At 31.4% G+C, this 60,948-nt stretch overlaps 9 protein-coding genes across 15 annotated transcripts; 6 read left to right on the forward strand and 3 right to left on the reverse strand.

The window, feature by feature from the left end:
- The first annotated feature begins 7,447 nt into the window (after positions 1 to 7,447).
- LOC126678681 (peroxidase 27-like) lies at positions 7,448 to 9,597 on the forward strand. The gene is made up of 4 exons (XM_050373578.2): positions 7,448 to 7,720; positions 8,206 to 8,397; positions 8,662 to 8,827; positions 8,955 to 9,597. The coding sequence occupies exons 1-4, from the start codon at positions 7,502 to 7,504 to the stop codon at positions 9,359 to 9,361; spliced, it is 984 nt and encodes a 327-aa protein (XP_050229535.1). The 5' UTR covers positions 7,448 to 7,501; the 3' UTR covers positions 9,362 to 9,597.
- Positions 9,598 to 13,117: 3,520 nt separating this feature from the next.
- On the forward strand, positions 13,118 to 14,066 carry LOC126664306 (protein NDR1). Its single transcript, XM_050356646.2, has one exon. It carries the CDS (start codon positions 13,262 to 13,264, stop codon positions 13,937 to 13,939), a length of 678 nt encoding a protein of 225 aa, XP_050212603.1. The 5' UTR covers positions 13,118 to 13,261; the 3' UTR covers positions 13,940 to 14,066.
- Positions 14,067 to 15,432: 1,366 nt separating this feature from the next.
- LOC126664307 (protein NDR1-like) lies at positions 15,433 to 16,062 on the forward strand. Its single transcript, XM_050356647.2, has one exon. It carries the CDS (start codon positions 15,433 to 15,435, stop codon positions 16,012 to 16,014), a length of 582 nt encoding a protein of 193 aa, XP_050212604.1. The 3' UTR covers positions 16,015 to 16,062.
- LOC126664304 (probable UDP-3-O-acylglucosamine N-acyltransferase 2, mitochondrial) lies at positions 15,986 to 19,057 on the reverse strand. Its single transcript, XM_050356637.2, has 9 exons — positions 18,835 to 19,057; positions 18,457 to 18,741; positions 17,839 to 17,888; positions 17,608 to 17,672; positions 17,428 to 17,479; positions 17,274 to 17,344; positions 17,052 to 17,118; positions 16,613 to 16,684; positions 15,986 to 16,469 (listed from the first exon to the last, which is right to left on the reverse strand). Exons 1-9 carry the CDS (start codon positions 18,968 to 18,970, stop codon positions 16,401 to 16,403), a joined length of 867 nt encoding a protein of 288 aa, XP_050212594.1. The 5' UTR covers positions 18,971 to 19,057; the 3' UTR covers positions 15,986 to 16,400.
- A 351-nt stretch (positions 19,058 to 19,408) lies between these two features.
- On the reverse strand, positions 19,409 to 23,997 carry LOC126664291 (serine/threonine-protein phosphatase 7 long form homolog). Of its 2 annotated transcripts, XM_050356610.2 has the most exons (6): positions 23,647 to 23,997; positions 22,049 to 22,149; positions 21,192 to 21,958; positions 21,016 to 21,103; positions 20,525 to 20,920; positions 19,409 to 20,430 (listed from the first exon to the last, which is right to left on the reverse strand). In XM_050356610.2, the coding sequence occupies exons 2-6, from the start codon at positions 22,145 to 22,147 to the stop codon at positions 19,570 to 19,572; spliced, it is 2,211 nt and encodes a 736-aa protein (XP_050212567.1). In that variant the 5' UTR covers positions 22,148 to 22,149; positions 23,647 to 23,997; the 3' UTR covers positions 19,409 to 19,569. The 2 variants fall into 2 exon arrangements, with proteins under 2 accessions (XP_050212567.1, XP_055961264.1); XM_056105289.1 differs by lacking the exon at positions 23,647 to 23,997 and having other exon boundaries at positions 22,049 to 22,180.
- A 2,105-nt stretch (positions 23,998 to 26,102) lies between these two features.
- LOC126664302 (cysteine-rich receptor-like protein kinase 10) lies at positions 26,103 to 34,367 on the forward strand. Its single transcript, XM_056104405.1, has 10 exons — positions 26,103 to 27,041; positions 27,222 to 27,394; positions 29,824 to 30,002; positions 30,862 to 30,955; positions 31,203 to 31,388; positions 31,670 to 31,909; positions 32,393 to 32,603; positions 33,134 to 33,368; positions 33,491 to 33,641; positions 33,888 to 34,367. The coding sequence occupies exons 1-10, from the start codon at positions 26,183 to 26,185 to the stop codon at positions 34,194 to 34,196; spliced, it is 2,637 nt and encodes an 878-aa protein (XP_055960380.1). The 5' UTR covers positions 26,103 to 26,182; the 3' UTR covers positions 34,197 to 34,367.
- Positions 34,368 to 34,414: 47 nt separating this feature from the next.
- Positions 34,415 to 43,886, reverse strand: LOC126664308 (probable UDP-3-O-acylglucosamine N-acyltransferase 2, mitochondrial). Of its 6 annotated transcripts, none has more exons than XR_008790484.1 (5): positions 43,647 to 43,886; positions 43,269 to 43,553; positions 42,519 to 42,616; positions 34,840 to 36,531; positions 34,415 to 34,746 (listed from the first exon to the last, which is right to left on the reverse strand). XR_008790484.1 is itself a non-coding variant. In XM_056105309.1 (4 exons), exons 1-4 carry the CDS (start codon positions 43,777 to 43,779, stop codon positions 36,526 to 36,528), a joined length of 522 nt encoding a protein of 173 aa, XP_055961284.1. In that variant the 5' UTR covers positions 43,780 to 43,886; the 3' UTR covers positions 34,415 to 36,525. The 6 variants fall into 6 exon arrangements, 4 of the variants coding, with proteins under 4 accessions (XP_055961284.1, XP_050212607.1, XP_050212608.1 ...); XR_008790485.1 differs by having other exon boundaries at positions 34,415 to 34,751; XM_056105309.1 differs by having other exon boundaries at positions 34,415 to 36,531.
- LOC126664294 (cysteine-rich receptor-like protein kinase 15) lies at positions 37,895 to 41,786 on the forward strand. The gene is made up of 7 exons (XM_050356617.1): positions 37,895 to 38,702; positions 39,310 to 39,435; positions 39,817 to 40,004; positions 40,113 to 40,323; positions 40,691 to 40,925; positions 41,051 to 41,201; positions 41,472 to 41,786. Exons 1-7 carry the CDS (start codon positions 37,895 to 37,897, stop codon positions 41,784 to 41,786), a joined length of 2,034 nt encoding a protein of 677 aa, XP_050212574.1.
- A 4,078-nt stretch (positions 43,887 to 47,964) lies between the features above and the next one.
- LOC126664292 (cysteine-rich receptor-like protein kinase 25) lies at positions 47,965 to 52,794 on the forward strand. Its single transcript, XM_050356611.1, has 7 exons — positions 47,965 to 48,950; positions 49,905 to 50,027; positions 50,343 to 50,530; positions 51,018 to 51,228; positions 51,617 to 51,851; positions 51,969 to 52,119; positions 52,341 to 52,794. Exons 1-7 carry the CDS (start codon positions 48,101 to 48,103, stop codon positions 52,653 to 52,655), a joined length of 2,073 nt encoding a protein of 690 aa, XP_050212568.1. The 5' UTR covers positions 47,965 to 48,100; the 3' UTR covers positions 52,656 to 52,794.
- The last annotated feature ends 8,154 nt before the right edge of the window (positions 52,795 to 60,948 follow it).

The following is a 60,948-nucleotide window of genomic DNA, read 5'->3' on the forward strand; positions in this document are numbered from 1 at the left end:
GCAAATTTGCAGTTATCAAACAAACTTATTTAATACAACACTTAAAAAATCAGCAATTATTATTTTCAGCACTTAAAATTCAGCACTTAATTTTCAACATTAAATTTTCAATTTTATTAAACGCCATCTTAGACACCACTCGGTATAAACAAAAGTTGATGATTAGATAAAAGGTCATTAATATCATAAACTGCATATGATTTATGATTTCAAAATCAAAGTTAAGTGACTAAATTGTTAAGAATTTAAATGTAATAACACTTGTGCACTATTATATTAACTTTTTTAGGAATTAATTTTTTGGAAAGTATATATATATTTATGGATTAAATGAGGTTATTTATTAGCTTTATAAATTTTAACTTATTTGATAAGAGGAAAAAATAAAGTTGGCTACTGTTTCACGAGATACTTGCAAATGAAAAAGTTGGAAGTTTCGTCTTACACAAACCAAAAAATAAAAAAAATGTTATGGAAGATATTTGTATAGATATTAATTTACGTAAGTCGTAATATATGAAAATGGCAAAACATCTTAGCAAAAGAAGTTGGCCAATTCTAAGTTTGGACCAACCCAATTTCTTTCTTTTTCTTTGCCCTAGCAACGAAGGAATTAACATACAGAGAGTTTGACTTTACTTTTCTAATTTATTCATACGATATCTTTTTTAGATAGTCACTTTCATATGAATTAATTTTATTTAGAATTTAAAAATAATAAATATTTTTCGAACAAAGGATCACTTTATTCTCGAAATTTGGCACAAAGTATCAAAAACGTCCAAATTAGCAAAACCGGATCACTTTTACCCTGAACTTGGTAAAACCGTTTCAAAAACACCCCTATACTGATGTGGCACCCTAATTGGAGAGTGAGATTCTAATTTTACTCTAATTAACCCTAATTAACTCCAATTAACCCTAATTAACTTAATCTAATTAAATATTTAATCCTAATTAATCTAATTTAATTAAATCTTTAATTTAAATTTTAAAAACGATAAATTCATCGGTTTTTTTTTACACCACCGCCGCTCTATCCGTCTTCCTCCACCTCTACCAACCACCACCCAAAATTCATCAACCACCGCCCAATCCCGACAACAACCGCTCGAAACTCACCCGCCACCCCAATTTCTCCGGCGAACCCAGATCTGGGTCCAAGTCGGTTCGTCTTCGTCTCTGTGAGAGACGAACTGGGTTCGTCTCTGAGTGACGAACTCAGGTCATCTCTGTGAGAGACGAACTGACGAACTGAGTTCGTCTCTCATAGACGAACTCAGCAGCTGTCGGAAAAGATTTCCGGCAGCTGCTGATTATAATTTAAAAAAAATTAAAATTATTTGTAAAAAGTACGAAAAAGTCCTTCATATATTTAGTTAATTTAGTTTTGAATGTATAAGGTTTTAAAATTAATTTTTTTTTAATTATTAGGGACTAATTTAAACAATATTAAAAAAATTAGGATCATTTCAAATATTTCACCATTAAAAACCACCTAGGAAAAAAAAGGGTATTACTATTCGACGCCCCAAATTACTACCTACCGTCCAACTTTTTACCAAAATATCCCTAAGCCATTTTCAGCTAAAAAAAAAAAATCAATCCTCTCAACTCAACTAAAAACTCGACAAATAACCGAGCAAATTTATAATAAAAATATCAAAATTACCTAAAAATATAGAACGGGAACCTCTAATAATTAATTGATTTTTAATTTTTTCGTTTTTTAAATTTTTAAATTTTTTTTTATTTTTTTAATGGGACATCGCCATCTGAGGGCGATGGCCCATTAAAAAAAAATTAAATAAATAAAAACCGATTATTTATCGGAGGTTCCGTCTTCTATTTTTAGTCGATTTTGACATTTTTATTGTAAATTCGCTCGGATATTCGTTGGGTTTTTTAATTGAATTGAGAAAATTGAATTTTTTTAAAAAAAACTGAAAATGGCTTAAGGGTATTTTGGTAAAAAGTTGGGCGGTAGGCAGTAATTTGGGCGGTAAATAGTAGTCCACAAAAAAACCACCTCTAAAACCAGAGAGTGTGGCTCACTCTCTTAGGTGAGAGTGGGGAGGGGGGTTTTGTACCAAATTTGACAAGTTCAGAGTAAAAGTGATCCCGTTTTGCTAATTTGGACGTTTTTGATACTTTGCGCCAAGTTCGAGAGTAAAATAATCCTTTGTTCAATATTTTTCTATAAGAATATTTTTGTACAAAATTTGGTGCAAACAAAAATAATATGTAGAGATACACACACTTGATGCCAAACGTTTTAGAATCGAAATGAAAGAACAGATTCTTGTGTATCCTTAGTATCCACATAAATTAGTTTTCTGACTGTTATTGTATTTTATATTTATTTTAGTCTGGTGTTATAGCTTTAATAATTTTCATAGGAGTCAAAGTTGTTATATAACTTTTATAATTTCTATTTAACTCATTTTTTTTTATCAATACTACTTAATTTTACTTAAACGATGTAGGTTTTAATGGATCAAAAGAATAATTTATATTTTATTTAAATGCAAGCCACTTGGCGAGCTGTTTATCTAACTCCTATACGATCTAACTCATAAACAAATTCTTTATCAAGCTCATATACTAATAAGTTCATGAATTCTAAATCAAACTTATATACAAGCTTATTCACAATTGCAAACAATTAAACAAACTCATGTAAAAGCCCGTTCACGAACAGTTAAACGAACTCATATATGAGTTGTTCGTGAATGTAACGAACAGAACACTACTATGTTTTCAGTTTGTTAAATAAATATATGTAAAATCAAGTTAGACCTTAGTTCTTATAAAATACGAACAAACATGAATTGAGTTTTTATTGAGTCAAATGTCGAGCTGCTCGCTTTTACTCCCCTACGTAGGTATTTGTATAGTCGATTCATTTTAATTCGAATTTTTAAATTTTTTATTTAGCTGCAACTGTTTTTTTTGTTTTTGAAAAGTTGCTGCAACTAATTTCACATTTCTACATTGCCATTTTTATGCCAACCCTTCTCCTTGGACCAAAATTTTATTGGGCTCTGAGAAATTTGTTGGGTTTTAGCCTTTGGGCTTAACGCTCTACAATACCATGTTCTTGAGGTTCCTTGGCCTTTTGTTCTCTAGCAAAAATTTCCAATGAGCAAGAGAATAATGCCGATGGCCTTATTTTAAAGCTAGATGTTTTTTTTCTTTTTATTAAATTAATTTAAGAATAAATTACCATAAAACCCCTCATATATATCATAATTAGATATCTCCGATTTAAAAATCATACGATTTGGTATCTTACTTTCAATTATAAAAGCAATTACAACCTTCTTGATTTTTCTATATCATTAACGGAATTGAAAGTGAGGTAACAAATCGTAAAAAGGTACCCAATCATCAGTAAAACTGAAAGTAAGGTACCAAATCGGTTGGAAGTGAGTAGAAAATCGTTAATGGAATTAACAATCACCCTTAATTGTTAACAAAATTGAAAGTAAAATATAAAATCGTTTGATTTTTAAATAGAAAATACCAATGATATATATGTTGAAGTTCTTATAGTAATTTAATAGATTCTAAAAATATCCCACATTTGATTTATGTGAGCCACTAATTTGCATATTACTAGAGTTCTTAAAAATCTTTGCATAGCTAAATATTTTTAGTGTTAAAGATATGAATAATTCATTGTTCAAATTTCATCTAATGATTTTTTTATTTGAATGATAATTTGAAATTGTAACAAAATTTAATTTAAAGATTAAAAGATAGGAAAGATTTTTAGGTAGACCGAGTCTACCATATCACCCGTGGACTAACCTATCACATTGTGACACGTTATTAAAATAATGGCACTATCGTAAATTTGTTTATTACTTATTTATATTTTTAATAATATTACGATAATGCCATTATTTTAATAATTTTTCACAATATGATAAGTTTAGTCCACGAATGACGTGATGGATTGAATGTATCTAAGAATTTTTCTAAAAGATCAAGACCATTCTCATACTTCTTGCATTTGTATATAGACGTGGCACATTAAGAATGAATACTATTGTTTGAATACTTACATTTTTCAGTTAAAATAGGTTAAATAGTTATTGGACATTGGAAAAATAAATCACAGCTGCAAATCCTTCCCTTTCGGTTTTCTCTATCACTATTACAATATTTTATTTTTAACAAAGTATTTTTAACTTAAGTACTTAATTCAATTCAATAGCTTCTAACCAATAAGTTTTATCTCAAATAATATAAATGCTGAACAACAAACTGTTAGGTCGTGGACTCAATTCATTCTACAAACGCTCTTTCTTTTCAAAATTATCAAAAATGAATAAATTCAATAAATTTTATTTTTCTAAGCGTTATCTTTTCATATAAGTAACGTTTAAACAATTAATTAAAGTTCTATTAGCTAAGAAAGTGATTTGTAATCAAATGTACAACTTAATCAGTTTTGAGTATATCTTAGCATTTCTAGTTGCACTAGAAAAGATCCAAGTCCAACCAACATACATCCCTCCTGTCAGAATTTAATTGGATTATCATTTGGATTCAATAAAATTAATAATTAGTAGTTTATTAAGATAAAAAAAGTGCTATTATTGACCTAACACATGCTCTCAATGGAAATTTTACTAACTATAGCGAAGGTCAACTTGAATTCCCTGTGCACCAATTATTATTATATTTCAGCTAGCCACATGCACTTATATGTAATAGTATGCATTTTATATTAAGTTTAATGTCTCAAAAACCCCGACCTTTTAGCCCTTTTTCAATTCTACCATAACGTTGAAAATTGGTCAATTTTACTCTATTGCACTTTTATGATCAATTGTATCCTGAAATATTAAATTGACGTTTTCTTTGTTTGGAAAAAAATTAAAAAACGTTCTCCATGTCTAGCATATATTGATTGTATATGTTGAAAATTCATTTAGATTTAATTATGTTAATTAAAAGTTTAAATTAGTTTTAATTTGATTATAGTTTTTAGTTAGTTTTTACAAATAAAACTTATTTGTACTTTTAAATATAAATAAATTTAATTTTATCTTTAAACTTAGTTAATTAAATAATTTCATCATTTAAATAAAAAAATTATGAAAAATTAAAAAATTAGGGTACAATTGAAACGAGAAAATGTGAAACAGGATAAAATTGACCAATTTTTAACGTCAGGGTAGAATTGAAAAGGGGCTAAAAAGTCGGAATTTTTTAAGGTATTAGCCCTTTATAATATATATATATATATCACTATCATCAAATTGATAAAAATATTTTTAAAAAGTAATTTAAATTTTTTATTATTCAATTTTATAAATCAGGGTAGTTATATCTAATAAATAAACAAATAAATAAATTGAAGAGTCTAACAAATAAAAAAAATACAATTTAATATTTTAAATTATTTGTATGATAGATTAATCTATAATTGAAAAATATTTTTTGTTTTTCATAATAATAATAATAAATTAATAATGACATATATTGTTTTTGTAAAATTAAACAGATCCTTTATTTTTCTATAATTATTTGTTAGTCATTAATTATTTTATTTTATTTGAATCAATAAGATCCTTCATTTTTATTTACTTGCTTGGATATTATTGTCCAGATTTATAAAATTATGATCATGATTGTACACATAATACGCAACGTACTATTTTTAATTTGGTATAAGATGATGCCTCCCTTGGATGATGCAAAGCCAACATGCTGCTTATTGACTTCAATCACCTCTAATTAACATTACAATTCAATATATAAATGGCCATGTTTGTATCACTTTTGTCTTCACTAAATAAGTTTATACACGTCAATCACTTTAAATATTTATGCCACATATTTATGGCCAAATGTTGTAAAAAGGCCAAACCTTTCACAAAAATTTCACAAAAGTCTTGACCTTTCAATTTTGTCGATTTTAGCCAAAAACTGATTATTTGGTTTCACAAAAGTCCTGACCTTTCAATTTTGTCGATTTTGGCCAAAAATGAATTATTTGGTTTCACAAAAGTCACGACCTTTCAATATTTGACATGCCACATAAGCACCACATACGCGTCACATAGGCAAATTGAAATCAAATTGCAAGTTGGCCACAATTGAAACCAAATAATTTGTTTTTGGCCAAAATCGACAAAATTGAAAGGTCAGGACTTTTGTGAAACTTTTATGAAAGGTTTGGCCTTTTTACGACATTTGGCCATTTATAATTTTGTGACTTATTGATGATTGTAGCAATGTCGACTCTAATTATAACATGATTGCATTACATAGACATGTTATTTCAAATTAACAATTATATATATTTTTTGCTAGTACATATCTTGATTAGGAATAATAAAATTATTGTTGTAGTCTTACATATATATATATATATATATATATATATATATATATATATAACGAATTAGATGTTTATATTGCTTGATTATTGTGATATATCATTGTGTCGCTTTGAAGATTGAAAAGTTTATAATCTGTTTTTTGATAACTTTTATTTGATTAATTAAATATTTGAATGCAAACTAAGGTGAATATATATATATCATAATTTAAATGTTCATTAGGTTGACCGGTTATTTTGAATCAATTTTGTATAAGAAAATCGAAGGAAAATAACTACGCCAAATGTAGATAATTATGTAAAAAAACCAGTTATCTAGAAATTTTAATTGTTATTCCAACAATAATATTATTTAAGACACACTCTTGTAAAGAAATGTCTACTAGTTTTAATTTAAGCGTTATCACCTCTAACACACTTTATAATATTCATCACCTCTAACATTCTCCAACACATAAATTAATATTCACATAAATACACCAAATGTAGATAATTATGTCATATAATTAATTCATCTAAAAATTTAAACTGTTAGATAAGACTCTTAACAATAATATTAGTCTAACACACTCTTATAAAGACATGTTTATTGGTCGTAGAGCATTACACTACAAAACTAATGAGCTAAGGGGGACGAGTTCAATGGACTACTAATTAATAATGGTCCCTAAACCTTCTCATTAAAATAATTGAGGGATGAAAAAATTTATCGTTTTAAAATGTAATAATTGGGGACGAGTTAATTAAACATGTTTGGAGACAACTTTTGAATTATAAAAGAGTTCGTTTTTCTTTTACTTTTAGTTTTTACCTTATCCTACTTTTAACTCTCTTATCGGAAAAATCCTCATTATATACATATATATATATATATAACAATTTGTTTTCTTCTGCTGAAATTAAATCACTTTCATCAGAAGTCAACAGCATAAAGCAATCCAATGATTGGAGTAGTTCTCATGGAAAAAAGAATTGGATTACTTAAGCTAATTTTCTTAAATCATTAACAGATCAAAACAATGTAATGACAGCCTTTAAATGAAATGGTCAGCATGTCCAAAACTCCAACCTACTACTATAAAAGAGTGCCTATGCATTTACCTTCTTCATCAAGTAATTCCCAATAATTATTCATTAACTGAAATGGCTGCAACTAAGTCATTCTCAGCTCTTTTTCTCCAATTAATATTTCTATTATTCGTCGTAAACTCTGCAAATGCGCAACTGAAAGTCGGGTTTTACTCGAAGACATGCCCTCGAGCTGAAGCCATTGTTAAGGAGGTTATTGATCAAGTTATGTACGTAGCTCCTTCACTTGCTGGTCCATTGATGCGTATGCATTTTCACGACTGCTTCGTTAGGGTAAGGAAGAAATACAAAATTATATATATAGTTTAGTGGCATTTTATGTTCTTTTATTACAAATTGATGGGTGTGTCTGCATCTTTTGCCTTCTCTTTAAATTCGTTTGGCATCATCACAGCCCTAGGTTAAAACCCTGAGAGATACTTTAATTTTATGGTATTGTTTCAATTCGACGCAAAAAAATTAATTCATATGTTGGTACCAAAAATTTATTTTTCAATCCAAAGAATTTCAAATAGATCAAAATAAATCGATGTGACAATCGGCAATATTTAAGGTGTAACATTAGATGATCGTCATATAAAATAAAAAAGCGGTAGAACAATATCATTCGTCTGAATAAAAATTAGACTTTGATATGGTGAATTGATACCTAACATATTTTTTTTTCATTCTTAAGTTTTGTAACTCTTAATTAAGGACTTAATTAAGCTCACTATTATTATAAATTAAATTTATAAACGGGTAATCATGTTGCGCAGGGTTGCGATGGATCAGTGTTGTTGAATGCTACTAAAAGTAGTCAGCAAGTTGAAAAAGATGCACTCCCAAATCTTAGTCTCCGAGGTTACCAAATTATCGACAGGGTGAAGTCTGCCCTAGAGAAAGAATGTCCTCGAGTTGTTTCATGTGCAGACATTGTAGCTATTGTCGCTAGAGATGTCACTGTCGCGGTATATATTTATAGCTGTATCATGCATTTCCTGTCATTCATTTATCTGTCGTTAATGGAAAACAGGTTTGGCGACAGATATTTCTGTCACAGAATCGGAAATTCAGTTGCTAAAACCTATGTGTGAAATAGCGAGAGTGTTTCTTTTGTCACTAAAATCTGTCACTACAAATCAACATTTTAGTAGTGTATAATTTGTATTCAGAATTTTACGTATAAAAAAAAAGAAATGAATTAATTAACTAATTTTGATTGATGATCTCAGAGCAAGGGACCAAACTGGGAAGTTGAAACTGGACGAAGAGATGGACGGGTGTCAATCGGAGCAGAAACCCTAACAAATCTTATAGCTCCAAATGTAAATATTACTACATTAATTACAAGATTTCAAGCTAAGGGTTTGAACCTTAAAGACCTCGTGGTGCTATCCGGTAAGTGTTCACGAACAACACCGTACAGCAATTGACTTGTGCTAAGTACCAAAAAAAAAAATGAAATCGGTCACCAAAACTTAATTAACCAAATTATTTTATCTTTTGATTTGTTTATATCTTATAGGCGGGCACACCATCGGTACTTCTCACTGCTCTTCATTCAACTCCCGGCTTTACAACTTCACCGGAAAGGGCGACGTTGATCCGACATTGGATTCAGAATATGTAAAAAGATTAAAAGTGAAATGCAGACCAGGAGATCAAAATTCGCTAGTAGAAATGGACCCCGGCAGCTTCAAGACATTTGATAATAGCTATTTCACACTTTTGACAAAAAGAAGGGGTCTTTTCGAATCTGATGCAGCTCTTCTTGACAATAGTGTTACTAAGGAGTACATTAAAGCCCAGGCCACCGGAAAAGGTTCGAGTTTCTTCGAAGACTTTGGTGTTTCCATGGTGAAAATGGGTCGGGTTGATGTTCTTACCGGTAAAAAAGGCGAAATCAGAAAGGTTTGCAGCAAGATTAATTAGTTTTGAGTGAAAAAATAATTACAAGATGATTGTGTTTCTTTGTTCTTTTTTATTTGTATTATTTTTTCATTGAGTATTTACTAGGAAGGTTTATTTCGAGGTTATTTTTAAGTTCTTTAATTTGCAAATTATTGGTTGCGGAATAAAATGTGTATGCACACCAAGTTGTTACTCATAATAAATTGTAATTTACATGTTACATGATATTAATGAGATAAAATATCTGGCTTGAATTATTTTTATGATTATATCGATTATTATTAAGAACGCTATAATAAAGAGAATATTCTAAATTATGATTAACATTATATGTTGGAGAAACTAATTAGTTTGGTAGTTTTAGATATATAGTGGACTTTAAATTTATTTCGTACGCAATACAAAATAATATATGAAATACCATTGGATTAATTTTTTTTTATTTGGCATCAATTTATAGAATACAATTGATGAACAAAAGAGTACATTTTGTAAGAAAAGGATTAACTTTCTTTTTAAAGAAATGATGATAATTTTTTTAAAAGTATATTATTGATTATGCGACTTATCAGTTTGAGTTTCATATATGATATATATATAAATTCAGGTGTATCATATATAGCCACATTAATATTTTCATTTTTATTTTTACCATTATAGCATTATAAACAACTATTGATATGTTATATTACCTATATAGTCACAATAATAATTGAAAAAACACATTAAATACTTCGATAAAGTGAAAAATAAAATATTAGTTTGAAAGAAATAAAAGTCTATAAATGCTGAAATTGTAGATTTAGAAAAGTTAAGGCTGTTCAAGTGTAATTTTTCCAATGTTGTTTGTCTTGTAACCTATCATGCTTGAGAAGTGGCTTGTGGTTCGAGTAATCTAAAATATATTTTCTAATTAATTAATCGACAGTGAGACAGCGCATATGATTGGGGCATATATTTCTCATTTGTTATGTACAAGTGAAGTCAATGAGAGTCTGGGAGCTTTGGCCTGGTTGGCAAAGCTCCTAAGACATCCTTCTGAGGTCCTGGGTTCGACCCAGGCCTCAGCAGCCAGTGGGCTGATTTAAAAGGAATTGTATATAATCACAATTAACTCCCGCTAATCCCCGCTAACAAGTAGAATAGGTCTATCTTTGACAAAAAAAAAAAAGAGCCTTAACCATTAATTAGTGATTGCTTAACTAAAGCATAACTATGATTAATAATGTACTCCCTCCGTCCCGTTTAAGAAGGGACATATTCCATTTTTATTTGTCCCATCTAAAAAGGCCATATCGTGTTTTCTGTGCCAATTTATATTGAACTTCCACTTTTATCCCTTTAGTTATTTCAAAATGTATTAAATACAACTCAATTTACAATAAATCTATACTATTATTAGGAGAAACTACACTAATAAATAGGGGTAGACATGACAAAATAAAATATTGTCTTATTTTATTAATTTTTGTGCAAAACTCATTTGTCCCTTCTTAAACGGGACGGAGGGAGTATTAAAAAACTATGATTAATAAATTAATTGCAAAGTGATTTTTTATATCCACAATTTTAATTTTTTATTAGATATGTTCTTAAAATATTTTGGACATTATGTTCCGCCAATTAAGACAATATATATCCGTCCCGTTTAAGAAGGGACATATTCCATTTTTATTTGTCCCATCTAAAAAGGCCATATCGTGTTTTTTGTGCCAATTTATATTGAACTTCCACTTTTATCCCTTTAGTTATTTCAAAATGTATTAAATACAACTCAATTTACAATAAATCTATACTATTATTAGGAGAAACTACACTAATAAATAGGGGTAGACATGACAAAATAAAATATTGTCTTATTTTATTAATTTTTGTGCAAAACTCATTTGTCCCTTCTTAAACGGGACGGAGGGAGTATTAAAAAACTATGATTAATAAATTAATTGCAAAGTGATTTTTTATATCCACAATTTTAATTTTTTATTAGATATATTCTTAAAATATTTTGGACATTATGTTCCGCCAATTAAGACAATATATATCTAAACTCCAAATGTATTATTTTCAGAATTTGTCTCATATGTTTTTAATGATTATTTTAAACTTTTTATTTCAGATTAGAAAGATATGTGCTCAAGAGTATGTTTAAATTGAGAGTCGAATTTATTTATCTTTGTTTGTAAAAGGTAAAATGATTTTTTATATTCATAATTTTGATCATTTTGTCAGATATATCCCTAAAATATAATTTGAACATTATGATCCATCAATTTTACAAATTAAAACAAATATACCCGAGACACAAATTTTAAGTATTTTTGAGATATGTTTTTAATAAGTTTTTGATTCCATGAATAATTATTTCACATAATTGATCTTTAATTTAAGTTTAGGAATTATTTTGATCTAAATGTAAATTATTTGCCCGAAAAAAAGTTATTGAGGATTGGATATGTTGTCTCAATTAATAAAATTGGCGGACCATAGTATCCAAATCGCTTTATAGGGATACATTTAATAAAATGGTTAAAATTGTTGATATACAGAAAACATATTTCTTTTGTAAAAATAGAGGATTACAACGTCCAAATTATTTTTTAAAGATATTAAATGATCAATTATGATTATATAAAAAAAGTAATTTTGTCTTAAGGAATCAAATCTTCCACCATTACATTGAGAAATTCTTAGATCCAGACTAATATCAATCCAACCCATTTCATAGATAAAATGTGACCAATTAACCAACCAACAAAACTACTTGTTACAAATAACATTTTGTTGTTGCATCGAAACATATAAATGTTGACTAATCTGACTAACATTGAACTTGGTAAAATAAAATGGTTGAATAATTAAAAAATGAGATTATTCAGGAATACAAATTGAATGCTAAGATTACGTATTGAATTTCTGGTAGTAGATCCATAATCAAAAAAGTGTTTGTGATTGTTCCAGAAGAAATGAAACAAAAGATAGGGTAGAGCTAGGACAGTTATTGTATGAGGTCTATCCAACTCAGTCCACCACGTCATCCGTGGACCAAGCCAATCATATTACAACACTTCATTAAAATAAGGGTATTCTTGTAATATCATTATTCAAAAGTGTATGCAAATAACAAGCGAAATTACAAGAATACCCTCATTTTAATGAGGTGTTATGATAGGATTGGCTTGGTTCACGGATGACGTGGTAGACTGAGTCTACATAAGAATTTCTCACATTACCAAATAACAAGTAGTCCAAATTATTTCTAATTAACTTTATTAAATTAGGACAGCAATGAACTGATTGATAATTCAATGGATTACTCAAAGAGCAACAAAGTCTACAGCAGATTGTGAAATCTGATTCTCTTCCATTTTGAAATACATACTTAACATGAATTGCAGGAAAAGGAACCCACTTCTATACCTTTATTCTGATTAATTTTTTTATTTTTGCATAAAGATATTGTAACTATTATTATGTATCAATTTTTGAATAAATTTTGTAGTCGAAAAATCAAAAAACGAATCCGAACATCTCAACTAGGTTGACACATTGTTAGCTTATGCATCATTTTTCTCGCTATCTAAAATTAAATAAAAATAAAAACCAATACGAACCTAACATCTTAACTTTCAGATGAATCAGTTATTTTATGGATAGGTAATTATGTCAAAACTGACTGAATGAAGTCAATAACATGTTCATAAAAAACTGCAATATACAACCTAGTTAGAAGAAAAAGCATATGATTACATGTTTTATCAAACAATCGGAGCGATATTCTTTTCTTCTTCATGCAAAATAGAACAAACTTTACAAGATTCCTAAACTAATTCCTTCTCTCTGTCCAATGTCTACATACTTTACTATTACTACTTAAAAACAAGACTAGGCTTCTGTTCATCAAACCAATTTCTCATCTTCACAATGAACACCTCAGACAGGTTACCCGTCCGGCAACCTGCTCCGAATGCAAATCCGAATCTCAAACGCCACCACACTGCCCGCTACTATGCCCACCGAGTCCATGAAAGCCTCACGACTCGTGTCTCCAAGATTGTATGTGCTACTCTCTTGATCATTGTTTTCGTTCTTGGCATTGTTGCTTTCATTTTATGGCTTAGTTTACGTCCACATCGCCCCCGGGTCTTCATATCGGATTTTTCCATTCCGGCTTTAGGTCAACCAAGCGGATTTGATAATGCCCAGATTATATTCAAAGTAACAGCCCGGAATTCGAACCAGCATATCGGGTTTTATTATGGTAAAGTGGAAGGGTCGGTTTTCTACAAGGATATACGAATCGGTTACATACCGTTACTCGATCCATTTTATCAAGAACCGAAGAATACTACTATTATGTCTGGTGTATTAAGTGGGGCTACGTTGAATGTAAATAGCCAACGCTGGACGGAGTTTTTGTATGCTCGAACTCAAGGAACGGTGATCTTTCGTTTAGATATTACGGCAAGTATTCAATTTAAGGTGTCCACGTGGGATAGTCATCACCACCGGATGCACGCCACATGTGATGTTGGAGTGGGCTCTGATGGGTCCATCTTGGCAATTTATAAGAACAAGAGATGTCCTGTTTATTTCACTTGATTTAATCGGTGTTTGATTTGCTGCATTTTCATATTCTTTTGTACAATTTTACTTCTTATTTTGGTTTTCAAACACATTGTAATCCCTATTGGTGGCCATTTAATGTATGATTTAGTCATTTGGAAAATCTCATGCCTATCATATAAGTAGCACATATACTGAAACGACATGTAAAAGACACGGAAAGATGACATTTTTATAAAATGCAGAACACCAAACATGAAAAAAACATATATATAATAAAAAATAGGACTATATTTATAATAATGAAAATTATAAAATTATTTATCAAATTTTATTTATACATTTATGCCAATTAAAAAAATAAATCAAACATAAATAAACCCAATAAAAATAAAAAGATAAGATTTACTGTTGATAATGTGAATAACAAAAATTATGGATAATTGATTAAAAAAATGATTCGTTGAGAATTTTTAGTTTTTTTTTAACAATTGTCTATTTTTTTTATTTATTGAACAACCCGAAACATTATGTACGAGTTTCTGAAAATTTCCGGTTTCCAAAATGTTTCCAAAACAGGACACGCAACTTTGTCAAATTAAGTTTCCGTGCTTCTTAGCCTATTATTCTCCAAGTAATTCATACTTCGCATGAAGAAGAAAAAGAAGTCATCAAAAAGTGGAAAATACTTTGTTTTTTGAATGTGTTTAAAATTATATATTCTGTAAAAAGAAAGATTTAGATCAATGTCTTTTTCAATTTTTAACCGGGAACGCATTTACGTGTGTAAGTAATTAATTGATTAAGCAGGATCAATTTGCACTTGTTTTCAAATTGTGCATCTATATATTAGTATTATGTGCTAGGCATACAAATAATTAAGCCATCAAAGAAAGTTTATTTCAAAGGCTCTAAACAAAAACACCAAAGCTATCTATCTCTTGTTTCTTGAATTTCTAATCCCGACAAGTTCAATCTCCAATCTAATATGGGTAGGTTTAATTTAACTCCAAATCTATGCTGCACGAGAAATTCTCGAGTTTCATTTCTATTTTTAAAAACACTTTTAAAGCTCCAAAGCACAATATTTCTTATTTGCTCTTGTAAAAAATATGGTTTTACAGTTTTTTTTTCCAGCATTTTTGGTTTTCGGTGTTTCTATTTCCATACGACATAGCTCATAATGATTATGTCTACACATTTACTGTATCCAACCATTCATATTCTTACACTTGCTCGAAAATGAAAAGCATAATGCATATCACTAATTAGCAAGGCATATCGAAAATGCTACTTCCTTGTATCGTAAGGCATTTTACCGAATGCATCAAGAAAACTATAACAGAATGCTCAAGAAAAGCTATATTCCCCTCATCAACTTCTACCCTTCAACACAAAGTATAAAGCTTCTTACCTTTATGCTCACTCAACATGCAACTCTGTCTTCTAAACAAAAACCTTATTCAATTGTAAAATTGCCAGTATAGACTACAAGAAATAGTTCTCCGAACATCTCTACGTAATTGAGAATGTGTGTAGCTAAAACCTTCATTATATGGCTTCTTCAATTTATATTCCTACTGGGTCTTTTTGCACTTTTCTTATGGCTAGCTATACGTCCCAAACATCCTACCTTCACCATAGACGAATTTTCTGTTCCAAATAACCAGAATTCCTCTACTGATGCAGATCAAGATTTCACTCTTACTTATACCCTTGAAATAAGCAATTCAAATAAAGACTCTGTTATCTACTACGATGACATTTTCTTGATATTCAATTTCGGGCAGGATACACTAAAAAGAACCAAAATTCCTTCTTTCAAACAGGACAAGGATAAAACGAGAAGCATTCAAGTGATGGAACGTGTTGATTCAAGTCAGAAGGTACAGAAAACTCTGGTCAAAGAAATTTGGAGTGGGCAGGCAGAATTAAAGGTTGACTTATCAACTAAGATTCGATATAAAACTTGGGGTTTTAAGAGTAAACATCATGGAATGGAGTTGCATGCTAGTATTCATATTGACAAGGTTGGGAAGATTTCAGGTAAGAAGAAAAAGGTCAAATTTTCTAAGAAGAAAATGGTATCAAGAGCTGCTAGATTTCATTGAACAAAGTGCATATATAATGTTCTATTAAAGTTATCTAATTTTAAATGCTCCTTATGTACTAGAAAGAATAATGTATTTTTCTTTTTGTAATAATAAGAAAATAAACCATCATTTATAAGTTCATAGAAAAGCTGCCAGTCATACTCGATCACTTAGTGCTGGAAGTGGTGAGGCACAATAACTCGTCATGTCGGCTAAGAAATTTGCGGCTAAAAGGAAAAACTGACCTTATTTCTAGTCTACAGCTTTGCAGAGTGCACACTTGATATCTCTGCAGTTGACTGTTCAAAGTATTTCGAAAAAGCCATTTTCATATCTTCCAAGTTGCTGCAGTGACAAAATTGGAGGCAGGATGTTGCTTCCAAGTTTTCTATTTTCTGACAAATCTATAGAGTTTTCTTTTTTGAGTCCCGGCAGCGACTAGCAACTTGTCTTCGCCATTCATGAATTGGAACCTGCAAGGAAACCAATCAAACATAAACATCAATTTGATATCTGAATGACTACGAGTGAACAACGACCAAGAAATTTGGCCTCGACACATTTTTGTAGGTGCTATTTCAATCAACAAAAGCAAGAACAAAAATATAGATCTTACTGCAGGAAATCCACCATAGTCCCCAGGGTCTCTTATGTCCTTGGTGACGCAACTATTAGCAGCTAGTCGAACCTATATTACCAGGAAAAATAAATAACTGGTGACTTAAGAGAACAAAACTTATTATGGTAGTTTAGCAAAGACTTAAGGATATAACTGCCAAGCTTGTAATTTGGAATTTATCTTACTCTAAATAAGAATGACAGAACCAATAGGCATACACATTTAGTAAAGTTGGCAGGAAAAATAACTGTCTAAAAATTGTTTTGAATTGGACTAAGTTGAAACAATAGTTCGCATTTAACAGATTGCAACACTGACATAAATATAAATTCAACGAGAAAGAAAAGGTACATCGGCAACATGACCAAATAATTGATCAATTCACTGGTTGTTGCTAATATGTTCACTTCCTTAGAATCAATAACTAATAACTTACCTTTGAAGCAATAAAGACATGATCACGGATAGCAACCCTTCCGCCTAAAGTGACATAGTCTCCTATTCTAAACAAAGAAAACAATGTAAATTAGCATCACTTTCGAAGCTTCAAAATGTCTACAAATTAAATGAAGAAATTAAGACTAAATTGCAAGTTAAAGAATCTGAAATTCTATTATTCAAAGGAAAAACATGAGTATTCTATTTAGATGTGACTTACGTCACAGAACCTGCAATCCCAACTTGTCCACAAAGCATGCAGCTATTCCCAATAACTACATTATGACCAATCTGTACAGCCAAAAAAATAGCAGTTATTATATAAAAAGTTTATCAAGATCAACTCATAAAAAAAATTCAAACTTCAGACTTACTTGGACTAAATTATCAATCTTGGAATGATCACCAATAACTGTATCTCGCCAACTGCATAACCAAATAGACAATCAGCTCAATGCTTCACATTAAATGCGTCCAAGTGCATGCTACTTTTCCAGTTTCACATATACATTTTAGTCACAACTAGGAGACATTCAACGTCAAACAAAACTAACCTGCCTCTATCAATGCATGTATTTGCCCCAATCTCTACATGGTTCCCTATCACGGCATCCAGCGACTGCAAGTAGTATAATATAAGATTGTTTAGCCTAAATACGGAAATAGAACTACAGAGTGCATCACAAAACAAAGTATGAATAAGTTACTGTAAATGGTTTTGTGCATTAGTGCATGAAAGACAACAAATCAACCGGATACAGATTGAAAATAAAAGTGCCACCAACTTGAGGTTTCTTCATCATGCTTCCCTTATCATCAACAAAGAACCCGAATCCTGTAAAAAAAAGAAGCACAGAAGCTGCTTTTAGCGGGGAAATGCAGTAAAGCTAACTAATTAATCTTCCAGTTGGAACTCTTAAGACACTGAGGAAATAAAAAAGATAAAAGATTTAGAACATGAACACGCAGAAAATTAGAAAACAGTCAAAATTTGCAATTATGATCGTGTTTATTCTAGATATTCAGAATCCGGAAGCGTAGGGCGAAGAGTTTTTGGTTGATGATTGTGTTTATCTGGCGAAACAGTTTACTAATTCGTTTTTTGTTTTTGTAAGGGGACCTGCAAAACAAGCTGCGCACTGTTTAGTGCGTAATGCTCGTTCCTTGTTAGGTCATCGGGATTGGTTTTCAAACTTTCTCGAATCCTTACACTTGTAACTGCTTCGATTATCTATTGGAGTTATTATTTGATTTTTTTTTTAAAAAAAAGGAAAAGAAAACAAGCTGAAAACAAATTGCAATTATAAACTCCCGCCGCATGTCAGAACTTCAAACAGGTACTTGCTTACATTTACTGATTGAATAAACAAAATAAACACACTTCAAAACAATAAAAATCTTACCATCTTGGCCAATGCATACTCCATTATGAATCACACATGAAACACCAATAGTACAATTGCTTAGTGAGACATTATACCCTATCTTAGTAGAATGACCAACAACAACATTAGGTCCAATAACAGCTCCTGATCCAACGACAACATTAGCACCAACATCAGCTTTAGAATGCACTACTGCACCGATTTCGACGAGCGCTGTCGGGTCTATATCAGCTGATTTGTGAAACATTCCACCTCCATTTCTCCATCTTAAGAACTCTACCCCATTTGTTCCAGTGCCGCCCACTAATCTTGATAGAAGAAACAAAAAACATATAGTCTCAGACGCATTTTATCGAACAGGTGGTGTGCACAAGAGTTGAAGTGTTGAGAACTTACATGTGATTGAGAGGCTTTCAATTTGATCAACCGAATGCGTTGAGCAGTAGTTACGGGCATATTTGATGAACGACTTCAATGGAATTCGATTGGAAATTGCCATGTTTTGAAAGTAAATTAGCGGGTTAATGACCATAAAATTTACTTTTTGTTAATTATTTCCGAGATTATCACCAAAAATTTCGAAATTACCATTTTATGTCATCTAGACCGCGGAACTGTTCCGCGGTTTATACAAACCGCGGAACAGTTCCGCGGTCTGTCCTACGTGGCTCCTCGCTGGAGGAGCCACATAGGAAAAGCAAACCGCGTAACAGTTACGCGGTTTGCTTTTCCAACGTGGCAAACCGCGTAACTGTTACGCGGTTTGCTTTGTGCAGTCAGGGAATTTAATTCCCTGACTGCACTGATTGGGAGAAAAATTCTCCCAATCATTTTAATGTAATCATTTTAAAAAAATTTAAATAAATAAAATATTTATTTAAAAATGAAAAAAAAATTATTTAAAAAATTACGTTTTAAATTGCTGAATTTTTTAAATTTAAAACGTTTGAATTAGTTAATTTTTATAACATTCTACAAAAATAAATTTATAAAATACTACAAAATAATTATATTAACAAATATTCAAATATAATTTATACTTAATAACAATAACATATTTAATAAAATAAAAATTACAAATTAAAAAAGATTACCACATCAGATAATAATGTACAAAGTACAAAAAAGAAATCATCTAGGAGTCCTATCGTCATATCTACTAGTGACCGGGAGGTTCGAGCGCAAGTTGTTTCTGTTACGGTTCGCCCGACGGCCTGTACTGATGGTGAGGTAACGTCGACCTGGGCGACCATCACCATCACCCTCTCCTGCATCGGCGTCCTCGTCGTCGGCTCCGTTGTCACCCTGCTGGTCCTGGGGAATGGCCGTACTCGTCGTTGCTGGTGGCGGGGTAACAAATTCTCCTTGTTGGCGGAACATCATCGCCTCCATGCTGTCTAGACCCAACCAACTGCTACCATATGACAGAAAATCTGTAGTCCCAGGTGTCTGTGGAAGTCCCTGTGAAGCTGAAAAGTCCTGTGTACCCTGTGTAGGCTGATCCCACTGCACCTGAAAAGGAGGCACCGTAGGTGGTACATAAGCAGGCGGCGGAGGAACAAAAGGCGAAGAAGGTCCTGGTGGCACTGGATATGAACACGACCCCTGAAAATAGTGATGTGCCGAATCCCCGTAAAACTGGCCAGAAGAAGAAGGAGGACCCGATGAAAAGGGTGGCGGTGCAGAGCTGGACCCCGCGTAATAGTAATGCCCTCTGAAAGGATGAAAAACCACTGGGGGAGGCATAGGATCAGTCGGACGCTGAGGTGGTGCAGGGGGGTGACGCCGCTGTCGCCGTCGATGTCGCAGTGTAGTCGGATCTATCGGCGCGTCAGGTATGACTGGTAGTCGATGCGGCGGTATAGAAGGCTCGATAGGGGGCGATGTAACATCACGGCGGTCCTCTCTAGTGCCTCTCTGTGTGCTGGCTGCGAACCGCCGAAGCTCAGTGTCAACAGGAGCATCCCTACGTACACGCTCCACAAAATCGGCCTGCACATAAAGATATAATACGTTAAAAAAAGTAGAAAATTAACCCACAATTTATTGATTAATTAATTGAAAAACATATAATTTAAAAAAATACCTGTGCTCCGAGCTCAGCGCCCTGTCGTGTGATCCAGCGACGCGTGACATACCGAAACCAATCCATATACTCGGAATGATAATGAGGTGGGTCCTGGAGGGGCTGTCCTGAAATTACAAACCGGAGCCGGTCGTCCCACACACGAATGTAGTGAGAGTGTGTCTGGATCCAAGATGAGCTGCTCTTCAGGGTAAGGGAGTGTAGTGAGTGGTCCTGAAGTGGGGCGTCTGGAATACCCTGTTGCAGTCCGAACTGCTGCAGAACTCTGTCTGCCTGGTGCCACTCCACAATATGAAAATAAATAAGTGGAACCGTGGCCCGCCAAAAAGCGCGCCCATCTAAACAATACGCTGGGATAGTGTCCAACATATCATCAGTGTACGGCTGCCAAATAAACTGCATGTATAAAATATAAGACATTTAGTATTAAAACATTCCCACAATGAGCTATTTAACATACGAGATAATAAAACCGAAACATAATTTCTTACATCTTCGTAGCGAGATGTGTCAAGCCGAACACGGATGTCAGGCAGCGAGTGTCGAGCCGCACGGCTGGCGTTTCTCCGGCCTCCCCATCTGTTATTCAAGAACAACAACACATTAATCCGTCAATATTTAAGAAATAGAATAAAATTAAAAAATATTAAATAACAGTAAAACACACCTGTCGCCGAGTGGTAGATGTGGTGAAATAGTGGGATCGGCAAGAGCGGGAGCAATAACTCTAAGTCGGTCCAATGCCCACAGCTGCAGTATCCACAACGGCCCGCCCATGTTGCGGCGATTCGCAGACCGCAACGAACATGAGCAAAGCTCGTGATATAAGTAAGCCAGTGTCGCTGATCCCCAGCTGTAGGTCCGAACTGCCGCCAAGTCCTCTAAAAGTGGAAGAATCCGTAACGAAGTCTTTCCACTACCGAGGTCAGTGAAGCACAATCCTGTGACAGCGAGCAAGAGATACGCCCGTGTGTACTGATGGACAAGCTCGTCAGTCGCCTGGTCTGGTAACGCACTGAAGTTGGGGAAACTCTCTAGGATCCAAGAAGTCCGGACGGTGGAATTTGCAGGCTTAACAGGATATCTGCCCGCAGGAATCCCCAAAACCCTCTCTGCCACTGCAGCCCAATCATGTACAATACCTCCTGTAACAGCATGACCGTCTACTGGTAGTCCGGTCTGAATGGCCACGTCCTGTAGTGTAACCGTGCACTCTCCGCCGGGTAAGTGAAAAGTGTGGGTCTCCGGCCTCCACCTCTCCACAAGGGCTGTGATCAGCTGCATGTCGACGCTGTAGTGACGCATAGCAAAACAGCCTGCAAATCCAGTAGGCTCGATCATCGACCGAATACGGTGGTCCAAACTAGCGAACGGCAAAACAGCGCTCCTTCTAGTCGTACAGCTAGTGCGAGACAGAAATCCCTCGTCAGATCCCTGAAAAAAATAAACATTAAGTTAGTTTAAAAATTTAATTAAGTTGCAAACGTAACTGTTGACAAAAAAAAAGATGCAAACGTAAGTTACCGTGCCATCCCAGACATCCTGAGAGATATGGTCATGCTGTAAAAAAAGTAGCGCCGGTCTTTCAGGACCCGGCTGCATGTGATCGTGAGCAGCTGCCATGGCTGCAATTTGTTCAATACAAATTATTAAACAATTAAATCATAATAATATCAAACACTTGTTCATAAATAATATGAAAAAATTAAATAAAAATAACTTCATTAATTAAACTAAATAACTAAACAAACACAAAATAGAATGAGCTGCCAGATTTTCAATTTTAATATAACACAAATGAAATTGCAACATCCGTAGTACATGGTAAATGGAAACATAAATTCTCACATCACTGAACTCTAAAAGGACATGAACTAAGGTTATAACTTCATTCTGATGCGTGTACTCATGAGGAAGGCGCGACTCAAAATGATCTGTATTTTGTTCCGACCGACCACCGACATTCTCACCATGGGTGCCATCTCCATTATCACCACCGATGTCATCATCATCATCATTCTCGTTGTCATCAGCAACGGCCCCGTAGAAGTGTTCTTCTTCCTCATCCTCATCACTAAAATCATCACCATCGTCTACATCCGCACAGTCGTCTACATCCGCACAATCGTCTACATCCACAGAGTCGTCTACATCCGCACAGTCGTCTCCATCCGCACGTACTTGAGATAACGGATTGTACACAATATAAAACTCAAGTACCCTCATTTGTGGCGTCCGCGAAACATTACGCCACATTGCTTGCATATGAACATTTGTCTCCATAGGAAAACCATCATATTTTTGAAATCTTCCATGTTCATCGAACCGAGGCACTCGTAGATAAATCTTCATTATCTCGTCACCATCCTTCAGCCCAATTACCCTTCTAATTACGACTTGTAGTTGTGCAAAATTCACTACACTTGTCAGTTGAACCAGTTCTGATTTACCAGAAACATAATCAACTCCACCCGGAGTCGATAATATTGTACCATCCCAATAAATTTTTAGGGCTGGCAGCTCATTTGTCGTCATTACTACATTAAAAAAATATAATTTTAACTACATTTTTAGGGCTGACAGCTCATTAAAAAGAGGGTTACTGTCATTTAAAATATAATTCAAATATTCTACATGTCAAGTTCAAATTTTTAATAATTAGCCGATTTAAATGTAAATACGAATATTTTATGTTAACTTTTTCCCCAAACCTACAGTTATAAAAAAATTATATTTTCTCTAAATACTGTTAAAAACAAATACCTATTATATTTAATTTTTTAGTATCGAATCTATTTATATAATATAAAACATAAATTTTAATATTTTCACTAATTCCAACCTAATATAAAAATATTCTAAAAATTTCATATATTCGATTTTCTAATTTTAATTTACTCTATTTTACATTTATATAAACTTTATACACATTATTCTAATTTTATTTACACATTAATCTAATTTATTTTATAATATATATTTTTAAAAAAATTAACTAAATCTAACTATATTTATTTAACTAACTACATTTCAAATACTATTTTAATCTAATTACATTTCAAACATCATTTAAATCTAACTACATTCAATAATTAAAAATAACATAAATTTAAAAAACTCACCCGATAATTCCGCCAAAAATTAATATTCTCCGCCAAAAAATAATATTCCGTGCAAAAAATAATATCCGCCACGAAAAATAATATCCCTTTCCGAAAATAGACTCCGTAAAATTTTCTTCACAATAAATTAATATCCCGAAAAAGCTTCAAAATTTATCTCTCTAACCTCTCTCTAACCTCTCTCTACATTTTATTCTCATAACTTTTTTTTAATAGTGTGTGAGTGAATAAGGGGGAATGATTTCCCCCTTATATAGTGGTGTAGACCGCGGAAATTTTCCGCGGTCTACAACCACTCGGTCAGGGAATAAATTCCCTGGCTGCCAACTACTCGGCCAGGGAATTTATTCCCTGACAGAGGGAATTAATTCCCTCTGTATACCGCGGAAGTGTTCCGCGGTTTACACTGACGTGGCCCCATCTGCGTCCAGATGGAGCCACGTCTGCAGACCGCGGAACACTTCCGCGGTTTACTCCAAACCGCTTAAGTGTTCCGCGGTCTAAAAAGCACAATTTGAGAAAAAAAATTAAACACGGGCTAATATGAGAAATTTTATTAATTTTTAAGATAAACATGTCATTAACCCTAAATTAGCAGTAGGGAACTAGTCACCAAACAAATTAAAAATGGACATTATTGGCATAACCCATAATAGATCCTGAACTTTTAACCTTTTCTGTAATTGGATACTCCATCTTTAGTTTTGTTTAATTGGGTCCCTAAACTGTAAAATTTATCACTAATAAATCTGACTAATAGAAGTTAGGAACATGGATTACAAACATATAATTCTTTTAATTATAAAAACATTCGCAATTTTTTACAGTTTGATCCATCAACTTATAATTTTATTCAATTGACTACTTTACCTTTTATTTTTTTAATGTTAAACTCCTTTTAAAAGTAAAAATGCGAATAGCACCATTGTTTTTATTTTAAAATAATATTATATACGTAAATAGTCTAAACATTAATCAATCACAATAAATATAATTATACAAATTAAACTAAATCAATTTAAAATGTGTGATATTTTTATTATAAAATTCTAACAAAACTAGTATCCGTCCCACTTTTAAAATTTCATTTCATTTATACAAAAGTTAAAAAAACGTTTATAAAGCTTGTTGTTTCACTTTACTCTCTTATTAACGGTAGTTGAGTCTTTATAGAATTTATAATTTTAAGGGTTAATGTCAAAAAAAATCACGAACTTTACACGTTTTCTCATTTTAATCACGCAATTTAAATTTTCTCATCTTCATACACGAACTACTATTTTTTTCTCAAATTTATGCACGGTGCTGAGGTGGCTCTCATTCATTGGTGTAAAATGACCTCCACCTCGGCGAATTGCACCAATGGAGTCTTGACACCTTAGCATCGTGCATGAATTTGAGAAAAAGTGGTAGTTCGTGTATGAAAATGAGAAAATTTAAACTGCGTGATTAAAATGAAAAAACGTGTAAAGTTGGTGAATTTTTATGACATTAACCCTAATTTTAACATGATCAAGAATGAACGGTAAAGGAGGAACTTTAATGTAAAATTACTCTAAAGTATAAATGAGATTTCAAAAATTGGGATATTTTAAAATAAAATACGTGGCAAAATGAGTTCTTGTTTGAAGATAAATAAAATTTACCGTCTTTTTTCTTAAATTGTAATTTTGTTATTAAAAAGTACGCATTTTAAATTAGCTTAACATATCATTTAAAGTTATATTTTATTTAAATCGATAATTTATTAAAAATAAAAGAAAAACAAGTGATCTAACATGGAACAAGTGTTAATTTAAAGAAGAAGAAATTAAATTCTTTAAAAAATTAATATACTCACAGAAAATGTGTTATATGATTATTTAAATGATTTCTACATGATCAGCTAAATCATATTTTATTTTCTACTTGAGTAGAGTTGAATTTAATAAAATAAAAATCCGAGGATCCAATTGAATCAAATTGAATTGAGGGACTCAATTGCAAAATGTATATAATAAATTTTATTTATTTATCAGCCTCGCACGCTTTGTAAATATTACAATGCACTATCTTAACTTTCATTATCATGGATTTATAAATTACCAAATTGCAAGTTGAGTTTCAATTAAATAAAACTTTAGTTAGAAATCAAATTACATAAAAAAAATAAAAGTAAAAGTTCAAGGGCCCTATTTTGTGTTTTGCCTATTTATTTTGCAATAAAAAGTTATAAATTGGTTATATATAGTTTTTTTTTAAAAGAAATAAACAGAAATATTAATTTGTTTTGATGTCAAGTAGTTAGCCTAGACGGAGAAGCAAGCCTTAAAAAAAATGAAAGCATGGAAGTAAACTCTAGTTCTTGGAACCAATTCAACCAAATATTTTAATTTTTCTATTCAGTAATGTCTCCATCTATAATTAAAATTTTCAAACAAAAATGTTGCCATGTCTTATAGGACTTTATATACTCTGCAGCCAGAAAAAAAAACGATGTCTTCACCACATCTAAGAAAAACTTTGTAGAGCTAAAGAATTTATCCTGTCTAAATAAATGGATCTTACTAAAATTTTCACTATCCTGCCATTCTTGATTTGCCTTGCCATCAATCCTTCTGAAGCACAGGTTGCACCGCCCATTTATGTGTACCATATTTGCTCAAACGCCACTACTTTCACCAGAATCAATTCCTACAATCGTTATCGAGTCCTATCTGCAATTTCAACCAATACAATAGACCGCCCAAATAAGTTTTACGACGCCTCCGAGGGCGGCGGCGAGAACCGTGTCTCCGGACTTTTTCTTTGTTATGGCGGCATTAGTGTTGAAGTCTGCCAACTTTGTGTTACAACTGCCATCGAGAACATCGTCAGACTTTGCCCCACCGAAAGAATGGCCATACTATGGTACGCCGAGTGCGTCCTGAGATATTCCGACAAAACAATTTATTCAATTATCGAATTAGCACCTACCATATATATATGGAATACACAGGATATTACCGGAACGGACCACTCAATATTTAACACGATTGTGGCCACCACTATGACGAACGCAGCAACTCAGGCAGCAAGTGCTCTACAAGGTAGTATCAAGTTTGGAGTAAAATCAGAAAATGTTACGGCATTTCAAACGGTATACGCCTACGCGCAGTGCACGCCGGACCTCTCCGGCGGTGACTGTTCTTATTGTCTTCAGGCTGCTATCTCACAGTTGCCAACTTGTTGTGACGGAAAGCAAGGGGGAAGGGTTTTGTGTCCGAGCTGTAACATTCGGTATGAAATTTATTCATTTTTTAATGAAACAGGGTATAATCGCGAGGTTTATCCTAACAAAACAAATGAGGAAGTGACTTATGTGATAGTGAATCCATCTTCGCTAACCCGGGTCGGTCGGTTGGAGTATTGGTCGGGTTAGTTGCTGGGTTAATTCATTAGATTAGATTGAGTTTGTTTTTTTTTTGTCTTTTTCTAAATTAAAGTAAGAGTATTTTGGGTGTTTAAAATTTTTAAGATATAATTCTGACGTGTCATATGATATGGCAGTGTCAGTTTTTTTTAAGACTGACAATTGACTGAAAAAACGGCGCCAGGGGTATTTTCGTCATATTTGGAGCAAAAGGAGTTTTGTGAGCGCCGCCTCAAAGTTCAGAGGGTTTACCGTCCGTTTTTAAACATCAGGGGCTTTAGCGTCCGTACCCCTAAAATTGAGGTGCCATGGGTGATTATTAGCCTCTACATCATCAACAATACCAAGATCATCACTGCTACTGAATGAGCTCGGGTATGCCCCTTTTGAAACAATTACAACTGATTGTTGAAATTCATTTATAAGTAAGTTTTATATAAAAATTATTTATAAATAAATTACACTATTTGAAATTAAAAATACAAAATTAAAATTAATTCTATATATTTATGTTTCAAATTATTTTTTTTATAATTTTTTCCCAGATTAACCTTATAATTTTTTTATTAAAATATATTAAAAATAGAATTAATCCTCGTATATTTTTATAGTATAAACTTATTAAATATTATGTATATATAAATATATGAAATTAATAATATTAAAGTCATTAATATTAGGGGAATGTCATAAAAATTCATCAACTTTACACGTTTTTTCAATTGAATCACGTTCTTAAAAACTTCTCATAATAATACATCAACTTTCATTTTTTTTCCAAATTCATACACGGTGCTGACATGACACTTATTCATTGGTGCAATTTGCTGAGGTGTAAGTCATTTTAATTAATGAATGAGTGACACGTCAGCACTGTGTATGAATTTAGGAAAAAAAATAAAAGTTAGTGTATTTCTATGAGAAGTTTTAAAGATCGTGATTAAATTGAGAAAATTAACGTGTAAAGTTGGTGAATTTTTTATGACATTAATCTTTAATACTATGATTAAGATACATAAAATATTTTTAATGACTTTTAAAAATTGAAAATAAAAATATATATAAAAAATATGGAGATATAAATTTAAAATAAAAGAAAAAGAACAAAATATTAGTATTAAAAAAATGAAAAAAATAAAAAGATATAATTTTATAAAGTAAAGACAATTTAATCAATTTTTTTTTAAATTTTTTGAAATATATTTGCAAGTTCCACCTAATTTATTTATTATAAATACAACAATTTTGAAATTAAAAATGAATTCAACATAATTTTAAAAAATTTATTTATTATATAGGGGTCCGCTGTACTTTTAGGCTTAGGAATCATAGAATATATTTTTTTTCATGATGCATTTGTTTTATATTTAGATTTGACACATGCTTTTGTAGCTGAACTAATTAATTGCGGCCATACATGGAGGGGTGAGCAAAAACCGAACCGAACCATTAATCCGATCCAAACCAACCCGAAATTAATTTTAGTTTGGTTGAAATGGTTAAAATAGATTGGTTTAGTTTCAAATTATAAAAAAATATGATTTTTTGTTTTGGTTTGGTTTCAACTAGTGGTTAACCGAACCGACCGAAAAACTGAAGTTTACAATAATATTATTTTTATTAATATTTATGTATGTATAAATAAATATAAAATTTATTTATTGAAATATTTATATATAAATATAATATGTGTATAGATACATATATGAAAATAAAATATATAAACTAATACACACATATAAGTAAAAATTATTACGTATACTATTAATTTTTACGTATAATTATATATAATATTTATATAAATCTATATTAACCAAACCGAACCAAACCGAACCGAAACCGATGCTAAATTTTGGTTAACCGAACTGAAATTTTTGTAAATATTTGGCATGGCTTGGTTTTTATATTTTCCCTTAAAATATGGTTTGGTTTTAGGGTTTACTAAATCAAACCGAACCGAACCAAACCGAACCATGCTCACCCCTTCATACATGCAATAAATAAAGTACATTTTTGGGGGGTTTACGTGTTCGGTTGAAACTTATTTCACTTATGTAGTTCATACGTGATAAAGCAGTACACATCATACGTAATCAATATGCTCTCTAAGAAGTGAGCAAAACCCGAATCGAACCGCACCGAACCGAATTGAATCAAATAAAAATAGTTATTATAAAGTAATCTGATTTTGAATTTTTAAAAATTATTGTTTTCGGTTTCGATTTAATTTTAGGACTCGGGCACCAAATCAAACCGAAAAAACCGAACTTTCTTCTTTATTTATATATGAACAAATGATCATTTTACCCCCTCAACTTGTAACGAAGTATAAAAAAAATCCAAATTGAAGAAACCATATCATTTATACCTCGAACTTCTTAAAACCGTATCAAAAACCTCTTTATGCTGGTGTGGCACTTTAATTGGAGAGTGAATTTCAATAAACTCTAATTAAACTAACCTAATTAAAAACCTTATCCTAATTAACCTAACCTAAACTTAACCCATCATTTTTTTTTACCACCACCACCACTAAACACCAACGCCACCATTCCTTCAACTCCATCGCCACATCCTCCTCCTCTACTGCCACGTCCTCCTCTTCCCGTTTCTAACAGAGAATTCGTCTCTTGAGACGAAGCTCGCCTCTATAACAAAGGCGAGCTCTGCCTCTGTACAGAGACGACCTTCGTCTCTATAATAGTGACGGAGCGTAGAGGCGACCTTCGTCTCTAAATTCATTGCATGTCTTTGATTCCCTGCCTTTTTTGACCTTTCTGTCCCAGAGGTCTTCGATCCTTAGCATTTCGACCACCCTCTTCTTTCGACCCTCGATCTGGTCAAGCATTTCGGGTCCTTCCCTCACTTCGTTCATGATACTCGGTATATGGATCTCGTCTCTAACAGAGACGAAGCTTGTCTTTGTCTCTGTTATAGACGAGATCGTCTCTGGTAACAGAAATGTGTAGCTGCCGGAGAAGAAATCCGACAGCCGCCCATCTCCAGATCTACTTTTTTTTTTGTAAAAAATACAAAAAAGCCCTCTATGTTTTAGTTTATATTAATTTCATATACAAAGTTTTAGAATTAAAAGAGTTAAATTGGTTTTTTAAATTATTATGTGTTAATTTGAAAATTGGAAAATATTTAGGACTCTTTTGAATTTATTACCATCAAATACCACTTTAATTAAAAAAAACCACCATTAGAGTCGAGGTGAGAGTGAGAAGGGGTCTTTTTGATCCGATTTTTACAAGTTAGGGTAAAAGTGATACACAGTTTCTCTAATTTGGACTTTTTTGATATTTTCGTTACAAATTGAGGGGGTAAAATGATCTTTTGCTCATTTATATATATATATATATATATATATATATATAAAATTATATAAATTAAAATACTAAATTATTACTCTTTAGCATTTACATTAAAAATTAATGTTAACCATCACTAATAATTATTATATTTAGTAAAAATATTAATTATTGATGGTTTATTAAAAATAAGTGTTGTTTAATTTTTTTATTTTATTTTTTAAAATCGAATAAAACCGATCGTAGTAAACCGAACTGACCCGAATTTTTGGCGCACCATACCGAAAAAAACCGTAACCGAACTATAAAGTTTGGTTTTTATTTTTGTAAGGTGGTTTGGTTCGGTTTTAGCATTTTACACTCCACACCAAATCGAACCGAACCGTCCACACTCCTACCACACTCCTATGCTCTCTTCTAAATATAAAAGGTCCTTTGACGTCTAGATTTGAGATGGTCGAATCGTCCTCTTTTATCTCGTATGACCATTGTCGTTACACAAATCTACAGGGAAGGGAATAGAGCATCTAACGTTTTGGCTCTTTATGACACAGATGATGTTGATCAGTGTTTTAAAAACCAAACCGGTAGCCGAGCCGGTGAGGTTTCTGGTTTCCAATTCAACTGGTTGAACCGGTTTAATAAATTTAAAAAATAAAAAAAATATGATTTTGCCGGTTTAATCCGGTCCAACCCGATTCAACTAAAAGATCTGGTTTTTTACAGTTTTAAACCGGACCACTGACCGGTTTGCAGTTTAACCGTCCAACCGGCCGGTCCGGTCCAGTTTTTAAAACATTGATGTTGATTTTTCATTGTCTTTGAATATGCTTTTATGGATTCTTTTACAGCCTCTTTTACTGACTTCTATCTTACTTACAAAAAGTTCAGGAAAAGGAAGCAAAGGATTGTTAAGTAAAGTCTTGGCAGGCGTTTCTGGAGCAATTGTGGGAATATTGCTATTATCTTTTTCCATTTATGCTGTGTGGAGAAAAAAACATCAAAAAAAAGGGTATAACAAAATTCATGTCATTACAGTAAATATTTTGTACACCTTTTAGTATTAACTAGGGATAAAGTACAAAAATGACCCTAATGTTGACCCTGTGACTCACATTTCTCCCTAATATTTTTTGAGTTTCAAAAATGACCTTAATCTTACCAAAGTGGAACAAATATACCCTCCACCGTTAGACGGAGGAGTAGATTTATTCCACTTTGGTAACGTTAGGGTTATATTTGTTTCACTTTAATAACGTTAGGGTTATTTTTGAGACTCGAAAAACATTAAGGGAGAATGTGAGCCACAGGGTAAACATTAGGGTCATTTTTGTACCTTAACCCTATTAACTACAATGATTTGCTGTATGCAGAGGAGGTGGTTCAGTCACTGGACCTGAGAAGAGGAGATAACTATTCAGGTGATAATATTATAGGAGAGATGCCAGTAAATTACTCTCAGGATTTTCCTATGATTTCATTTGACATCATAAAAGAAGCAACAAATAATTTTTCCGGGACGAAACTCGGAGAAGGTGGATTTGGCCCAGTGTATAAGGTAATATGATTGTTTGGGTAATTGATTTTCGGACTTACCAAATTATTCTTATTTTATTTTGATGATTAATTTTTAATGTAGTTATTGAACTTCAATTTTATTTCAACAATGCATATGCTACAATCTGATATTTTCTAAAAATATATACGTGGCCATCGGGTTTTGTGTATTTTGTATAAAAACTTGCCATGTAAGTATAAATCAGCAAAAATCAATTGTCACGTATGTATATTTGGCCATAAAACCTATTGTTGAAAGGAAATTAAAATGAAAAAAAATTAGATTTCATCACTAAAATCAATTAATGCGATAATTTGGTAACTCTGAAAATGAATTATCTGTGAAGCTATTTTAAGCATCTGCCAAATCAAATGCACAAGAACCATTCAATGGTCTTCACAATTTTAAGTGACTAGCTGCGATATTCTGAGAGGAAAAAAAAAAGCAGAGAAAGAAATTTAATAAATATATGGCCTTTTACAGGGTACATTACAAGATGGCAAAGAAATTGCAGTTAAGAGGCTCTCAAGAACTTCGGGTCAAGGACTACAGGAATTCATGGACGAAATTACTTTAATTGCCAGATTACAACATCGAAACCTTGTCAGACTCCTCGGTTGTTGTTTAGAAGAAACTGAGAAATTGCTCATCTATGAGTACATGCCTAACAGAAGCCTTGATGTCTTTCTTTTTGGTATGTTTCTTAACTCAACTTTCTATTCTATAAAAGTAAATTGTGTAGAAATTTTTCTAAATTTATAAATCTATTTCAATTTGAAAAATTGAATAGATTTCCAACGAGTTGATCAAACGATAAATTTACAATGTTTGAAAGGTTTGATAGATTTTCAAAAAGTTACAAAGATTTGATTTTTTTACACTATTAGGCCTTATATATCATGATTTTGAAACTTTACCAATTTGGTATTTTTTTTCTTTTAGTGTCTCGATGCTTAGTTTGTAGCTGACGTGACGCGATATTTTGTGTGCCTAATATGATAAGTTTTATACACGTGGACATATAATATTACGGCATGTCAGCTCTGAATGAGTTGTGGATATATTTACAAAAATCGAAAAAACGATGATTCAAACTCGCAAAATTTTAAAATTATAGTGTATTTGACAAACGAGTTATAAATTGGGATAAATAAATACATTTTGACTACTTAAAATGAAGAAAAAACTAATATATATGATATTGGGATGATTGATCTTTCTTAGATTCAAATATGAGTACACACCTTGATTGGCAAAGACGTTTTATCATCATCAATGGGGTTGCCAAAGGTATCTTATATCTCCATGAAGATTCTCGACTTCGAGTAATTCACCGAGATTTAAAAGCCAGTAATGTTTTGCTCGATTATGAAATGAATCCAAAAATATCGGATTTCGGAATGGCGAGAATTTTTGGGGGAAATGATAGCAAAAGTACAAATACAATTGTTGGTACTTAGTGAGTATAAATATCAATCATAATCATCTCTCATGCTACATTTATTCTTCAAATCTAAATAAAGCATAAAAATTTCAAATTATTAATGCCTCGTTTATTTAATTTTCCTCTGAATGGAACAGTGGATATATGTCTCCAGAGTATGCATTGGAAGGGCTATTCTCTGTGAAATCGGATGTTTTTAGCTTTGGAGTTCTCGTATTGGAAATCATTAGCGGAAGAAGAAACAACCGATTCTATCTATCAGAAGAGGGTGAATGCCTCCTAATGTTTGTATGTTCCCATCCATATGGTTTTATTTTATTTTTATGAAGGAAAGACTACGAGCAACCTATGTTGCACGGAAATAAAACATGCTCATCCAGAAAAACGACATTTTTAGAAATTAGGTTATACATATAAAGTTTCGAAATTATAAATTCATTTGCAGAAAATGAAAATGAAATATAGAATTGATATAAAATTTTATGCAGCATAGCTAGAAGCTACTTATATTCTATTTCTCAATGAACATTTTAGGCCTGGAAACTGTGGCATAAAGGGCAGGGAATGGAATTGATAGATCCGTCGCTTGCGGAAACAAGCGTGGCGACTGAGGTGCTAAAATGTGTGCACATTGGACTGTTGTGCGTGCAAGATGAGCCAGCAGAAAGACCCACAATGTCATCTCTAGTTGTTATGTTAGCAAGTGAAACCATTACACTTCCTCAACCCAAACAACCTCTATTTTCTGTTGGCCAATTAGTTGGAAGACCATCAATATCAGCATCAACTTCAAAAGTTAATTCTGTGAATCAGGTAACATTTTCAAGTGTATCACCTTGTTGAGTACGTTCACTTCATTCAAACGCCTCGTCCAAGAGAATTATACAGCAAATAAAACCTTAGTTGTTGTACAGTTTACATATTGTTTAATATATTGGTAACTGAACCTTAATGCCATACAAAATATTGGCTGGATTATGCCTTCTATGTTATCATATAATCACTTCATGCAAACGCCTCGTCCAAGAGAATTATACAGCAAACTGTAAACTCCCACCGCATATCAAAATTTCAAATTGCTACTTGCTTACTTTTTTTGATTGATTGAACAACAAAACCAAACTTCAAAACAACTAAAATCTTACCATCTTGACCAATGCATACTCCATGATGAATCACACATGAAACACTAATACTACAATTGCTAGTGAGACATTATACCCTATCCTAGTAGAATGACCAACAACAACATTAGCTCCATCAGCAGCTTTAGAATGCACTACTGCACTGATTTCGACGAGCGCTGTCGGGTCTATATCAGCTGATTTGTGAAACATTCCACCTCCATTTCTCCATCTTAAAAACTCCAGCCCATTTGTTCCAGTGCCGCCCACTAAACTTGATAGAAGAAACAAAAATCATATAGTCTCAGACGCATTTTATCGAACAGGTTATGTGCACAAGAGTTGAAGTGTTGAGAAATTACATGTGACTGAGAGGCTTTCAATTAGATCAACCGAATGGGTTGCGCAGTAGCTACGGACAGCGTCGCGCAGTGTACACAACGCGGGGGAATGTTTTATGATTGAACGCAATGGAATTCTATTAAAAATAGCCATGTTTTGAAACTAATTTTGCAGTAGGGAACTAGTCACTCACCAAACAAAATAAAAATGGACATTCTTGGCATAACTCATAATAGATCCTGAACTTTTAGCCATTTCTTTAATTGGATTCTCCAACTTTAGTTTTGTCTAATTGGGTCCCTAAACTGTAAAATGTATCAACTAATATGACTAGTAGAATTTAGGAACACGGATTACAAACATATAGTACTTCTTTTAATTATAAAAACAATCGCAATTTTTTACATTTGATCCATCAATTTATAATTTTATTCAATCGACTCCTTTACCTTTTATTTTTTAATGTTAAACTCCTTGACAAAGCAAAAAATGAGAATAATACCGTTTTTTATTTTAAAATAATATTATATACGTAAATAGTCTAAATATTAATCAATCACAATAAGTATAACTATACGAATTAAACTAAATCAATTTAAAATGTGTGATATTTTTATTGTAAAATTCTAACAAAACTAGTATCCATCCCATTTTTAAAATCTCATTTCATTCTATACAAAAGTTAAAAAAACGTTTATTAAAGTCTGTTGTTTCACTTTACTCTTATTAACGGTAATTTAGTCTTTGTAGAATTTATAATTTAACATGATTAAGAAAGAAGGGTAAAGGAGGAACTTAAATGTAAAAATACTCTAAAAGTATAAATGAGATTTCAAAAGTGGAACATTTCAAAATAAAATACGGGGCAAAATGAGTTCTTGTTTGAAGACAAACAAAATTTACCGTCTTTTTTCTTAACTTGTAATTTTGTTATCAAAAAGTACGCATTTTAAATTAGCTTAACATATCATTTAAAGTTATATCTTATTTAAATAGATAATTTATTAAAAATAAAAGAAAAACAGGTGATCTAACATGGAACAAGTTATAATTTAAAGAAGAAAAAATTAAATTCTTAAAAATTTATTATGCTAAAAAAATATGTGTTATATATATAATTAGTTAAAGTATTTTCACATGATTAGTTCAATCATATTTTACATCTAAAATGGAGTTGAATATAATAAAATAAAAACTTGAGGAGCCAATTCAATCAAATTGTACTCATGGACTTTATTGCAAAATGTATAAAATAAATTTCATTTATTTAACAGCCTCGCACGCTTTTTAATTATAAGCCTTATCGCAACTTTCGTTATTTTGGATTTATAAATTACAAAATTAAAAGTTGATACTCAATTAAATAAAACTTTAGTTAGAAGTCAAATTACAAAAGAAAATAGAAGGAAAAGTTCAAGGGGCCTATTTTGTGTTTTGCCTATTTATTTTGCAATATAAACTTAATTATATATATATATTTTTTGAAACTTATATATTTTCTTTTTAAGAATAAAGACAGAAATATTACTTTATTTTGATGTGAAGTAGTTGGCCTAAACGGGGAAGCAAGCCTAAATTAAAAAATTAAAAAGAAAAACATAGAAGTAAACTGTAGTACCTGGAAGTTGGAATCATTCAGTTATGTCTCCATTTTGGCAAAAGGTTAAAAAATATCCCCGTAGTTTCTCCAAAAAATAGATCAGCCCTTAAACCTTTTTATGCACAAATAAACTTTCGTGATTTCTAAATCAAATAAATAAACCCTCTAAAATTTTGAAATCGGACAAATTAATCCTTTCGTTAAAAAGTCAGTTAACATAGTCAAATCTGTTGGCAACATATTCAAAATTAATCTTCATTTTTTCAATATATTTTTAAATTAATTCTTCAATTTTTTTTATTGAATAAAACTTTAAATCAAGGATTCAATTAACATTTTTTTTAAAACAGCCCCATCTCCACCCGGAACCTCCGCCGGAGACACTGACCTTCGTCTGAGGCGAAGCTTCTCGTTGAGTTTTGTCTCAGACGAAGCAGCTCGTCTGAGCTTCGTCTCAGACACAGATCTGCATCTGAGACGGGGCTCAGGCAAAGAGCTTCGTCTCAGACAAAACCCACTGTTTGAGCATCGTCTCAGACGAAGGTTGGTGTATCCAATGCAGTTTCGAAAAGAGACGAATGCGGTTTCCGATGGAGGTAGTGGCTATAGATGTGGGTGAAGGTGGTGGCTAAGGAGGTGGCTATGGAGGTGGGTGGAAGGAGAAAAGAAGTTCACCAGAGAAAAGTAAAAAAGATGGACAAACACCAACAATTTGGTGAAGCGACACAGAATAAGATGATGAAAAAAACTCGGCTTGACGGAAGTCTTTTTTTTTTTTTTTTTATAATATTTTAATTTAAAATATCATTTAAATATTGATATTTAAAGAAAAAAAAGGGTAAAAAGTGTCAAAAATAGACAGATACAATAATGGTTTCAGCAAGGGCCGACAATAATTTGTTGTAGAAGGAGGGCCGACGGCGGTTTCATAAAAAAGGTCAGCAATAGGTTTTAATTGGATTAAATTTAATTTTAATTGATTTAATTAGATTTGCATTAAATTAATTACGTTTAATTAGATTTTATTAATTGAATTTTTATTGATTTAATTAGATTGATTTAATTGAGTTTTTATTGATTTAATTATATTATGATTGATTTAATTATGTTTAACTAGAGCTAATTAGAAAAAAAAGGGGGTGAAAAAGTGTTAAAAAATCTATAAATTTAAAATTAGTAAATATTCTTAATATTAAAGTTCCTTTTGAATCTTTTTCCTATCGCCACATCATCAATTAACGGCAGTTTATAAGGGTTTATTTGTTCGGATTAAAAACTATAAGGGTTTATTTGTACCTAAAAGAATTTGAGAGTTGATCTGCATTTTTAAAAAACTAGGAGGATATTTTGTTATTTTTTGCCTTAAATATTCAAACAAAACAATTGCTATGACTTTACTCTGCAGCCAGAAAAAAAAGTTTCTTCACCAAAAAAAACTTTGTAGAGCTTAAGAATTTAATCTTGCATCCAATCTAATGGATTCTGTTAAAATTTTCACTATCCTGCCCTTCTTGCTTTGCCTTGCCACCATTTCTTCAGAAGCACAGCCAAATTATCTGTACCATATTTGCCAAAACGCCACTAGTTACACCAGCATGGGATACCTGGACAATGTTAATAGAGTCCTATCTTCAATTTCCATCAACGCAATAGACCGTCCGAATGGGTTTTATGACACCTCCGAGGGCGACGGTGATAATCGTGTCTATGGACTTTTTCTTTGTTTTGGCGACCTTAGTCCAGACGTCTGCGAACTTTGTGTTAAAAATGCTACCAAGGAAATCATCAAACATTGCCCTATCCAACCCAGGGCTATAGTATGGTACGACCAATGCGTCCTGAGATATTCCGACCGACCAATCTATTCAATTATGGATACATCACTTGCTGTATATGCGTCGAGTGTAGAGAATGTCACGAGCACAGACCAGCGAAGATTTGACACGGTTTTGAAAACCACTATGAGGGACATAGCAACTCTGGCAGCAAGTGCTCCACGGGGTGCAATCAAGTTTGATGTAAAAGTAGCAAATGTTACGTCACGTATAAATATATATACCCTCGCGCAGTGCACTCCGGACCTAACCGGCGAGGACTGTTCTCGGTGTCTTGGGTCTGCTATCTCAAATTTGACATATGGAAAGCTAGGGGGAAGGGTCTTGTGTCCAAGCTGTAACATTCGGTATGAAGTATATCCATTTTATAACGAAACTGGGTTTAAACGTGAGGTTTATCCTTTAATCAACGCAACTGTGGTAGTGGGAAATACACCTTCGCCTCAAGGTAAAGTTGAAAAGTGAAAAATAGAAAAACATTCATAGACAATCGACTCTCGTTATATCTATCAATCGATTTTAATTGTTTCATATCTTGAATAGTAGATCTAAATTACAAACACTATATTCCGAGTTGTTATTAGCTTTATTATAATCCAACACCCTTAAAGTGAGATAATCATTTTTTTATAGTTAACGCTTTAAAAAAAATTAATCCCGCGACAAATAATTATTAATGATGTAATTACTAATATTTAGTATATTTTTAGTTATAAAAAATTACTTTACTATGTATAACTATATGTAACTGAGTACTACGCAGACTAGAGGATTGATTTTAGCTCAAGGAAGCTTTGGCCTAGCTCGAGGCTTGACCAGATTTAAATTGTTTTTGATTTTCTTTTTGTTCTTTTGTCCAAATGTTCGATCCTTGATCTGATACGCTTCATTTGCGCTTTTCTTACAAAATAAACACATTTCCAACCACAATATTTAGTAACATCGAGATTTAATCACATTTAACTCATAAAAGTTGTATTCAACTAATTAATAGCTTTTCCTTTTATATCATCACTTACATAATTGACATTAGCAACTAAATCTTTTCATTTCAGGAGGAGAAGGAAGCAAACGATTGCTGACTAAAATCGCAGCAGGTGTTTCTGCAGCAATTGTGGGGATAGTACTATTCTGTTCTTTCATATATGCAGTACTATGGAGAAGTAAACATCAAAAAAAGGGTATAAATAAATTCCTGCCAATACAATGACTATTTTACACCTTTTGAAAATAATAATTACTTGCGGATATTAAAACTTTTTAGCTCACTCATTTTATTCGAAATTACAGAAAGCGTACTATGTTACAAATTGTTAAAAAAAAGTCGCTCAGTTATCGTTTTATTACAACTGAGGTCAGCGTCGTTAAAAAATGCAAAAATGGCAACATTTTAGCTTACGTGGCATATGCCGGTATTACAAAAAGAAATATAAGTTAGTATCGATGTTATAATAAAATCATAATTAAGTGGCCCTTTATAGGGACTAAAAATATAATATCCTGTTTATAAGTTCGGATAAACTGCCACAGTTTAGTATCCAACTATTTGCTGCTGTATGCAGAGGAGGTGGTTCAGTTAATGGACCTGAGAAGGAGAAATGACTATTCAAGTGATAATATTAGAGGAGAGATGCCAGTGAACTACTCTCAAGATCTTCCTACCATCTCATTTGACATCATAAAAGACGCAACAAATACTTTTTCTAATGAAGCTAAACTTGGAGAAGGCGGGTTCGGCCCGGTGTATAAGGTAATCTGATAAATCGAGTCCACATTTTAAGCATCCAGCAAAAATAATCACAAATCATCATACACTTAGGGCACTAGCTGCAATAACTATTGTCATTGCCCTTTACAGGGTACATTAGAAAATGGCAAAGAAATTGCAGTTAAGAGGCTCTCAAGAACTTCAGGTCAAGGACTACAGGAATTCATGAATGAAATCACTTTAATTGCCAGATTACAGCACAGAAACCTAGTCCGACTCCTCGGCTGTTGTTTAGAAGAAACCGAAAAGTTGCTTATCTATGAGTACATGCCCAACAGAAGCCTCGATGTCTTTCTTTTTGGTCTGATTCTTAACTCAATTTTCTATGCTTATCAATCTCTATTTTTGTTACATTTTGATAGGTGAGTTGAGGTTACGGTACCAATTAAGATAAAAATTGCTTATGTACGATATACACGATAGATACCATTAAAAATTTTGTTACCAAATAATCAATTTTTAACATGATAGTATAGCCTCCCGTCATATAAAAATGAAAGTTTAGGTGCCAAAATATAACAAATGAAACAACGGTAAACGATTTATAAAAAATATATAGTTTAATAACAGTAAAAACCTTTAACCCACCACTTATAAGGTCATACTTAAAATAAAGAAAAATAAAATAAAAATTGACTTGATGTTGGGGTGATCGGTCTTCTTAATAGATTCAAATATGAGTACACACCTTGATTGGCAAAGACGTTTTATGATCATCAATGGGGTTGCCAAGGGTATCTTATATCTTCATGAAGATTCTCGGCTAAGAGTTATTCACCGAGACCTAAAAGCCAGTAATGTTTTGCTCGATTATGAGATGAACCCCAAGATTTCAGATTTTGGAATGGCGAGAATTTTTGGGAGAAATGACAGCAAAAGTACAAATACAATTGTTGGTACTTAGTGAGTATAAATATCAATCCTAATTATTGCTCCTACTACATTTATTTCTTTAAATCTAAAAAATTCATAAAAATTCTCTAAATTTTAGTGCTTCATTCATTTAATTTTCCTTTTGAATGGAACAGTGGATATATGTCTCCAGAGTATGCAATGGAAGGACTATTCTCTGTGAAATCAGATGTTTTTAGCTTTGGAGTTCTTATATTGGAAATCATTAGCGGAAGAAGAAATAATCGATTCTATCTATCAGAAGAGGGTGAATGCCTCCTCACGTTTGTATGTTCCTATCCTTATAATTTTATTTTATTTTAATGAAGAAAAGACTACAAGCAACCAATATTATTCGGAAACTAAATTGTTAAAAACAAAAAACACTTAAATGGGGAACATTGAAACAATTTATCTTTTTTTAAAATATCGATTATAGATATAAAATTTTGGAGTTGCAAAAGTACTTTCATAAATTTTTAAAAATATCGGGACATAAAACTCAATAAATATTTGTGCAACATAACCTACAACTAGTATTCTCGATAAACATTTCAGGCTTGGAAACTGTGGCATAAAGGTCGAGGTATGGAATTGATAGATCCGTCGCTTGTAGAGTCAAGTGTGGCGACTGAGGTGCTAAAGTGTGTGCACATTGGACTTTTGTGTGTGCAAGATGAGCCGGCAGAAAGACCCACAATGTCATCTCTAGTTGTTATGTTAGCCAGTGATACTATTACACTTCCTCAACCCAAACAACCTCTATTTTCTGTTGGCCAATTAGTTGGAAGAGCAGCTCCATCATCATCAGCATCAGTTTTAAAAGTTAGTTCTGTGAATCAGGTAACTAATTCAAGTGTATCACCTCGTTGAGTACATTCACTCCATTCAAACGTCCCGTCCAAGAGAATTATACAGCAACTAAAATCTCAGTTGTTGTATAGTTTGCACATTGTTCGATCAATTGGTAAGTGATCCTAAATGCCATCTAAAACAATTGTTGCATTATACCTTCTATGTTATCATATGTATTCTAGTGCATTGAAATAAAAAAACTATTGCCAGTGAAGGCTTGGCATAATGGCCAATTCCTTCCAAGTGCAATAAAATAACACTAACTAGTCCCTGCTAAACCCTGCTAACAACTAATCTAGTGTAGTTCTATTTCTGATAAAAAAACTCCAATTTTAACCCATTTTTTTATTTTCAGTTTAAATTATAGACATTGATTTAAATTGGAGTGAACAAAGAATTTAAATATAACTTTCATGGTTGAAATTTTTTATGATATAAATGCAAATTGGAACATTATAAAGCAATATAAAAGATGTATTTTAATTTTTTTTTCGTTTCAATTTGAACAAATAGTTACACTTGAAATTGAAAATTGAGAAATGAGCTAAAATTAAAATTTCTGAAAAGTGTAGCTATAAACGAAAAAAATTAAGTAATTTTAGATGATTAACCTTTTTTTTATTTAATAATAATGGATCACTTAGTGCCCGAAGTGATAAGGCACAAAAACTTCTCATGTCAGCTAAGAAATTCGCAGCTAAAAACGAAAAACTTGCCTTATTTCCAGTCTACAGATTCCAGAATGCATACCTGATATCTTTGCAGTTGACAGTTCAAAGTGTTTGACAAAAGCCATTTCATACCTTCCAAGTTGCTGCAACTTGTCTTCGCCATTAATGAATTGGAACCTGCCAAGAAACTAATCAAACATACACACCAATTTGATATCTGATAGACTACAAGTGAAAAAAGACCAAGAAATTTGGCATCTACACATTTTATTGGTGCCATTACAATCAGCAAAAGCAAGAACAAACCATTGATTCTTTCTATTTATACTCATCTAAAATTTGCAACTTTCTTTTTTAAAAATAAAATTGTAGACGACAAATCAGATCGCACCTGAATTCTCAACTAGGTTGAAACCCTCTTAGGGAATATATCACTTTTCCCCCTACATAAATAAATAAAATAAAAAAATTATACAAAGTTAGAATAACAAAAAATCAGGAAAAAGACTAAACTAATATAATCAGATTGGATAAAACTGAAGAACCAGCTGGACGAAACTAAATTAACCAAAAACCGAACTAATTTAAAATTTCAGTTTGGGTTGGTCGGTTAATTCGGTTTCAACGGAATAGTGCACGCTCCGAGTCATGAATCATTCAAAAAAAAAAAAAAGTATTACAATAAAGCATTACTTTTATCTAATTATTCGTAAATAGGCATAATATAAGTTGAAAACAAATTGCATATCAGAATTTCAAATAGGTACTTGCATACTTTTATAGATTGAATAAACAAAATAAACAAGCTTCAAAACAATCAAAATCTTACCATCTTGACCAATGCATACTCCATTATGAATCACACATGAAACACCAATACTACAATTGCTTAGGGAGACTTTATACACTATCTTAGTAAAATGACCAACAACAACATTAGGTCCAATAACAGCTCCTGATCCAACAAGTACATTAGCACCAACAGCAGCTTCAGAATGCACTACTGCACCGATTTCGACGAGCGCTGTTGGGTCTATATTAGCTGATTTGTGAAACATTCCACCTCCATTTCTCCATCTTAAAAACTCTAGCCCATTTGTTCCAGTGCCGCTCACTAATCTTAATAGAAGAAACAAAAAATATATAGTCTCAGCCGCATTTTATCGAACAGGTAATGTGCACAAGAGTTGAAGTGTTGAGAACTTACATGGTATTGAGAGGCTTTCAATTTGATCAACCGAATGGGTTGTGCAGTAGCTACGGAGAGCGTCGCGCAGTGTACACAACGCGGGGAAATGTTTGATGAATGATTTCAATGGAACTCGATTCGAAACAGCCATGTTGTGTAAGAGATTTAGCAGTAGTTCAACTATCACTATTATGGGTTTTGCCTATTCATTTTGGAACAAAGAAGCATTTTACCCCCTCAACTTGGCACAAAGTATTAAAAAAGTTCAAAAAGGAAAAATCGAATCACTTTTACCCTAAACTTGGTAAAACCGGATCAAAACCCCTCCTATACTGACGTAGCACCTTAATTGAAGAGTGGATTTCTAATTAATTATAATTTATTCTAATTAATCATCCTTAAATACTAATAATTTATTTTAGAGGTTTTTTGGAATTTTTTTTCAATTTTCGGCAAGGAGGAGCTCCTTCTTGCCGGAGAGGAGGAGCTGTTGCTCCTCAACCTGTTTTTTTTTTTTGAAGAACAGACCGAGGCCTGTTCTTCTTCAAGAACAGACCTGGGTGTATTTTTCTTTTAAAAAACATAAATTTTTTTTGTTAAAATATAAAATTTAGAGGATTAATTTGTTATTTTAAATTTTAAACTAAAAGGATTAAATTACTTTTTTAATTATTAAATATTAATTTAAAATGTTAACAAAAATTATGACCATTTAAAACCTTTTGCTATCAAAAACCCCCTAGAACAAAAAAACTACCATCAAAATCAGAGAGTGTGTCTCACTCTCTTGGGTGAGAGTGGGGATGTGGGTTTTTGACTCGATTTTGCCCAGTTCAGGATAAAAGTAATCCTTTTTTTTTTCTACTTTTAACTTTTTTAATACTTTGCCAAGTTGATGGGGTAAAATGATCATTTGTTCATTTATTTTTGCGACATGAAGGTAATTATAAATTGGTCGGATCGAAACGAAAACAGAAACGACACAAGACGAATACGAAAAAATGACACTATATTCAAAAAATGTGTGAATAATAAAATAATAAAAATATATTTATAATATTAAAAATTATAAAATAATATACATATTCAATTTTTTTATACATATATGTTATTTAATAAAATAAATCAAATAGAATCAAACCCTATAAAAATAAAAATATAATAGTGTAAATAATACAAATTATGATTAAGTGATTAAAAGAATGATTTGTTGAGATTTTTTCTATAACTGTCTGATTTTTTTTATTTATCAAAACGGCACGAAAAATTTCTGAGAGTTTTTGGTTTTCGAAACAATTTCAAAACGGGACATACAATTTTATTGAAGTTTCCATCCTTCTTTGATAGACATGTACATTAGTTCGGATATCCGGGCTGCCTGCACAGACCCATCCCCTTAAATTAGTGCCAAATCTGTCTCCAGACAGAAAACCTCCCGCTATTTTATGGGCAGACTTATACTTTTCTTTTTGCAATTTCTCATTTAACTCCGAAAAAATTCGACCCAAATCCACACATTTAGAATATAAGAGCCGGGTTTGGATAACAACTATTAAACCCGAACCAGACTCGGACAGGACTTGACTTATATAAAAAAGGGCTTTTTTATCCAATATACTGAAAATTGGCCCAAGTTTATTTTTATACAGTCCAAAGCCAAAATTTACATTTCATACGATCCAAAATTAAAATTGTAACATAATTTCTTTGAATTCTTACTTTCCTACTGTTTTTTTTCCTCTTGAATTTTGGCGGCTCTTTCTTCTTCTCCACGATTTCAATACAGTTTCTCCATGTTCTTATTCCTTCATTTTCACCGTTCCGCCTCCGCCGTTCCATCTCTGTCGTTTCGCCTCCATCGTTCTGCTCTTGTCTCGCCGCGCCATCTTTCTTTTATCTTTTTGATTTTAGATCTGAAATTTTTTATTCCTTTTTTTCATTTTCAAATCTGTAATTTGTTTATCTTTTACTGTTTATTCATCATTAAACATGTATAAAGAGTATCTTTAAAAAATCTTATACTTATTTCATGTTATATAGAGTAATTTTGTGATTTTATATAATAAAATTCTGTTATTATTTTTTTGTATTTTGTTGTATTTTTGCGTTTTTTTATTCTGCAGAACAATTTGTTGTTGATGATTGATTGCTAAATTATGGTAATGTTACAATGTTGTTGATTTTATGTTGACTTTATGTTGATATTATGTTGATATCAATTGATTTTTTAATTTTAACATTGACAAATTAGATAATATTGTGTGTGAAATAAACTTTCGTTGGATGAAATGAAATTGTATCATAACCGGCTTTGTCGAAATTTAATTAGATATGAAAGATGGAAAACGGAAAACAATTATACAAGTGATGTTGAAGGAACTGTGCAGCTTTGAAGAGAATTGAGGAAGAAAAATATTTTGAAATAGATTTTTTTAATTTGTGAACTATTGTGTTGGTGTATATTTAATATATTTTATTTTTATATGTAAGAATAATTTTATTTTTTTATTTGAATTATTGTTGTTGTTTTTTCATATTGTTTTGATCACTTACTCTGATAATTTCTTTATGATTCATTTATTTTAAACATTTTGTACCTTTGTTGTTCTTTAGTTGAATTACTACTATCATATTAACAAGTTATCAACATAATGTCAACATGATATCAACAATTAATGCTAATTTGTCAGATGTTTGTAAAATGAGAACATTGATTGATTTAAGTCAAAAACAATCAACATATTATCAAAAACATGTCAATAGCTCATCAATAGAGCAATTTAAAACTAACTTTATTTTTCTTTCAATGATTGAAAAATCAACATGTTATCAACAGTATATCAACAACATGTCAACATAAAATTGAAAATAAAAAAAAGTTTAAATACTTATCAACATAATGTCAACAATAAATCAACAACGAATCAACATAAGGAATAAAATAAAACATAAATTTTTGAAAAACTGTGACAATCAACAAAATATCAACAAGAAATCAACACATGTCAACATGATAATGCAAACATATAATTATCTAGTCTCGGTTAAATTTTATTTTATTTAGTTTATTTCGCGGACTAAGTTATCTAATTGCCAATTTAAAAAAAAAACAAAATTTTCCAATGTTAAAATCAAAGAAATACCAACTGATTATCAACACAAAATCAACAACAAATCAATAACACTCTAACATTATAATAATTCAGCAATCAACCATCATCAAAAAATCGAGCTGCAGAATAAATAAACACAAAAATACAACCAAACACAAAAACAAAATGCAGAAATAACAAAAAATTATTCCATATAACCATAAATTTATTTTACATAACATTTAGCATTATATTCTTTAAATATAATCTTTATACATGTTTAATCGTGAAAAAACAGTATAAAATTGTAGATCTGAAAATAAAAAAGAAAAAGAAGAAGAACAATAATAGATCTGAAATCAAGTAGATGACGACGATGAGCAGAGGAGATGATGACGTTGGCAAAAATGACGATGGAGACGATGATGAGAACGATGACGGAGGAGCGGAGGAACAGAGAATGGCGCAACGAAAGACGGCAGAGCAGAAAAATAGAAAACGGTAAAGAAGAGGTAACCTGAGGATGAAAGAAAGAAACATGAGTGAGAAAATTGAGTTGAGAGAAAGAAAGAATTGAATGATGAGGAAATAGAAAATAAATAAAATTATGATTTTTGTGCTATTAGGGTTGAATATATACAATCCGTATAAAAGTAATACTCCCTCCGTCCATTTTTAATTGTCGTTTTAGGCAAACATTTTTGTCCATCAATAGTTGTCACTTTAGGATTTTTATGTGATTTTTATAACATTATTTCAAATTTGACCTTTTTATTAAATCACTTCATTAAATGGTAGTTCAATTTTTAAAACTAAATCATCCAATAGTGGATTATTAACTCTATTTTTAAAACTAAATTTTCAATAGTGGAGTTTATAAATAGGGTTATATTAGTCTTTATGTTTATAATTTAAGACAAAAGAAGCACTTTTTCAATCTTAACAATTTAGCCTAAAGCGACAATTAAAAATGGACGGAGGGAGTGTTTCACTCAGCACATGGTAGTTTAGAAAACTCAAACTTACACCTGTATAAAAGTAAATAATTTGGCAATATAGGTTGTTTGTATAAAAAGCCCTATAAAAAATTAGTCAAGCCTGCCAAGCCGGACTCATAAGGTCTTAATTATTGATGGTGGTGACTTAGACAAGCCTAGACGTGGTAGCAAGCAAAAATAAAAAATGAAAAAACAGAGACATAAATTATAGATCTTCCTGAAAACAATGATAATTAATTTTCTGTTCAGTTCTGTCTCTATCTAATGTATCCACATTTATTAAAAGAAAACTTGAAATGCCTAAGGCCGTTGACTGATTGCACCCAGAAAATAAAGAAAAATAAATTCCATCACCAATCCAATTATAGAGAATTTAATCTTGATGGATCCTGTTAAATTTTTCATTATCCTACCCTTCTTGATTTGCCTTACCATAATTCCTTCACAATCACAGCCCAATTATCTGTACAATATTTGCTCAAACACAACAATTTTCACCAGAAACAGCACCTACCAGAACAATCTTGATCAAGTCCTATCTTCAATTTCCACCAACGCAATCGACCGTCCGAATGGATTTTACGACACCTCCGAGGGCGACGATGATAATCGTGTCTCGGGACTTTTTCTTTGTTTCGGAGACCTTAGCCCTGTCGTCTGCCAAGATTGTGTTACAACTGCCACCAAGGACATTGTCAAACGTTGCCCTGTCGAAAAAACGGCTATAGTATGGTACGATGAGTGCGTCCTGAGATTTTCCGACCGGGCACTCTATTCAATTATGAACACATTTCCTGCAGTATATTTGTCGAATACACAGAATGTCACAGATCAGACAAGATTTAACACGATTTTGGCCACAACTATGAGGGACACAGCAACTCAGGCCGCAAGTGCTCCGAGAGGGGCTATCAAGTTTGCAGTAAAATCAGCAAATTTTACGGCATTTCAAACGATTTACACCCTCGCGCAGTGCACGCCGGACCTCTCCGGCGAGAACTGCTCTCTGTGTCTTCAAGCTGTTATTTCACAGTTGCCAAGTTGCTGTATTGGAAAGCAAGGAGGAAGGGTTTTGTGTCCGAGCTGTAATATTCGGTATGAGATATATCCATTTTATAATGAAACTGGGTTTACTCGTGAGGTTTTTCCGAACACAACAACTGTGGTAGTGGGAAATCCACCGTCACCGGAGCTTAATCCTCTTCCTTCTCCAACTCCAATCAGACCACAAGGTAAATTTTCTTTTTTTCGTTTCACTAGACTAAAATATGATTACAATAGTAGTAGCTATAGTAGTTAATAGCTAGAAATAGCAATGATCCGGGGATTTTCCGTTTTCTATGGGAGCCGCCTCTAACGGGATAGAGAATTCTCATTAATTATGAATTTACGGGATTGGGAACCTCCTTCCCATCCACGGGGATGGAGAGGGGACAGGGAGCGTAGTCCTTCCATCGGGATCCCTGCCCCTATCGTTAAGCTTTTATCACTTTTTTATTTTATTTAATTTGTATTAGAATATATTTACAAAAATGACAATATTGTATATAATTATTTAGTGATTAAAAGATAAAAAGATAAAAATATGCATATTAGTTAAGTATTTAGTTTTATCGTTAGAAGTGTCAACCTAGTTGAGATGCTCAGATGCGTTTTCTGATTTTTATTTATCAATATTTAACTTAAAAGTTAAGTATTTAGTTTTAACTTTTTAAATTTATAAAAATAAAAATATATGTTTATGTTTTAAAAAAACTAACAATTTTTTTATAATTAAAAATACGGTTCTTTTTTAAGTAGTTAAGGCAGTTTTTAACGACATCAAATATTATTAAAGTTAACCTAAAAACAAATACAAAAGATTAAAAACCGTCATATTTTAATATTTAAAAAGTTAAACGAAAATGAGGATCCTTATGGGTGTTACTTATTAGAGAACACATGCGGATGGGGATTGAGATGATGAATTTATCCCTGTCAATTAAATGGGGACATGAATATAATTTTAAATTGGTTTTAAACCACTGTCTTGTTATTAGATATTGATAATTTAGTTATTTTACATAAATTATTAATTTTAGATATCAATTTTTTTTTCTGAAAAAAAGAGTAATAACAATCATAAACCTGACCTTTTGTACCATTACCTACATAATTGACATACCAACAAAAGATTTCCATTTCAGGAGGAAACGGAAATAAAGGATTGCTAAGTAAAATCATGGCAAGTGTTTCAGGAGCAATTGTGGCAATACTGCTAGTCAGTTTTTCTTGTTATGCTGTGTGGAGAAGGAAACATCAAAAGAAAGGTACACAGAAGTGGATTACTTACATTAAAAATACTCAAATTTTATATTTTTAGCGCTTTAAACTCCACGTCCAAAAGTTACTAAACACTGTTTTTCATTAATTTGCGATTTCTGGCCGAAAAATAGTTTCTTGTCCCAAACGATGTCGTTTTTGGTACTTGTGTAATGAATAAAACGACGTTGGATTGTGGCGTTTTGCCCGAATTGGCCAAACAATTAAGTGCGAGACCATTATAAAACGACCGCTATTAAAAACAATGATTTTTTTACTTACAGTTTCGAAAATTAATTACTATAATCATTTGTTGTATGCAGAGGAGGTGGTTCAGTTACTAGACCTGAGAAGAGGAGATGGGTATTCAAGTGATAATATTATGGGTGAGATGCCGGTGAATTGCTCCCAGGATTTTCCTATGATTTCATTTGACATTATCAAAGAAGCAACAAATAATTTTTCCAGGGAAACTAAACTTGGAGAAGGTGGATTCGGCCCTGTGTATAAGGTAATGTCGCTCTGGGGTAATTGACTTTCGGTTGTCAAAATTGAATTGTTTCATTTTTTTTTATAAAATTTTAAATTATTTCAGCGAATTTTTTTATTAGACAATACATGCATAAAAACTTGACATATATATATGCACAATATATAAAATCAACGGCCACATGAAAAAATAAGCAATACCAGCTGCCACGTAAGCATTTTCAGTTTGAAAAATTATCATTGAAGTAAAATTAAAATTTAATAACAAAATAAAATAAATAAAAATGTTATCATTAAAACAAAATAATGCGACAGTTTGGTAACTCCGAAAACCAATTACCTGTAACGAGGTGATTGATTTGCTATTTTAAATATGTAGCAAAGGCAATCACAAATCATATGCTCAAGAACCATTCAATACTCATCACATATTTAGGCCACCGGCTTCAATATTTCTAAAGCAAAAATAAAAGAAGAGATTTTCATAAACATATATGTACCTTTTACAGGGTACATTACAAGATGGAAAAGAAATTGCGGTTAAGAGGCTCTCAAGAAGTTCCGGTCAAGGACTACAAGAGTTCATGAACGAAATTACTTTAATCGCTAGATTACAACACAGAAACCTTGTCAGACTCCTCGGTTGTTGTTTAGAAGAAACTGAGAAATTGCTTATCTACAAGTACATGCCCAACAGAAGCCTTGATGTCTTTCTTTTTGGTATTTTTCTTAACTCGAACTTTTATACTATTTCGTTTGCCAAATATATAATGATTTTAATATTTTATTAGTTTGGTTCATCATTTTTTCAAATATTGCCATATAGATCGATGCTTAGTTTGGAGTTGATGTGCTGCTATGTTGTGTATGCCAAGTTGAATACTTTTTGTTCACGTGGACGTATAATATAGCGTCATGTCAGCTCTAAATAAGTTGTGGATATACTTACAAAGATCGAAAAATTGACAGTACAGATTAGTAATGTTTTTAAATCATGATATATGTAACAAACGAGCTATATTTTTGGACAAGTATATACATTTTGCCTACTTAAACTGAAGAAAAAAATTAAAAACTAATTTGATACTAGGATGATTGATCTTCTTAGATTCAAATATGAGTACACACCTTGATTGGCAAAGACGTTTTATCATCATCAATGGGGTTGCCAAGGGTATCTTATATCTTCATGAAGATTCACGACTTAGAGTTATTCACCGAGACTTAAAAGCTAGTAATGTTTTGCTCGATTACGAGATGAATCCAAAGATTTCAGATTTTGGAATGGCCAGAATTTTTGGCGGAAACGACATCAAAAGTACAAATACAATTGTTGGTACCTAGTGAGTATAAATATCAATCCTAGTCATCTCTCTGTTTTTTTTTCAAATCTAAATAATGCATAAAAACTCTCAAATTTTTAACGTCTAGTTTATTTTATTTTGCTATGAATCAATTAGCGGATATATGTCTCCAGAGTATGCTATGGAAGGACTTTTCTCGGTAAAATCCGATGTTTTTAGCTTTGGAGTTCTTGTATTGGAAATTATTAGCGGAAGAAGAAATAATCGATTCTATCTATCCGAAGAGGGTGAAAGTCTCCTCACATATGTATGTTCCTTTCCATATAGTTTCATTTTATTTTTATCAAGGAAAAACTACCAATGTTAAAACAAGAAGTGCTCAAACGATTTAAAAAAAAAACCTATGTTATGTGTTGAAAGTTTTTTAATTTCAAAAGTGTTTTCAAAAGTTGAAAATTAAACATTTTACACTGAGATAAGTTTCCATACAACTTAGCCAGCTACTAATATTCTCGATTAACATCTCAGGCTTGGAAACTGTGGCATAAAGGTCAAGCAATGGAATTGATTGATCCGTCGCTTGCGGAGTCAATTGTAGCGATTGAGGTGGTAAAATGTGTGCATATTGGACTATTATGTGTGCAAGATGAGCCAGCAGAAAGACCCACAATGTCATCTGTAGTTTTTATGTTAGCAAGTGAAACCATTACACTTCCTCAACCCAAACAACCTCTATTTTCTATTGCCCAATTAGTTGCAAGATCAGCTCCATCATCGTCGGCGTCAGCTTCAAAAGTTAGTTCTGTGAATCAAGTAACTTCTTCAAGCGTATCGCCTCGTTGAGTACATTCACTCCATCCATTATTTTTCTGTGTTTATTTGTAAATAGACATAAACATAATACAACAAGGTCTAATGGTGCCAAAAAGTCTAACCATTTTAATATTTTTGGAAGTTTATCCAAACCTTTCGAAAGTTATAATTTCGTTGTGTTTCGGACCCTTATAAATTGTCTCTGTCGCATTTTATCGAACATGTCAAAAACATACATGCAGTGTACACAATGCGGGAGTATTTTTGATGAATGGCTTTAATGGCATTCGATTGGGAATAACCATGTTTTGGAAGTGATTTAGCAGTAGTGAACTGGTCATTTGTATTTACAGGGCTTATAGCTAGCAACTTCAAACAAAATAAACATGGACATTCTTGGGATAACTTAACAGATTCTGAACTATTACCTTTTTTGTAGTTGGATTCTCCAGATTTAGTTTTGTTTAATTGGGTCCCTAAACTGTAAAATTTGTCACTAACAAATCTCTGACTAATATAAGTTAGGAACATAGATTACAAACATATAACTTCTTTTAATTATAAAAAGAGAGAATTAAGAAAATACCTAAATAAAAAAAAAATTAGCAATTACCTACCATAATATTAAGACTTGATTTACCTACCTACCCGTGTCAGCCAATTAATTTTATACCCTGCTCTATTTGTTTTTGTACCTAAAAATTACTCCACTTGTTTACAGTGTTTTCTTCTTCTTCTTCTCTTCATCTTTTTCAGTTTATTTAAAAAAAAATAACAAATCAACAAATCAAATCTAATCTTCAGCTCATGACATTTTAAAAAATTAATTTATGTGATTTTATTACTATTTTTTAAGTTTTATTACTAGTTTCAAATATATTTTCCGATCCGGTCAAATTTTTAATTCATAATCAAATCGCTTCAAATTTCACTTGGAATTCAAATTCAACGATCATAACTTTCTCCAAAAATAAAGAAAAATGATAATTTTTTATTTATTTGCTCTATTAAAAACGGTTTCTAACCGTTTCAAACACAGTTTCAAATGCAGTTTCAAACACAGTTTCATACAATTTTTAAAAGACATATTTATTATTATTTAAAAAAATTATACAATGATTTCAAACAATTTACAAGCGTATCAAACAGTTTCCAAAAAATAGCTTCAAACAGTTTACAATGGTTTCAAACAGTTTTATAAAGGTTGCAAACATTTTCATAAAACACAATTTGCAACATTTATCTAAATACAGTTTCAAACAATTTAAAAATGTTTCAAACAATTTATAAAGGTTTCAAACAGTTTAGAACGGTTTCTAAAAACACTTTAAGACAGTCATAAAAATAACACTTTCAAACCGTTTACAAAAGTTTCAAACAATCTAAAACAGTTTCTAAAAAAACACTTTCAAACCGTCTAAAAATAACAGTTTCAAAAAAACAATTTCAAACCGTTTACAAAGGTTTCAAACAGTATAAAATAGTTTCGAAAAAACTGTTTCCAACAATTTCTAAAATTAATTTAAAAACGTTTGAAAACTATGTCAAAACATTATTAATGAAGAAAAAACATTTTTTTCAAAAAAATTGAAAAAAATTACCAAAAACCGATACTACAATTAAAACAACATAGAAAGAAGAAGAAGAAGATTCTGAAAAAAAAAAGGATCAATGATGGCGATGACGGAAAACTTCGTTATTTCTTGAGACGAATTAAGTCGAATTTTTCATAATGAATTTTTTTTATCTTGAATTTTTGTATAAAATTTGTTAAGAAATTTCATTAAAATGAAAAAAAAACGTAAAAAAGAAGTTGCAGAGAGAAAAGAAAGAGGAGGAAGAGAATAAAGAGAAAAGAAGAGAGAGAAAAGAAAGAAAGAGGAAAAAAAGAAGAAAAAGAAAAGGGAAGAAGAGAAGAAAGAGAAAAGAAGAGAGAGAAAAGGAAGAAAGAGGAAGAAGAAAAGAAAGAGAAAAGAAAGAAAGATAAAAATAAAAAAAATAAAAGTGCACATGTGTCTTATATGAGTGGACTGAAAATGCTAATAAGTTAAAATTATAATTGGGATAAAGATAGAAATATTATAAAAAAAAAAAGTAAAAATATAAATTTTCAAAATTGAGGTATTTAAAACAAATAAGTTTAAAAACAGTGTTCCGTGCAAATTCTTCTTATATAAACTATCAAAATTTTTTAACTAGATCATCAACTTATAATTTTATTCAAATGTCTCCTTTAATTTTTTTTTTAAATGAAATTGTAGTTGAGAAATCAAGGATCGCACCCGAACATCTCAACTAGGTTGACACACTCTTAGCAAATATATCACTTTTCTCGCTACTTGGATAATATAAATGAAAAAGAAATACAAAGTTCAAGAATTAAAAATTAAAAAATCGGTAATTAAGCGAATAAAACGGACTAAACTTAAACCAGAAAAGAAAAATGAAAAGTCAATAATGAACCCTTGCAAAACCAAACCAAAAGGTTAAGGGACAAACAAAACAATTATGCTATAGAAGGCTGCATCTGGAACCAGCTCTTGACAAATAAAAAACAAATAACAACAGAAAATAATTAATTGTTGTTTTTTATTTTAAAGGACATAGGTTTCATAAGCTCTGAGACTTGATCTCAAACTTATGTATAATTATCAAAGAATTTTCATATTTCACTGCTTGCAATTGCATTTAAAGTTTGTCAAATTTTTCACTCCATAGTTGATGTTCAAGATATAACTCAGTTGGTTAGTGTAGCGAAACAGTAAGCACAAGCATACCGGAAAAGAAAAATACATCATTTTGATATGTTTTAAAACATTTTAAACACTATTTTAAAATTAGAAAAAAAGACACTCAAATAGGATAATTTAGAAAATTCAGACACTAGTGGAACAATTATTTCAAAAAAAAAAAACAAATTAAATTATAGTTCTTGAGGCTAAAGATAATTAATTTCTATTCAGAGGTTCTTTGAGGAGGTGGAGCACAACAATAATCACAGTTTATTAGAGAATTTGAGTTAAGATAGAAATTGTTGGAATATGTCTAGAATTCTAATTCCAATTTGTATTAGGATTTAAATATAAGAAAATAGTAGTAGAAAGGTCTTATTTCTCTCTCATCTCTCTAAACTCTTTTTTTTTTTCAGAAACCCTAGCCGCAACAAAAGGGAGGTGAGTTTGGCCATTTTTTTTGTTCAAAATCACCTCCCTACCTTCTCGTTTTATGTTCAAATCTCGTATTAGATTATTTTGCGTCAATAATCACAGATGTGAGATCTGTTGGTATGAAGTGCTATCAGTAGAAATCTTATTTTTAATATTCTCTCAATCGGACTCATTCAAAGACCAAAGAGTCGATTTGTGGTTTAAAATAACCTTCGAGTGGAGCGGACGGATCGCCGAGTTGCATATTCAAAGAGCTCCGTCAATGCGATTGAAGAAATTAGATATGGTTTTCTGTTATTTTACTGATGTTGTATTATTGTACTTCTTGAATGTATTGATTGATTCAATATTTGATCAAGTTGTATTTTTATTTCTCTGTTAATGAAATTTTTATCATTCTCAAAAAAAAAATTGTATTAGGATTCTAATTAGTGAAGTACTTGCGAGAAGGATAATTTTGTTATCATTAGCTAATTAGGAAGTATTAATCCAATTAAGATTAATACTCCTAATACCATATAGATTAATTAGGTCGATGCGCGGTTTGAATTAATATTTTTTGAAATTTTAAAAAGACATTTTTATTAAATTATGTAGTATTGTTTTGATTTCTTCTATTTTTTATGAAGTCTTATTTTAATATAATACTTGAATTAGTTGATAAATTGTGTTATTTATGAATATAATATTATAGAAAAAGATTCACAGTTCGTAATATAATAATTTAAAAATTCAAGAGAGTAAAGCATTTTAAATGATACTAGTCTCGCATTACGTGCATAACACGTGGCTCGTAACGTAACTGGTCAATGAACATATTAGTAAATTTATTATAATTATATCAATTTTTTATTTATCATTAATATTAAATTAGTTAAGAATTTTTGTAAAAGTAAATATAATATATTCGGTTATTAATTTTTTTTTCCATACTGAATTTATTCTTTTTTTGGTTTTATAATAACTTTAATAACCATAATTAACTTAATTTAATTAATAATATCTTTAAAAATAATAAAATAAAAATTTAAATAATAATATATTGATCAAATAGAGTATTTTAATTTTGTAGTTCAATCAAACTAAAAAATAGGTATTCCTACTAATTTGGAGACAATTTAGTTATTCTTTGCATACTAAAAACTAGACTAGAGATAATTTAGCTACCTATTCTAATTAGGACTTTAATTATAATAGTGATTAATTAAATAACTAATTAGTTAATGACTATAAAACTTTTATTTAGTAGTAAACTGAAAAGGATTATTCAGTAAATTTGTCTTCCCCCCATCCGTGCTTTTATATAGAGTATAGATAGATAAATGAAATGAAATAGAAATGCTAGATAAAATAGCATGTGAAACCAATAGACTTAAATGCATAAAAAATCACCAACTTTTGCGTGTTTTTGGTATTTAACACGAACTTTTAATTTTGACATAAAAATACACGAACTATCTGATTTTTGCAATAATAACATGAACATCATTTTGGGCATAAAACGACACCGTTTCTCCCCTAAAACGGTACCGTTTTTGCCTTAAAACGACATAGTTTTCTGAAAAAAATGCAAACTTGGTCTTATATGCAAAATTTTGATAGTTCATGTATTTTTACGCAAAAATTAAAAGTTCGTGTTAAATACCAAAAACACGCGAAAGTTTGTGATTTTTTATGCATTTAAGCCAAACCAATATATAAAAATTATTAAATTACAATGGTATTCGAAACCAATATATAAAATCAATACATTACAATGGTATTCGAAACATGTCATTACACAACATTGAAAAAATTCATGGATTTTGCTCCCTAGCACACATCTTCATATCCTAAACATTAACATTAGTATCATCATCTTACAAATTGCATCCACGCTGAAAGTAATAACCGGCTAAGTGTGAGAAGTATGTTAGGTCTATGGTCTATAGACATAATATGAATCAAATACTCTGAAGATATAGTTATTGCACATATATAATAAATTTCATATATACATATAAAATTAGATTGAAGAAAATAATATATAGAGCTGCACCTTAAAATTTAAAAAATTCGGAGACATTAAAAAAAGGCTTAATGTCTTAAAAAAAACTCTGACCTTTCATTCCCTTTTCAATCATACCCTGACATTGCAAATCTGTCAATTTTATCCTATTTTACATTTTTTTCATTCAATTGTACCCTAAAGTATAAAATTGATCTCTTTTTATTTGGCAAAAATTCTCTAAATTGACCCTTTTTGCATTAGATTAACTTTTTATATGAAATTGACCATTTTAAAAAAAAAGTTATTGAACTTTTGTCAAATAAATAAAGGTCAATTTTATGCTTCAGGGTACAATTGAAATGAAAAAAAAATGCAAACTGGGATAAAATTGACAAATTTTCAATGTCAGATTAGGATTAAAAAGGAGATGAAAGGTCGGGTTTTTTTTAAGACACTAAGCCTTAAAAAACTGTAGTACAATAAATCTCTCATAAAAAGGGAGCAGATATAGGTTGGTTTTATCACTATAGAGGAAAACCATTATTCCATATTCAAAAAAAAAAAAAAAGAAGATCTAGACTAAAAAAAAATTACAATAGTTTTTTATACAATGTAAACTAAATTATTTTATCCGCTGCATACAATATATAAATTCTAAAATATAAATTACTATGGCATATAGATTTTTTGCTTGATCAATAATAGAATTATATGAACATCATAAACATGAAGAAAACAATGATATAAAATACTAAACACTTCATATATTTAAAATATTAGGAGATATAATTTCACAATTTTAATTATTTGCCGATCACATTCAAGAGGTATTGTAAAATGTTTAATATTTAATAAAGAAAGTTTAGAGATTTACATTAAACATAATTTACGGTTTATGATTGTATTTTCTCATCTACTAATTAATTATCATGCATCATAATATAGGTTCTTATATATAGTACTATAATATTTAGTTGAAACCATGACAATTCATTAACAAAATGCAAAAGAACTTCATTATTTGTTGTTGTAAACATATTAAAACTATAGTTCAACTGACAGTAGATAATTAGTTAGATTTTTTTACCATAGAACCATCAGTATGTATAATATCTTGTACACTTTTACTAATTACCTATAGAAAAATTAATAGTGATATCTAATCTTGGAAAATCAGATTCATTATTAAGTTTATGCTATTATGAAGACAATTAGTTACAGATAGATAGGGCTTCTCTAAATCTGTAGCCAAACTTGCTTAGGCTCAAGTAAAACAAATTGCAGGTACTTTTAGGCTACCTAATCATCATTAGGTGGCTCCCTTTTATAGATGTAGATAAAAATGCAGTAGAAATAAAAAAAGAGTACGTTTATTTTCAAGAGTAAACGAAAAGTTGATTGTAGTAATGTGCTATGGTTTTTGTAGTAATTATAGGTTTTAAAAGTGTGTTTAATGATTTTAATTGTAAAGTAATAGATGGTTTTAAGAGAAACAAAAAGTTGATGTATAGGCTTCATATATTAAGTTAGTTAAGTAAATATGAGTAATTTATAGAAGAACTAATCGGTTATTTTTTTTATCGCCTCAAACATGCCAAGATGGTTAAATCATCATTATACAGATGTTGAAAGGAAAAGAGTCCACATGGCAGCACAATGTTGGAAGCTCAATTAGAACTCAACTTTGATATGATGATATAGATTACCACTATGAGTACAGGATGAGAAAAGCTTATTTCACATCTACATGAGTAGAGATGACAATAAAAAGGGAATTCCCCGTTTTTCTTGAGGACCCGCCTCTAATGATATGGAAAATTTCAGTTAATTACTCCATGGAAATGGGAATGGAGAAAGTTCATTTTTATTTATAATTTATATTTATATTCAATTAAATACTTATTAGTATAAGTTTATTAATAAAAAAATAATATCATAGGAAGATACTTAGAGATTAAATAGTAGATCTGGTAATCTATCCGAATCCCAGGATCAGCGCGCTTTGTCCGAATCCTAAAGGATTCGGTCTTCACCTTGTTGAAAGATATCATGTCGGATCCTATGGATCCGACCATCTTTCTTATATGTTTAATTCTTCTGACGGTAGTCTGATATTGTCTGAGAGTGGATCTACAACAACTCGGCTCTATTGTAGTAGAAATAGGATCAATATCCATCAGTGATCAAAAGATTAAAAATATATGAATATACATGTTAGTTCAGCATTAAGTAGTTGCTTTTTTTAACTTTGAAAAAATGCATTTTCATATATTTTAACGAAAAATAAAGATAGACCAATGTAATCTTTAAGATTAAAAGCGGGACTATTTCTTAGTGATTTTAAATTTTAACAAATACCAATGAATTTTCTCAATACTAAAAGAAATTATGAAATTGGATAAAGATAGACCAAAGTTAAAGTCCAATGGCACAAAAACAGTAGCAAACCATTGGCATTTACAAAAGACAATAAATAATATCAACGCAAATAACTGAGAGAATAAGGCTTCTGGATCATCTATAAAGACTCAATTAATGAATGAGATCCTAAAAAAAAAATCGAATTAAGGCTTCTGGATCAGTTGGACTTCTGGTCACAATGATGGAATCTTTGGTGGGGTCAGTCTCGTCAAAGAGTAGCTCTAAAAAAGTGCTATCTTCTCGAATTGTCTGCATTTGTATGATATTATCTGATTGATCCCGGAAACAAATAATAAGAATATCTTGCCATTTTATGATATCCACATTTGTAGACATGTCCGATGATGTGACCGCACTAGCAACTCCAAAGTAAAATCATGTTTCAAAGTATGGATGCACAAATTATCCATTTCCTTGTAGGCTACGACCACGTAGTTATGAGTGGTTCCCCATCTCATAGGAGGCTGGTCAAGCATTTTCTCCGTAAAATGTCTTGTTATTCACATCGTATATAATGATTGTACAACCATTTTGCCAAAACAATTACCGGTTGAAGAACAAACCGCTCCTCGCTCTTTTGGTTTGAAACCAGAGTTTCGTTTGGATACCGGTCGCCGGTGTTCTCTCACACACTTCAGTTGAGAAATTAAAAATGTTGGCTCGAGGCCCATTGCTTACTAGTATACATGGGTTCTTCCCATTGTCGAAAAACGCATGAAACTTATAAATATCAATGCCTATAAAA

The sequence above is a fragment of the Mercurialis annua genome, linkage group LG1-X (genome assembly GCF_937616625.2).
Source record: "Mercurialis annua linkage group LG1-X, ddMerAnnu1.2, whole genome shotgun sequence".
Lineage (NCBI taxonomy): Eukaryota > Viridiplantae > Streptophyta > Magnoliopsida > Malpighiales > Euphorbiaceae > Mercurialis > Mercurialis annua.

Bases quoted from the DNA above. Each gene is read 5' to 3' on its own strand.
- LOC126678681 (XM_050373578.2), top strand. From the start codon at position 7,502: ATGGCTGCAACTAAGTCATTCTCAGCTCTTTTTCTCCAATTAATATTT. The intron at 8,398-8,661 runs GTATATATTTAT...TGATGATCTCAG, and splicing joins CTAGAGATGTCACTGTCGCG to AGCAAGGGACCAAACTGGGA. The intron at 8,828-8,954 runs GTAAGTGTTCAC...TATATCTTATAG, and splicing joins AGACCTCGTGGTGCTATCCG to GCGGGCACACCATCGGTACT.
- LOC126664306 (XM_050356646.2), top strand. From the start codon at position 13,262: ATGAACACCTCAGACAGGTTACCCGTCCGGCAACCTGCTCCGAATGCA.
- LOC126664307 (XM_050356647.2), top strand. From the start codon at position 15,433: ATGTGTGTAGCTAAAACCTTCATTATATGGCTTCTTCAATTTATATTC.
- LOC126664304 (XM_050356637.2), bottom strand. From the start codon at position 18,970: ATGGTCATTAACCCGCTAATTTACTTTCAAAACATGGCAATTTCCAAT. The intron at 17,673-17,838 runs GTTGGTGGCACT...TACTACTTGCAG, and splicing joins GCATGATGAAGAAACCTCAA to TCGCTGGATGCCGTGATAGG. The intron at 16,470-16,612 runs GTAAGATCTATA...GTTTCCTTGCAG, and splicing joins ACTATGGTGGATTTCCTGCA to GTTCCAATTCATGAATGGCG.
- LOC126664291 (XM_050356610.2), bottom strand. From the start codon at position 22,147: ATGGCAGCTGCTCACGATCACATGCAGCCGGGTCCTGAAAGACCGGCG. The intron at 21,959-22,048 runs GTAACTTACGTT...TATTTTTTTCAG, and splicing joins AGGATGTCTGGGATGGCACG to GGATCTGACGAGGGATTTCT. The intron at 20,431-20,524 runs GTATTTTTTTAA...CTTTATGTGCAG, and splicing joins GCGCTGAGCTCGGAGCACAG to GCCGATTTTGTGGAGCGTGT.
- LOC126664302 (XM_056104405.1), top strand. From the start codon at position 26,183: ATGGATCTTACTAAAATTTTCACTATCCTGCCATTCTTGATTTGCCTT. The intron at 27,042-27,221 runs GTTAGTTGCTGG...AAACGGCGCCAG, and splicing joins TCGGTTGGAGTATTGGTCGG to GGGTATTTTCGTCATATTTG. The intron at 30,003-30,861 runs GTAGCTGCCGGA...ACAAATCTACAG, and splicing joins GTCTCTGGTAACAGAAATGT to GGAAGGGAATAGAGCATCTA.
- LOC126664294 (XM_050356617.1), top strand. From the start codon at position 37,895: ATGGATTCTGTTAAAATTTTCACTATCCTGCCCTTCTTGCTTTGCCTT. The intron at 40,926-41,050 runs GTGAGTATAAAT...TGAATGGAACAG, and splicing joins AATACAATTGTTGGTACTTA to TGGATATATGTCTCCAGAGT. The intron at 41,202-41,471 runs GTATGTTCCTAT...TAAACATTTCAG, and splicing joins GTGAATGCCTCCTCACGTTT to GCTTGGAAACTGTGGCATAA.
- LOC126664308 (XM_050356648.2), bottom strand. From the start codon at position 43,779: ATGGCTGTTTCGAATCGAGTTCCATTGAAATCATTCATCAAACATTTC. The intron at 43,554-43,646 runs GTAAGTTCTCAA...TATTAAGATTAG, and splicing joins TGAAAGCCTCTCAATACCAT to TGAGCGGCACTGGAACAAAT. The intron at 42,617-43,268 runs GTAAGATTTTGA...GTTTCTTGGCAG, and splicing joins AGTATGCATTGGTCAAGATG to GTTCCAATTCATTAATGGCG.
- LOC126664292 (XM_050356611.1), top strand. From the start codon at position 48,101: ATGGATCCTGTTAAATTTTTCATTATCCTACCCTTCTTGATTTGCCTT. The intron at 50,028-50,342 runs GTACACAGAAGT...TGTTGTATGCAG, and splicing joins AAGGAAACATCAAAAGAAAG to AGGAGGTGGTTCAGTTACTA. The intron at 51,852-51,968 runs GTGAGTATAAAT...TGAATCAATTAG, and splicing joins AATACAATTGTTGGTACCTA to CGGATATATGTCTCCAGAGT.